The following is a 72,089-nucleotide window of genomic DNA, read 5'->3' on the forward strand; positions in this document are numbered from 1 at the left end:
GGTCTTTTACAACTTCAAGTGCACCATTATATATCTGAAAGTGCTGTTCTTTTGCGAGGTTGTTGCATGTTACTTTGATTTTGTGCGAAATATTGGTTTAAAATTTACCTTTTCTGCTCTTCTTGTCTAATTCGGTAATCATGAGTGGTAATTTGTCCCCTGAGCTCCTAAGCAATGCAACGCCATCGGCGAAGTGCAGGTTACTAAGGTACTCTTTATTAACTCGTATTTCTTTTATATTCCATCTAGGCCGCTCAAAACTGTGTGATGTAGAAGTGTGGCAGTTTGGGCTAGTTGGTATGACATTATGATAGTTAGAGCGCGACAACAGAATGACGTCTTTTTCTTCTCTCTTTGTCGTCCTTCTGTTCTCGCGCTATAAATATCGTCTTTTCTAAGCACGCAGCAAATAGCAATGAGGAGATTGTATCCCTTTGCATCAAACCCTTCAGTATTGGTATTCTGCCGCTTTCTTTATAGAGCACTATGGTGGCAGTTGATCCTCTGTAGATTTATTCCGGAATGTGTCTCTATGCTTTGTCGATGCAGTGTCTGCTCGGCTGCTGATATTTCTACTCAACCAAACGCCTTCTCATAATTTATGAAGGCTATATATAGCAGTTGGCTGTATTGTGAGCATCGATTTTATTACCTCATTGGTAGCTTCTTCGAAAAATTCCTTGTTCTCTTGGTTGACTGAATTTTGATTTTGCCTTAATTATGTTAGCACTTACCTTTGCAATTACCTTTGTACGGAGAGCAAGATGATCGGCCTGTGAATTATGAAGTCCTTTTCACCTCCTTTTCTATCTATGAAGATGATGTTAGCATTCTTCCGAGATTCTAGTACCCTCCCCATCAGGAGACACTTCGTAAACAGGGTGACTAGTTTTTCTATCACACTCTGTCCTCCGTCTTTCCCGATCCTCCTTTCCCGTCTTTCCCGATGTTGTCCGATCCTCACCAGCAGCGTTGCCTCTCTGAATATCCTCCAATGATTTTCTGACTTCTGTCATTACCGATGGGTTGTCATCTGGGTTACTTCTAGTGTTTACAGTATGATCGTGGTCGTCTTGGCTATGGTACAGATCTCTGTAAAACTCATCTGCTCTTTTTACTCTCCTATTCATATTGGTATTCGCTTTGCATCCCTTGTCCCTTAGCGCATTCATCTGGTTTTTGCCTATCCCAAGTTTTCTCTGCACCGCTCCTATGCCTCCACCGGGTGATAAAGGAAAGAGCCTTGGGTCGAGTTTGAAACCCGACCGCCCTGATGCGTGACTCGTATTCTTCTGGCCACCGCTGCAACTATTCTTTTTCTTCTCTGTCTCGTGCGTGCTTCAAACAATCGCATCGTTGGACTGGCGCTTCAGTCATTTATCGTTTCTTGGTTCACATCCGTGCCAGCTTCTTCCTCATTGCCGAGTTTCAACTTGATTAACTGTGGGCACTTCAAATTCCACTCATTCAATTCGTTTCAAGTTCCGCGCACTCTATCACAGAGGCCCCCTTTTCATTTATTTATTTTTTTGAAAAAACTGCTCTTAAGTGCACGTTTGGCACCACACCACAGATTCACTACATATAGATTTCCCCGCATAGTTCACTAAACATTGTCCTAATGTCCACACTCGGAAACACTAAATACACACAATTGGGCTTCTAAGTTCTGAAACCCAACATGGACCTGTTGCACACGGCACTATTTCGTACGTATATACACTGTCATAGAAAACTGTACATCATGTCGCCCTGCTGATTGCATGCGAGTTCATAATCTCAACTATATACAAGAGATACCCTTATGTGTTCCACAATCGAGATAAAAAACGCCGCCGGCAATTTCGGCTTGAAGCTCAAGTTATAGCGTCCCACACAAGACGCGGAACAGCCCTGATCATCTGGCTGGAGGCAAGAATAGAATGATCATGAAAGAATTGCTTGTACATACAGCTATGGAAAATCAGGTGCTCAGCCATCCAATTGGTAGCGTCGATGCAGGAATGTCTGCCATACTGTTGGACTCGCGTCCTCCAAGCACGGCAGTACCACAGCGTCTGAAAGACGGCATGAATGTCTTGCTTGCACTCATAGACCATTAGTAATCCAGGCGTCATAAAATAAGTGACCTGCTCAGTGTAAAACAGCAAACAGCACAAGTTTCCTTCCTCACTGCTCCAATATCACTGAACTCTGGAAATAAGACTCTCTTCAGATTCCCTTTCTGTCAGTTCAGCTGTATGTGCAATTTGCTCTTTAGCATGACTAACAATCTCATCTGTGTCTTCTCGGCTACTTTCATCATCATAGAATGAGTACGGAGCTTGAGACTCCATTTGTTCCTTCAATTAGTGCTTCCGCACTCTGTTCTAGTTCTCTCGAGCGAGTTGTTACTGTGCTATCCTTAAGACATTAATTTCACTCCAAATTGCGGAGGCTTGTTTATATGGTATTCTACCATGTCCACGTCATCCACTACCGCAGCTTGTGCTACACAGCACACGGCCACCGACTGGCTTTCTGTTGCAGTCGGTATAACTGAAGACTAGGTGTCTTCACTAGCCCGTACGTTGAAGCTGTCTCGCAGCGTATGCACTGACGAAGTCAATGAGTCTTTGATGGCACATTCGCAGATAGCCACATCACTTGCAAATAACCTTGAGCCTTTTTTGTGGCTAATTCGTCATAGCGCTTGTCTCATTCTGACCAGAGATGATCATTGAGCTTCCTCATACTAATTCCAGGTGCCTGACGGCCAATCTCTCTACCATGCTTTAGCTGAGAGTCATTCTCTATCGAAATGCTATGGAGATGTGCCAGGTCATTCACCCCGAAAGAGCATAACTCGCTTCGGCCGAACAATTCTTTTCTGCAGCTGACAACTGACTGATCAGTTCCTTCCTTTCCTAACGGCACCATTAATACATCTGCGAACTTGAGATTTTGCAGAAGAGCTCTCTGCTTTAGTTCCTCACGTGCCAACTGCTCCGCCGGCACTCCATTTTGTTGTTCTCGTTCGGCAGCTCTTTTTTTTCATGACTGCGTGCTTCACGTTCCTCGATCCATGCCTTCAACACCGCGACTACTCAACCTATAGGTAACGCCAAGACGGTAAACTGCCACACTCATCTTTCAAGCTATCTTAGACTCGCGAACCAGGTTTGCAAACGGCCTCGTCCGGTCGCTGTGGACGCCAATGTAAGGTTGTGGTTTATTTGTTTCGCACAACGCAGGTTCGGTTTGCGAGGTCCGAGGAGCCACCGCAGAACACCTGCCGAAGGACGACTTCATGTGGCGCCAACATTTAGTTACAATAGCTCGAGAGCACTTAACATAAAATATAACGAGTCTTGTCTCTCGAACGGAGTTCCCAAGAAATACAGAAGCTCAATATTAGTCCCTAGACAAAAGTCCTAAGCACTCAAGTCCTACACAGAGTGTGTCACGGAACGCCAAAGGAGTGGCATCTTAACCAAATCGTTGTGTAGGAGCCTGGGCGCGAAGCACGGGGTTGAAGGCGTCGCCGCAGTTGGCATCGGCGTTGGGCAGCCACACGAACCGTAGGAGAAGGTGCCTTCCTAAGCTGCCGGCAGTACGCTGCAGCAGCTGACGCTGCATTTTATGGACTGGCCCCGAGGTAGAGTCCCAGCCGGACAGCCTCACCTGAGCTCGAGTCCGAAGATGGACAGCTCAGACCAGTCGACGGACATAAGAACGTAAGCGCAGCCTGGTAGCACTGGATCCCCTCAGGTCAGCGGGCGATGGAGATAGGAGTCTTGGCTCGGGTCCGAAACCCGACCACCCTGATGCGTGGCTCGTGTTTCTCTGGCCATCGCTGCGACTCTTTTTTTTCTTCTCTGTCGCTCGCGTGCTTTAAACAATCGCTGCGTTGAACTGGCGCTTCAGTCATTTATCGTTATTTGGTTCAAATTCGTGCTAGCTTCTTCCTCGTTGCCGAGTTTTAAATTGGTTCATGGCGGACATTTCAAATTTTCTCACTCAATCCGTTTCCGTGCACTCCAAACACTTTCAATTCCATGCACTCCATCACACATAGGTCAGCTTAGCCGCATCGCCCCATTTGTTCGCTCCGCTAACCTCGTGGTAAGTAGCCAGCCACTCCTCAACGTCTTGGCTGTAAGCGCCGCTGAAGATCGGTGGGTGACGCAGTGGCCACATGCTGTGAAAAGTAGAGGCGGTAACTTGGAACGTACCTTGGGTGGAGGGTTCTTCCGGCATCGCTGGCACAGGTGGTAAGTTGCGAATTCGTAGTTACAGCTTCGAAGACTATCCCAGCACTTTCACGAAATTTTAAGGGGTTTATTGACTAAAACCAACTGCCTGGTTCAAGGGGCGTCGTCACAGTCACGAGCACAGCTCTTCGTCATAGTCGTCTTCTAGCTCTTCCGACTAGGTACTGTCTCTCGGCCTCTTCCCCACTACAGCTAGAATGTTCTGTCGAAGGCTGTTTTCAGTTTATTTATACTGCAAAAAGGGTTACATGCAAGTCAGCTTTCTCGGTGTACAACGAAAAGTAAAACCGAAGTCTGCGAAATAGCTCCGGCGATCACTGAGACCAACGGCGAAAAAAGTATGACCTTGGTAGCGAAAATTTTGTGATTTACCTGTACGACGCACCCGTTCGCATTTCCCAGTTAAAGCTGGAACTCAGAGCATTCCAAGCCCTACGTGCGTAATGCTGTGTGGTGGCGACAACTTAAAATTATCGGTGCCCCTGGAGAGTGCGATGTTTATCGCGCACGTCATCTCTCGCTGCTGCACGGCACGCACCCCGATCAGAGGCTCTGTTAAGCTTCATGTACCCCACTACTCCGTCAAGGCAACTCAAAGCAATAACAGGAGATCTACATTGATATAAACTTTCTCATGCGACCGGCTGTGAATAACGCAAGTAATCCGCATACCTAGAATGTTAACAGCGGCGCGTATCCAGCACTCTCGCTGTTCTGCTTCGCAAAAGCAGCGGAAGTTAGCGAAACTGTAGGCATTCCACAACGCGTCGACTGCGGTCTTTTTTAAATGCTAAGCATTTCTTAGCGAACTTCGGCGACTTTGAGCGTATCTATCATCTATCTATCTATCTATCTATCTATCTATCTATCTATCTATCTATCTATCTATCTATCTATCTATCTACCTACCTATCTATCTATCTATCTATATATCTATCTATATATCTATCTATATATCTATCTATCTATATATCTATCTATCTATCTATCAACCTACGACTTTTAGCTCTCCTGGCCATTTCGATAATTGTATCAATACCAAACTTGGTATGGCATAACATGACCATGTGAGTAACGTGTTTGACTATTCATAACATGAAAATCATGTAATGTACGTCATGAATGTCATAATTTGCATTTCAAGATCTTGCTGCTTTTGCGGGGGTCTCGTCATATGGCATGTTGCAAAACTGGTATGGTATGAATGATTGCGTGCTGAACACAAGCGACTGAGCAAACATGAAAATCATGGCATGCGTATCATATAACATGATTACATGCCACGCTCAAGATGCGCTCGCAGCCGTTTTCATCATCATCAGCATAATCATCATCATCATCAGCCCAACCTTGTCCACTGCAGGACAAAGGCCTCTCCCATGTTCCGCCAGTTAGTTCGGTCCTGTGCTTGCTGCTGCCAATATATATATACCCACAACCTTCTTAATGTGATCTGTCCACCTAACCTTCGGTCTCACCCTAACCCTCCCGCCTTCTCTGGGAATCCAGTCAGTTACACTTAATGACCACCGATTGTCCTGTCTACTTGCTACATGCCCAGCCCATGTCCATTTTCTCTTCTTGATTTCAACTATTACATTCCTAACCCCCGTTTGTTCCCTAATCCACTCTGCTCTCTTCTTGTCTCATAAGGTTACACCCACCATTTTTCATTTCATTGCTCGCTGCTTCATCCTCAATTTAAGCGGAACCCTTTGTGTAAGTCTCCATGTTTCTCCTCCGTAGCTAGGTACTGGCTAGATACAGCGGCTACATACCTTCCTCTTAATGAATAGTTGCATTCTACCGGTCATAACTTGAGAGTGCTTGCCAAGTGTGCTCCCCCCATTCTTATTCTTGTAGTTACTACAATCTCGTGGTTCGGCTCCGTGGTTATTAACTGCCCTAATTATGCATAGTCTTTTACAACTTCCAGTGAACTATTACCTATCTCAAAGAACTGCTCTCTTCCGAGGTTGTTGTACATAAATATTGTTTTCTGCAGATTAATTTTCAGACTCACTTTGCTGCTTTCCTTGTCTGACTCCATAATCATAAGTTGCGATTCATACCCTGAGTTACTCAGCAATGCAATATCATCGGCGAAGCGCTGGTTACTAAGGTACTCTCCATTAACTCTTATCTTCAACTGTTCCCATTGCAGGCCTCTGAAAAGCTCCTTTCCGTTTTCATAGCGTCACATATACCAAATTTGGTATTACGGTATGTGAATGGATGATGAAAGTATGTGATTGGTGCAAACATGGTAATAATGAGATGCGTGTCATTAGCAACATGACTATATGCCATGCTCATGATGCGCTGTTGGCCGTTTCGCTAGCTTCACATGAACCAAACTCGATATAACGCGGCGCTAACTGATGATATAGGTAAATGACATATCCAAACATGACAGCTATGACAAGCGTGTCATGTAACAACATGACTCCATGCCACACTTACGATGCGCTCACGGCAGCTTTGCTAGCTTCACATATACCAAGTGTCGTATCACGTGACGTGAATAGATGACGAGGTAAACGACACATCTAAACATATTTATGACACGGAAGTCAGGTACGGCATTATTTACCTCCACCTCGTAACATCGTGCTGATTTTGAAGTGACATATCAACATTGCTCATGCATGCTTCGCATATAATCGATTCTCTTTGTACATGGGATCTGCCAATTTTTAGGAGTGATGCAGCGACGCTGTATCAGTATCAAAAGGACGTTTTGGAAACAACAAACTTCTGATGCAAGAGTACATAGGAAGTCTGATAGACATGAAACCGGTTGGCTTTTCAGATGACGTACGCAGCTTTTGCCACCTCTTCAACACACTGGCAGCTAACATATGCAGACTGGAGTTTATTGGAAAAAACTTCACATTTACATGCAATGCTGCAGTAAAACTTTTATCTGGGTGAGTTGGTTCGAAATTCCATTGTCTGCATTTGCCCACACCACTTTACCCAGATGTGCAGTGATGCTACAAGTGGTTCAGAGGGCCATGCCTCGAAACAATATTCTAGACATTGAAAGGAGGTGCGCCAAGGATGACGGCAGTATACATTCAATGATCAGCGGAGTTCGTCCTTGGACGAACCGGAACCAAGAACACCGGAAGGAGACAGAGGTACAGTGGGCACCTTCAACAAACTGCAGTCTTTTTTAAAAGTCAACATTGAGAGCAGCGAAAACCTTGGTGCACTACAGACCTTTTACTCAAAGCAGTTTGTGAAAAAGATTGCTAGTCCAGTTTAAAAATCCAAATGAAAAATGCATGGAACATTTATTCTATTATCGGTAACGTTGCATCAAAACGTGATACAACAGAACTGCTTCTTTTGTGGAAGCACCGAGCATGCGATGCGAAACCACGCTGCTACAAATTACTTGAAGAGAAATGACAGCTTTTTTGATAGTCCGGATGATGTCTCAGGTGTTTGAGTCGAGTTCACTTATCGAGCACTTGTCGTGTGAATGTGCGATACGCTAAATCTCAACGGAAGCATGCAACGACCATCTGCAGTTCTTCGTACCCAACCAGACCACCAGATGGTAACGATGCCGTCCCTACCACTCAAATCAGTCTCGAAGCTGTCAACAGAGAGGGGACTGCTCCTTAAGAAACCGCATTGCTGCACATTGCAGTGTTTATTGTAGTGGAGAGTCCTAAAATATTCACGTGCCAGCAATGTTTCATGGGAGTATTGAGTTCTCATATATTACCACACAGACAGCGCCGAACCTTGGGTGTCAGCTTGTAGGACAAGAGAGATTAAATGTTGCCTTCTTCCGGGGGCATCAAGAAGAACGATCATTTTGGAAATTAAGGGTGGTCTTCGAAACAACAGCAAGAAGTGGGAACTTGAGGTCCTTGAATAGATATATTATGGTGCTTGAGGTCCTCGAGATTTGATGTGCGACGAAATGATAACCACCAAAAGAATGTTGAAGAAATTGGTAGCTTTGGGCTACGTTTGAGCTTATTCCAGCAATGGCGATGGTGTTAGGGATATTAGTCTGCTGACAGGAGCCGACCCCTTATGAGACCTTACCACTGGCCAAACGGCCAAGTTGTTGAAGAAGGCCGGAGCAGCGCAAACGGCTGCAGGGCGGATGGTTGGGTGTCCCTTCTAGCGATGCAACGACGACCGTAACTGAACACAGATCGTGGTATTGCGAACTTCAATTATCCAAAAAACAATTGGCCTGCTCATTGAAATGAATAAAGCAAAAAGGTACACGCTGGAATTCCACGATCGCGCTGCCACAACGACGAGACAAAAATATTTTAAATCGGGAGCCATATCGGAACAGAATTATATCCAGCAGACTTTCAGTTTCATCCCTAACAGGAGGAGGTTTTATTAGGAGAATTTAGGAATGTTCAAGAACAACAGCAGCATCCGGCAGATTCACCACTGAGAACGGAAGTACTTACAATCAATGTAAGACTGCAGCAAAGCAACATGAGCTACGAAACTGAACACCTCCGTGCATTACCCAAGAATTTCGACTCTCTCTAGGCAGCAGTCCGAAGCGAGAAAGTACGAGACGACATGGAAGTTTATTGTTCAGAGTGCATCGTGATGTGGCGGCTTTTACGAGCGTATCGTAGGGCTTACGAAACAAGTATTGAAAAAGACTCTTATAACAACCTTCGTTACATTTATGGGACTATCCACTTTGTTGACAGGTGTTAACGCTGTCATCAGTGATCGCCCCCTCACTTATGTTACGCAGAGCTCAGTGAGGCCGACCCGCTCTGTCCGGCATTATTTCTCAGGAAAGGGAATAACGACGCTACCTGCATTGCTTCCACGAGAAATCGGCGCCTTATCTTGTAAGAACTTGAAAGAGGAGACAAGCTCTTGGCGGGCGTCTGGTGCCGATGGGCGAGAGAGTACCTGCAGGAGCTACAAGCGACCAGCATGAATTAGAACGAACGCCTCAAACAACTAAACATCGGTGCCGTGGTGGTACTCAAACAGAGCGCCCAGCCAAGACAGCGGTGGAAAATGGGCACAGTAGAAAGGGGACTCACTGGCAGAGGTGGCAGAGTGAAGGTCTTTAAAGTGCGGATTCTCAGCGAATCGACTCTTCGCAGGCCTATACAGCTGAATTATCTACTAGAACTAACAAAATAAAGAAGAAAATGACTTATCATTGCAGCGGGGAGGGTGTCGCAGACATATTTCATGGCGTATTTCGAGTTCGGAGAAGTGCCACTCATCTAGCATTTGTCCTCTGGGTTCTTAGCCTTGGAGCATCGAACGCGAGCTTCCATTGATTGATTGATGTGGGGTTTAATGTCCCAAAACCACCCTATGATTATGAAAGACGCCGTAGTGGAGGGCTCCGGAAATTTCCACCACCTGGGGTTCTTTAACGTGCACCCAAATCAGAGCACACGGGCCTACAACATTTCCGCCGCCATCGGAAACGCAGCCACCGCAGCCGGGATTCGAACCCGTGACCTGCGGGTCAGCAGCCGAGTACCTTAGCCACTAGACCACCGCGGCGGGGCGAAAGCACACTTCCATCAACGACCATGAAATGGGGCAAACGTGCACCAGAGGCAGTGGTTGTTTTGTGTGTTCGTGTGTGGTGCAAGGAAGTGAGTGCAGTTGACTCCGAAGGGCAGTTCGTCCAATAAAACTCGTTGCTGTGCTTGTTGGTCATTTGTGATATGGTACGATATTTAGCGGAAGCTTCACTTTCGCAAACACTCACACGAACACTCACACATCCACCTAAGTAACATTGAGCGCTGAGTGTCGTGTGTGTTACTCGGGTGGAGGTGTGAGTGTTTGTGTGAGTGTTCGAGAGAGACAAGGTTGTGTTAAATATTGTGCAATATGACAGTCAGTGACCACTGAGCCTCTTCAGCTACGCGGCCATTCTTTTTCTCTGTCAATACATAGGTTCCCTTTATCTTAATCAACTAGCCTTGTTTCACCCCACAGTGTTTCACGACCTGAGCCTTCGACTCATAGGGAGGCTATACGTAACCATTCAAGAGTTGCTTCATCAAAGATTGTCGCTTATCACATATCGACTCATTCATCATGAAATATCATAAGATAGTATTCCTCCCCATGTCCTTGTCAATAAAAATGATACCAGGTTTTTACAGGAAAACTTTTTTTGATGTAAACTAAGATTGAACTGTGGCAACATAACAGTTTGCTTCTGTTGTACTCATCTTTGAAATCACATATTGCTTTATGTTAAGTTATCACGGTCACAGGAGTTATTTAAGAACAACATCAAAAACATAGTATTAAAGAGTACTTTGTCCATTTGTTTGTGGTTGTCGAGCACGTGGACGGGAAAGCTGGTGTGCGATGTTTCTCTCGTGCGTGTGTTACGCAGCTTTGCGTTTCTACTTATTCGTTATGGAGTTTAGTGTAGATGATCTTTCGAGAGCGCAACATTGTTGTGTAATTTTCTCCTGGAGTGAACAAACACAACTTCACACGTCTTCAGCTATCTGAAAACCAGTTTGCTTGTTGGACAAAAGACTGCACATGCATCAGCTGGCAGGTGAAGAACTACGTCGCACTTCTAATTACAATAAATCCTCGTACAGTGTAGGTACTTACAGTGTAACATTCCCTGTGATGTTTTCGTCTCCCAAGTTCGTGCATGTGCACGGCATTGGCAATAGGTTGAGTTCTTTAACAGCCGCCTGGTTGCTTTTTCTTTTCTAAAGAAATTGTTTAGAACCATTACGCTATCACATAAAAAACCATCAGCTCTTACTTCTTCACTGTATCCACTCATAGCGATGTCAGTCTAAATTTCTGATGCTCTTACCATTCGCATTCACTCTAGTTGCCTTTCTCTGCACTGCAGTACCTGTGTGTCTTCGCTGTGAAACAAGCCTTCCTGCATTATTACCCATTTCGTAAAAATGACACTGGGGCTACGTTGTTCCTACCTTAATACTGGTACGTGTTCCTCATTTGACTTATGTAGCGTTAGTGACTGGTTGTTGAGGGCATAGGCCATACTTTTTTGAGTTTCATTGTATGTGGAAATAATTTTCGCACCACTTCAGTTGTGTAGACACGAGGTGAACACGCCCTCTCCCCTTACAATATATATCCCATTTATTTGGGTGGAGCAGGAAGAGCCCAATAGGACACTTGACAACATTTGCATGCCCCACCTCTACTTCAGGTGAGCCCCCCTCAACACACAGACGCCTCCCGAAAAACTATAGACCATCTACCCGAAAGAACCCCTGAAGGAATGCGAAGCAGCAGCGGTGCACACGGCGTTGACCCGCCTAAAACGGGCGTCGACGCGTGTACTGAAAGACCTGCTTTAAGCGAGACTTGGTGTAGTGTTTGCTCGAGTAAAAATTTGAAACGAAAAGACATTGAAGGCGACACGCATTGAGGACGCTTGCACTCGGCTTCCTTGGCTTGCGTTTCATCTGCGTTACCCGCGCACTGTCTGTATTCTCGAATGTGATCAGTGTTCTTGACATGCACTTAGTCGGTGTCGCTGGTCTTCCACTGCAGACGCTTGCGTTCGGCTGCCCTGACCCGCACCTCGTCAGTGTTGACGTCGTCATGCGCGAACGCGATCAGCTTCGCTAAGCCTAGCAACGCCGGCGACAGGCGGGAAAGGTGCACGCACACTAGCGGGACATGCCTGACGGCGTCCTGCCCGTCGGCGCAATGCGCGTACTACCCACATTGTCGGCAACGCGAGATTTCCGAGGCGTGCGCAGCAAGCGAACCTGCCTGCTCGCGGCTCCTTCTCGCCGATTGATGGAGAGTGGCGGCACGGGTGAGATGATGCAACGCCGACTAAATTTCAAGGCCGAAAGGCTGCCGCAGTGACGTCAGAGGTTGGGGGCCCAGTTGCCCAACTGAGCATGCTCAGTAAGACTTTTTTTTCCACATCTTTTATTCGGCCCAATCTAGCCGCAGCAGCTGCGAGAGCGGGAGCGTTGGTTCTCCTAAAACGCGAACGAAACACAGGCTTTCCGCAGCGTTCGCAGCGTAAGTGGGCCCCCACCCTCTGACGTCACTGCGGCAGCCTTTCGGCCTTGAAATTTAGTCGGCCTTGGATGATGGCAAAGTGCAGAGTGGGCTTGAGCGTTGCGAGTGATAGAGAGGCTGAAGCAAGAGAGAGCTGACACGCGGCGAGCATGCACTAAGCGAGGGAGAGAGACGTCACCACACACTGCTAATAGGACGTGACCTACATGGCCCCACTCTAACACATGCGGCGAGGGGGTGGTTTGGACGGAGAGACAGCAGTACACAGACTAGTGAAAGAGCAGCTTCGCATCTGCCCACGCCTCTGCGCCTGTTGCTTCGGCTCCGCGCTGCGCGTATTATTTTACAGGGGCCCTATCAAACGAGGACATTGCGTATGGACAGAACAGTCTTACACAATCTTTTTACATGAGTGATAAAAAAACTTCGCAAAATGAAATATTGTGACAAACAATAATAAATGCTGTAGGTTCATGTCAGAGCAGTCGTCAATATTCGGCGTGAACACATTGGTATGCGTTTTTGAAACATTTGCAAGACGTCTAAGTTTTATATGGACGTCATTACTAATAGACAAATTGTTCATGTTTTATTAACCTCAATAACATTGTTTCAGCTTTACCTCTTGCACATAATGAGGCTGATTCCTACTTAGCTGTTCTTAACGAGACTTGACTGATCCCAAACAAAACGGTATTTTATGCATGTTGTTTATAAATTTTTTCACGCGTACGACTCATATATTTGGGGACACCGCATCTAACGATTCCCCCAGTGACGCAAACAGCAGAAAGCAAGGGAATTTCGGTTATTACAGAATTTTTGTACATGTTACGTATATGAAACGATCACTTTTGGGGTGCAAAATGCACACCTCACCCTGTCACAATTTGTTTGCCAGAAAATAATTTATTGTGCCACATAGTTACGCTTGCACTCACAATGTGACATGACTAAGCTGGCCCGTTTCTATGCTACACTGGTGTGGGTGAGATAAATTGTCCATGTTTTCATTGCCGTAATAGCTGTTCCTACTTAGAAGCGAAATACGAAAACTCGTTTATATTGGTGCTACTAAAAGTATGTTTTCCGCAACTTCAAGGGACAAATCATAACACTTGAGCCTAGACACACAAAGGTGTCCGTGTGTAGGCCTTAGTAACAGCATGCCATGACTCAGATTTACGCAGTTTCCTGCACATGTTTCTTGGGTTGACAAGTCCCACTGCATGTTAACCTGTCATACCCTGACAAATTCTTGTTTAAAGTTCTGCAAAATAAGCTGAACTTTCTTGTGCACCTCCTTGCTGCTCTAAGATCCCAGAGTGTTAGGCTGTTACTAAAGGGGATGGTATTACTACTATTTTTACTTACATCGCGTAGACCACGCATGTGATGTGGGCATGATTGGTAACGCACCTTCAGTGAATTCCTTTGTAGTGCATGTAGAAGGTATTAAAAAAATATAGGCACAAACAGGCACAGAGTACTTTCAATTGTGCTGCCTTTTTTTTGGAAACGGAAGTGCGCTTATTTTTATTTGTCTATATCAGCAATATGTTCGATAAATGTAGCAGCAAGCTATGTATGACACAACCAGATAGAGAATACCTGTGCACGCCTCAAGACATGTTCCTGTGCTCACAGATCTCATGGCTGTGACTCTTAAACCGAGTCAGTAAGCGCACCCTAGTTTCGTAAAACTTAAGGTCTGTAGGAAGAAGTGCATTCTGTGTTTATTTGCGCCTATAGTTTTTGTTCAGCCGTTTACATGAGCTACAATAATATCTACTGAAAATCATCGTTTAGCCTCTGGAAACTGTTGCTTTCGAGCAGGCTTTGCATGCTTCGCTGGTGCCTTCCTGTATTGCACAGTTTTATGATGCAGCAATGAATGACAGGACAGCGTAATCGACAATAATACGCGCATGAGCTAAATATCTGCTTTGACACAAGCGGATGTTACATGTTATTCGTCACGCAAAGAATCTCGCTTGGAATGCTTATAAGTGAATTGGCTCATGGAGATATCACTCAGATGTGCATAAAAAACAAGTTAACCTAACGCTAAAGTAGCTCCAACTGCTGCAAATATAATGTCATTATGAGGTGACGCACTTTCTGCTAAAATCCAAATCCTGCATTCTTGGCAACAGATATCATATGAAGAGTGTTTATCACCTCAATATTGATGGGGCTTGCCAAATAACGTTTGACCAGACCCACCGTTTGCATTCACATTTCATTTTGCAGAAGACTTCCTAAAATATTAACATTCCTATGGTGTGTGTAATTCATTGTGAAGTATGAAGTCTGACATATAAGATCTCGCATTTTTTTTTCTAGCAGCAGTGAGATCTTCAACACATGCGTGCGGTGACATTGCACTGTGCTAGCTTGAAGCAAACAACAGTCCTGCGCAATTCGAGTCCTTCCAAATTAGAGAAGATAACAATGTTTCTGTTATGATGACACAAGCTGCCCTGTGCTAGAGACTGGACACCGTTTTTCCACCGAAGGCGCAGAAAACCTTTGACGTATTATGACGCTCGGTTAGCGTTGGCACTGGTGTGGTGAAGCCTAATTCTTCGTGTGCTCATACATCGCCTCAGAAAGAGAAAAACAATGCAGCATTTCTTTTCCTTAGAATTTTGGCCAGTTTTTTTTGTTACAAGCATGCAAGCACCTTTCTGCCAAGGAGCTCTGACCATGTATCCACGTCTGACGAGCACACTCGAGATAAATAGTCATTCCGACTAGGAGTAACTGAAGCATGAGCACCAACTCCTCGGAGAGTATCGAAGCTCAAAGTTGGTTTCGGGAGCAATTGCTGGGAGTAACGGTTGGTTCTCAGGTAACAACTGGAGGGAGTAACTGTTGATAGCCAGAAGGATGGGCGGAAAGAAGACTAACGGTTCGTCCTCCTGCAGTTACTCTTTTTCGCGGAGAAATGGGAGTGACAATGCAATTGATCTTTCAAAGGAGCACCACTTATACCCCGATTGCTCTCTGTCGGCTTAGTGTAGGAGGATAGATAGATAGATAGATAGATAGATAGATAGATAGATAGATAGATAGATAGATAGATAGATAGATAGATAGATAGATAGATAGATAGATAGATAGATAGATAGATAGATAGATAGATAGATAGATAGATAGATAGATAGATAGATAGATAGATAGATGTTATCTACCGCTGCACCGAGAGCGCTTAGCGTCAATTGGATTTTGCTGTAATGCTTTCATGGTAAGAAGAAGCGATTTCCTGCTCTTATCTACTTGCGCTAAGCATCATCTTCGCCGGTCATCATTTGATGCGGGCGTTTGTGATTTTGCAGTGGTTGAAATGTACCGAAGCTGCAGCGACACCACTTCTATTACCTCCGTATTTTGGATGCACCGAGCGTGAGGCTTCAGGGTGACCACTCTCGACGATTACTGTCGCGATCATAAATAAACGAGCAGAAATATTGTTTTACTCGCCATGTGGTCGAGCGTTGAGGGCGGTGGAGAGTGTCAAGAGAGAAGTGTGTTGGGAGCCGGTGGAGGAACAACAACATCTAAATGTGTTTAGAGGAGCCGGCAGCTGCTGCAGATGAGTGAGAAAATGACGTCAACGCGCAGCTGCAACTTGACTTGCTTGGCATCGTTCCAACAACTCCGGCAGGGGAACGCTGATAAAGCGATAAACAAGCTCACCGTGACGTCGCATCTAACGCGACTGCCTAAAGATCACTACCAGGCTGTCGTCCTTCCCAAGAGAGGTATGGACGGGGGCAAGGTCAGTCGACTGAAGGTTATCTAAGCTTTGGTGATGACTGCTTGTCTCGGCCCGCCGCAGGCTAAAGAGGATATTGTTTGTGCTAACGAAACGCAGAACATTTTTGGGATCAGCACGCTGCCCGCTGGAAACGCGAAATCCTACGCTAAAGTGAAGCAAATTTGCGTTGGAGAACAGCTCCACGAAGCGCCAACTTACGTGACGCTGCCCGGAGACACGTGCAGAGGATTTGTTCGAGGCATTGACCCCGACCTTTCTGACGACCGGATTGGCGAGCTCTTCGTGCACGCAAAAAATTTGAAGGTTTTTTAGTACGGCGGATCAAGCAAACGCCAACGGTAATCATCCTCTTCGACAAAATTAAAGTTCCAAACTACGTTATGTGTGGGACGACATTGAACCGCTGTACCCTCTACCGACGACAGCTTGACGCCTGTCGAACATGCGCTAAGCTGAGGCATCGGTCGGACGTTTGTCGCACTCCTACTGTCATCACCTGCCGGAACTGTGGGGTCTCATCGCCTCCTAAAAGTCACACCTGTCAGCCAACGTGCTCCATATGTGGAGGAGCGCACCCGACGGCAGATAGAGCCTGCAAAAGCAGGTGCCAGGTCTCTTACGTCATTTGGCGTAGAAGGCAAAGACACGGAAGAGAAAAAAGCAGCGTGGAGAGTTCTTACCACAGCAGGCAGCCGGGTCTCGGTTCAACCAGGGGGGTGAGCCTGGTACCCCTGTGCGGGGTGCTGGTCACCGCTCTCACTCGAAGAATCGGTCGGCCTCCTGTGTCTGGATTCAGCAAGAACGTACCTCGGCTGATCGAGTGGGTCACCACCGTGAGTCTCGCACTATCGTGCAGTGCCAGCGGCTAGAGCAAGATACTGCTAGTATACAGCAGTTAAAGCGTGATAATGCAACTCTGAGAAGGAAGCGCTCGGCTAATAAAGCTCTGGTTGAGAAGCCTAGACAGCGTAAACGCATGGCGGATATGGCAGGGAACGCTCAGCAGGTACACGCGCGACCTAGAAGCGGTAAGTGAAAGGCCGTGGACCCTTCAGTAAATTTTGAGGAGTTCAGTGACTTTAAACAGGAAATCACAGGAGTGGTCGGTGAAATTAAGGAAGCTATCGCTGGTGTTAGCTCTGTCATCCAGACCCTCTCTGCAATGGTGACGGTGGTGGAACAAAACTTAAGTATCAATCACGGCGAAGGTAAATGAGGAGGTAATAGTTTGGCAGTATAACTGTGCGAGCTACCTCAGCAAGAAGGCAGTCTTGCAACAGTTCATTAGCTCGCAAGTGAATAAGCCAGCAGTTATACTCCTCTATGAAACCCTTAGAGCAGAGGTGACCCTCCGGAGTTATTGCTTCGTGGCCTGCTGGGGGGGAAGGAAAACGAGAGGTAGCCACTCTTGTTTTCAAATAGTTCTCTTTTGAGGTTTGTATGGTACGTCTGGATTTGAAGGTATAACGCATATTTATCAAGTTTATTTCAAACCCTTGGCTTAAGGAAAACCTCTTCGTACTGAACATTTATGGCCCACCATCAGGCACTCGGGAAACTTTCAATGCGCTTCTGTGGAAAACCTCCAAAATCGCCGCCTTGGCTTCATTTTCAGTAGCTGTCGACTTAAATGCTGTCATCAGACATGGGGCTATATCCGTAACACGGCTTAGGGGAGGGCGCTTCTGTAGCATACTAATAATCTTGACCTGTTACTGTTTATTGATGACAACTTTCCCACTCATCTGGGCAATTCTGTAGTGAGGTACAGCACGCTGGACCTGGCTTTTGTCAGGAATGTCGAGCGCCTCCTCTGGCAGAGCCTGCATGAGAACTTGAAGAGAGACCTATTCACTGTGTTGGTCTCTCTCGAGATCGAGGCACCACCGCCAGGGGTTTTCAGAATTGTTGATTGGGATGCCATTCGGGAAATTCGAAAGCGGGATGAAAATAACTACGATGACATTGGCCAGCTATTAAAGCAGCTAGGCAGACGGTAAAACTTCCACTAAGGTGGTGCCCATGAATATTAAAACTGATCGCATGGACAGTAGCCTAGCTATGCTTCTTGAAGTCAAGAACTCTATACTAGACAGATGGTGTACGCAGCGACTCAGCTGGCGGTTCAGAAAGATAATTGCTGTACTCAATAAGGAAAGTGAATCGTACTGCCATACCCTGGCCAGACAATGGGATGAGGTTCCTAATGCCGTCGACGGGCAGATGTGTTCAGGGGCCAAGTGGAACATTCTAAAGCATCTCCTAGGAAATAGGCAAACTAAAGCTAATCAGAGACACACTGTTGACCGAGTCATTCACAAGGAAAGGTTTGCTGGGCTCTCCGATTATCACAACTTGGAACAGCTGGCTAACGGGTACCTCACCCTGGGGGCTTCCACGGAGGTTTACTACCCAGATTTCTCCTATATGGAGAAGGCGGAGCTGGACTACCCCTTTAGCGTAGTGGAGGTCTGGGCAGTCTTTTAGGGGCGAAGCTCCTTAGGGCGTGGGCTGTGCGTCCCCTGTAGCCTGTATGTAGCCACCTGTAGTTTAGTTCTTGCAGTGTTCACTAGATGGCGGTACCGTCCCCTGTATGTAGCCACCTCTAGTTTAGTTCTTGCAGTGTTCACTAGATGGCGGTACCGTCTCCTGTATGTAGCCACCTCTCGTTTAGTTCTTGTAGTGTTTACTAGATGGTGGTACTTGTAGCTGATGATGAAAAGATGCAAGATGTTATAAACTAGAAAGCGGTACTTGTAGTTGATGAAAGACGCGAGATCTTATAAAATAGGAATGATGTCACATATGGCGCGTGTCATTGGTTGAAGGCAATCGTTCGATTTAGTGCGGTGACGTACGCTAGGGGGAGCGATGTAATAAAATCGAGTGGGCAAAATGTACAGAGGATTCATGGTTTACCAGGTTTACCTCCGGAGCTTCGCCCACTCATCATCATTCACTTCGTGGATATGGCGGAATTTTTCGGTCTTAACGAGAAGTCAGCTCCCGGGCCGGATGTTATTACTATCAGGTCACTTAAAAATTGGACGACAGGTCTATTGAGGTACTAACTCATGAGGTCAACCGGGTTTGGGAGTGGGGACATGTGCCACAGAAGTGGTGAACGATCTCTGTCGTACTTATTCCTAAGCCTGGAAAACCTCTCGGGTCGACACGCTCCGACCAGGCTCGCTCACGTCTTGCGTGGGTAAGGTCGCAGTGCATGCTATCCTTAACCGAATCTCCTGCTACATTGAGCACAACGAGCTTTTTTCCTTTCAACCTCATTGGTTTTTGTCCAGCGCTCTCTCCGCAGTAAGTTATGAAAATGATAAACAGCAACTCCTCGACATAGACACCAGAAATGTTCGTAGCATTTTGGCACTCGATCTCGAGAAAGCCATTGATAATATTTTACATGCTCACATACTTGATTCGGTCTCTGAATTGGAGTTAGGGTTTCGCTTTTATAGGTTCGTTTGCTCTTTTCTCAGGGAACGCGTTCCCACCACCCATCTCGGGAACCTCTGCTCCAAGGAATGTCACCTTGGAGCTTGTTAAACCCCTCAGGTATTGGTAATTTCATCACTAACTTTCACCATCGTGGTGAGGAAACTCGCTTGAGCTAACTCGTATCGACTGCATCGAACGTGTGCTGTATGCAGATGATATTACTATATGATGCACAGGGGGTAGAGATGAACACGTTAAGAATTCTGTCCAGCAGGCTTTCAGGTGCAGGGAAGAGTTTCTGGATAACCAAGGGCTGCACCTGTTTCCTGCCAAATCAGAGCTTCTTCCCTACACACAGCCTGAGAACCGCAAAGTCACTACCATCTCAGTCCTACCGGAAGAGATAAGGATCGAAACTCACGCACGGCAAGAGCAGGCGATTTTCCGAGTCGACAAAATTCGAATATTAGGCATGTTCTCGGAAGAGAACTGCAGCAACTCTCATTCTTTGACTCGCATTACGACGAAGGCAGAAATCATTGTCAAACTTATACTGCGGGTATCTAACAGGCATGGAGAGCTTTGTGAGGACAGCTTCACGAGGCTTTTCTATGTCTTTCTCATAGTCACATAAATTACATTGCTGCAGCGCACAGATGGGAAAGGAAAGAGCAAAGGAAATGCGATGCGATTATAAGAAAATGTGTTAAGAAAGTCTTAGGTCTTGCAAACAACCCTAATGAGGAAAAACTCAAGGCCTTTGGTATGCATAATACATTTAACGAAATTGCAGAAGAGAAACAAACAGCTCAGGCTGCAAAACTGTCGTCTTCCAAAGCTGACATGCGCATCCTCGAGATGCTGGGCTGCGAGCCCATTTCGGTCGCAGATAAAAAGATACAACTTACTGCTAAATCGAGGGAGCAGAATACGGTATCACAAATTCCGAGAAACGTTCACCCACTCAACAATGTAGGCCGCCAGGTTTCTAGGGTTTGGTCGCTCCTAAGTTTCCCTGCTACCACTCCCGAGCTTGTGGCATTTATTGACGCAGCATAGTATGCTGCAACAGCCAACTTCGTAGTTGCGGTCACTGACCTTGATAGTAAACTCCTCACGGCAGCATTCCTTCAAGATACCACGCCGGCAAGGGCTGAGCAGGCTGCTATAGAACTGACCGTGGCTATTCCCACGCACATATGTATTTTCACTGACTCTCGGGCTGCTGTACGAGCATTTACGACGGAGTCAGTTTGTGAGCAGGCGGCCTATATTCTTACCAAAATTTTAAATACCACTGCAATCGATGGTCACATCACCTGGTATCCTGCCCACAGGCAGGATACCAGGTGGGCAGAATGTACACCATGTTTAATTTTTTTTATTTTTATTTAGAAATACTGTCAACCCTCTATTGAAGGTCATTACAGGAAAGGTACGACACACTGTACAAAGAAATTGGGGATATAACTATACATCTCCCAATGATAAACCAGGTATACATATATACAAATCCCTGAAAGCTCTGCATTCCAAACGAAAAACGAAAAACACACACCCTGATTCGCAACGCAACGAATAACAATCGCAATAATATTTACAATAAATCACATAAACGTATATCAAGTAAATGCACAAACGTATATCAAGTAAATGCACAAATGTGTGTGCCACTTTAGGTTATGCGTTATTTTGAGACCCAGGTACTTAAACGCATTAACTGTCAACAAGGTGTGATTCCCGATACTGTATTCAAAAGGAATTATCGTTTTTTTCCTAGAAATGTGGGTGACCGTAGATTTCGAATAAGTTATTTTCATTCCCGAAGCTTCACACACAAGTGTTTTTCCTTTAAACATTCGGCAATGTTCAATTGGTCCTTCCTACCAGTCACTCGCGCGTACATTGAACAATCATCAGCAAACAGTTTGAGCTTAACATAGAGTTTTGCTATATCTGCGATATTATTGACATATATCGGAAACTATAAGGGCCCACAAACCGAGCCTTGTGGAACCACAGAAAACACTTCTAGTGATCTAGACATAAAGTTATCAATTTTCACGAATTTCTTGGTGTCATTTAGGTAGTATTTAATCCAATTCAGTAAAAGTTGACTTAGGCCAGCGCAGTGAAGCTCATACAGTAATCTGTCGTGAGGTACCTTATCGAAGGCCTTAGCGAAATCTACGCCGATGACATCAATTTGTTCATTCATATCTAAAGCTGTCGCAAAGTCTTGAATAGTTTCGATAAGGTGTGTTGTAGTCGAAACTTTACTCCTAGAGCCATTCTGATAAGAATAAAAGTAATTTTTGCTTTCTAGGAATGTGATGACATGCTTGACAATGACATGTTCCAATATTTTGCAGCAGATCGATGTGAGCGATACGGAACGGTAATTATTGGCGGACAACCGATCACCACTCTTAAACACAGGGGTAACTACAGCTGTGCGCCAGTCCGATGGCACTGAACTAGTACAAATATATGTTTAAACAATAACTTCTAAGTAGTAAGATATCCACTCCGCATAACGCTGCCAAAAAGGGGAGGGTTTCATCAGGCCCGCATGCTTTTTTGGAATCAAGAGACAATAGACTATTCAATACTCCTTCTCGACTGATAGTAATCTCACCCATCAGATCAGATAAATGGCATATTACATACTCTGTTTCAGTGTCCCATCTGCGCCTTGTAAAAACTGACTGAAAAAAAATGTTAAGACTATCTGCAATATCAACATTGTTCGTCACGATTTCATTTCCACGTTTCAGCTGGTCAATTTTATTGCACCGATCGGACATATAAAACCAGAACTTTCGAGGTGAATTTTTAATAAAAGAACTCAACTTTTGAATAAAAAGCGCACTTAGATTCCAACCAATATTTCTTCAATTATTTTCGTACACGTGCTATATCCTCGGAGCCATGGTTTTTTTTTCCGCAGCCTTTTCAACTTTCGCTTTTTGTCAATAATATCTCGTGTTATCCACGGATTGCGCTTTTTAGTCTGTTTACTCAACTAGAAACGAATTTGTAGATGCAATATTTAATAATATCTTTAAAACGTTGCCACAATTCGTCAACTGTTTGGCGCTCGGATGCGTGCTCAAAATGACCAAATGAATGCCCCAGCATGTCAAGAATTGAAGTGTCATCCGCGTTCATGTAATCCTTTACTTGCACGGTCTTATAGGTTCTAGATCGTGAAACACTCAGTGGAACAGTAACAGAGACCAATATATGGTCAGAAATTCCCTCATCAACACAGATATTATAATTGCACGATTTGTTTGAAAGTAACACCAGGTCCAACACTGCCCGAGACGAACATGTCATTCGTGTATATTGGCGCACTATTTGGGTTAAGGTATGAGCGAACATAATTTCCAACATCTTTTCGCCACTATAAATGTCGACGTGTCCGGGCAAAAAACGCGTCCCAGTTAATGTGAGGCAGATTAATGTCTGCAGCAAGAGTTAGCATGGTGTTCCCATTTACATGGGCACAAAGGAAGTTATTCAAGTTATCAAGATAGTCTGTTGCTGTTGCGGGTGGTCTATACACACACGACACCAAGAAGGTATACTGTGTTAAAAAGGCTTATTTAACACCACATCCTTTCTGGTACGTCTTCGAACATGCGCGGCCACAACAGAGTTTTTTTACTATGATAGCGACCCCGCCCTCTCGCGAGTCGCTATCAGATCTAAAGATTTTGTAGCCTTCTGGCACAATGCAGATATCAGGGAAACAACTGTGTAGCCACGTTTCAGTTATGGCCACCACATGAGGACTTCGTGATAGCTAAACCTATTCAAGTTCAGTTACTTTGTTAAAGATGCTTTGGGCATTAAATAAAAGAAGCCGGAGCTATGTCTGTGGTGAAGAAAAGGGCGTTCCGAGAAGGTTAGATGACATGCTCTGTCGCCACGTTTCAGTTATGGCCACCGCATGAAGACTTCGTGATAGCAAAACGTATTCAGGTTCAGTTACTTTGCTAACGATGCTTCGGGCATTAAATAAAAGAAGCCGGAGCTATCTATGTCTGCGGTTAAGAAAAGGGTGTTCCCAGCACGTTAGCTGACATGCTCTCGTTTCTTGTAGTACTCCTTCCTGCACCGGCAGCTTCAAGAGCATATCTCTGTTTCTGTTTATCTGCATGATTTTGATACAGGTATCGTTCTTCTCGAGTGACATCCCAGCCGAATATATCACCGTTTATTTTAATCTTATCATGCACCAACTTAACCTGCGCACCTTTAGCCCTATCTGAAGCTGCACTTCTCCATAGCTTGCGCCTTATTTCAACCGTGTCACGGGCGTAGTCGTGGCTTATGGTTATATTGGTCCCCTTAAGTTTCTTCCAGTTTTTAAAACACTTTCTTTCTCACGGTTATCATAAAGCTTCATGATTATGGGTCTATCTTTCCCGGGTTTTTCCTAACAAGTCGATGGATTCTTTCAGTCGTTTGAATTTCTATACCAAGGGTTTCTTTGAAGATCGCATCGACCACGACTTTCTTCAAATCAACAGCTGAAGCTCCCTCGCTTTCGGGAACACCAAAAACCAAAAGGATATTGCGTCGACTGCGGTTTTCATAATCTACAAGTTTGGCAGCTTGTTCCTGCACGACATTCTCTAGGATCTCAATTAGTTTATTCATTTCCTGTATTACCGTAAGATAGGCACCTACTTTTTCAGTTTTAGGATTCAATGCACTGGTTTCTCTATTTAGTGCGTCCATTTTACAGTCCGGGGCCCTTTGGTTGTCTAGAATAGCCTGTAGCATTCGAGTATTAGTGGGCCCAGGGTTTTCCTCCACATCGCCCGACAGCAGCATTGAAATTGTTGTACAGCAATGACAAAGAATACTGAAACATCAGGGCACGGCCCTAGTAAAAAAAATCGATCGTCACTTCTATAACAAACAACATTCGTAAAGTAACCAACCTGCATAGGTGCAAGCAAAGTTTCAGGCATGTTGTTCGTCGGATGCGTGCCGTGCCCTCTGAAGAATCCGCTGTCGTAGTGGTCCTTAAGTAGATCCGCCGCCAATGACGTAATGCGCCGTGACTGAGTATTTGCCGGTAGATAAATCCCAGTCTCGTTTCGCTGTCTGTCCGGTAGAACAATAGCAGTTCCGAGGCAGTACGGCATTGTGAAGGCAGATTGTCACAGCATAACTTGCATAGGTGCAAGCAAAGTTTCAGGCATGTTGTTCGTCGGATGCGTGCCGTGCCCTCTGAAGAATCCGCTGTCGTACTGGTCCTTGAGTAGATCCGCCGCCGATGACGTAAAGCGCCGTGACTGCGTATTCGCCGGTAGATAAATATCAGTCTCGGCTCGCTCTCCGTCCGGTAGAACGATAGCAGTTCCGAGGCAGTGCGGCCATGTGAAGGCAGAAAGACACAGCATAACCTACATAGGTGCAAGCAAAGTCTTAGGCATGTTGTTCGTCGGATGCGTGCCGTGCCCTCTGAAGAATCCGCTGTCGTAGTGGTCCTTAAGTAGATCCGCCGCCGATGACGTAATGCGCCGTGACTTCGTATTCGCCGGTAGATAAATCCCAGTCTCGTTAAGCTGTCTGTGCGGCAGAACGATAGCAGTTCCGAGGCAGTACGGCATTGTGAAGGCAGATTGAAACAGCATAACTTGCATAGGTGCAAGCAAAGTCTCAGGCATGTTGTTCGACGGATGCGTGCCGTGCCCTCTGAAGAATCCGCTGTCGTACTGGTGCTTGAGTAGATCCGCCGCTGATGACGTAAAGCGCCGTGACTGCGTATTCGCCGGTAGATAAATCCCAGTCTCGGCACGCTGTCCGTCCGGTAGAACGATAGCAGCTCCGAGGCAGTGCGGCAATGTGAAGGCAGAAAGACACAGCATAACCTGCATAGGTGCAAGCAAAGCCTTAGGCATGTTGTTCGTCGGATGCGTGCTGAGCCCTCTGAAGAATCCGCTGTCGTACTAGCCCTTCAGTAGATCCGCCGCCGATGACGTAATGCGCCGTGACTGCGTATTCGCCGGTAGATAAATCCCAGTCTCGTTACGCTGTCTGTGCGGTATAACGATAGCAGTTCCGAGGCAGTGCGGCAATGTGAAGGCAGAAAGACACAGCATAACCTGCATAGGTGCAAGCAAAGTCTTAGGCATGTTGTTCGTCGGATGTGTGCTGTGCCCTCTGAAGAATCCGCTGTCGTACTAGCCCTTCAGTAGATCCGCCGCCGATGACGTAATGCGCCGTGACTGCGTATTCGCCGGTAGATAAATCCCAGTCTCGTTAAGCTGTCTTTGTGGTAGAACGATAGCAGTTCCGAGGCAGTACGGCGTTGTGAAGGCAGAATGACATAGCATAACTTGCATAGGTGAAAGCAAAGTCTCAGGCATGTTGTTCGTCGGATGCGTGCCGTGCCCTCACGTTATCCCTAGTGCAAATGGGTCTGCCCATGCCCACGCACGCGCACTGTCGCACCATGACGGCCATTTGGCCTCTAATTTGGGGGAAGGCCTCCAGCAGCTTGACTACCTCCTAACTTTCAACGAAATATGCAAGCACAATCAATTGTCTAGGCGTAGGTTTTCGCTCCCTAAACCCGCAACTTTCGAGGACCTAGTCAATCACTCTACGAATGCTGCAAACCGGTACTTACCAGTCGCCCTTAGTGTACAGTAAGTTTATTGACAGCTTAAAGCCTCACTGTCCTCATCGCGATGAGAGACGATGCACGTTGTCGCACATGCTCTGGCAATGCGCGGCGCTGCGCGTTGGTGAGCCTCTAACCACAGCAGTTTATGGGAGGGGCATGCCCTTTCTGTCACAACGTGGGTGCGGCTCGCAGCCGACCCGCCCCCTTGAAGGGCATTGGCTCCTCAGGACAATTTGTGAATAAAGTTCGCTGACTGACTGGCTTACTGAGTCCTTCGTATTGGCTAGGTATCAATCGAGTTCCACGGGCAATTACTTGGCAATGCCATGCCCAGTACCTTCAAATCTTATTTAGTTTAATTGGCATAACTTGCATATTCGAGGCTTGGTCTCAAATACCTTGCATCCCAAGTTAACCTAGGCCTAAACATAGTTTAGTTACCTTAACTATGTTTATAGGCCTAATGACATATTCAAGGTATAGCTCAATAAGCTTGCATTTTTGTCAATCTAAGCATGATTAGCTCATTTGTCGAGTTGGCACTAGGCGGGCTCAAACTAAGCACAGTACACCTTACCGAGCTCATATGCACGGGAGTCTTAGCTCCGCCTAATTAGTTTTATCAAGCTTTGACTTCGTCAGCTTACTTATGCGCAGCTAATGCGGTTTCACCGTACTCTACAAGGCCTCATTAGGCTTGTTTATAATTACATCGACTTAACTAGGCGTAGCTGTTCCTAATGACTTGGCATGTGCAGGCTGGCAATAGAGTGGTTTCTTTTCTACATCGCGAACCACACAAACCGCGGGTGCCATGCCGTCACTGCAAAAAACATAAGTGAACAAAGAAGAAAAAATCTGTTTGGCTACCCTTTCATTATATGCGGTACAATATGGTACTGTTTTCTTTCTTGAAGTGCAGTGCGAGTCTCCGGGGAAGAATCGGGTAAGATGCTTGAGTTGATGGACTAGATGCTTTACCTTTCCATTTGCCGGATATGATCGAAGTCACGAAGCTGTGTGTTCTGGACAATTTTTCTTCAACTTATTTCCTTTTTTGTTCTTCCTAATCACGACGCAACTCTGGACTTCGCTCGAGATTCATAAAGATGCAAGTCATGTGGAAAGTGTTTGAGCACGCGCGAAATAAACCCTGATGTCCAGGAAAACTTTGCATTACAAGCGTTTAAATTGAAAACATTTATAATTACTTTTAAAACACCCCATCCTTTCCATGACATGGTTATCTGCTATCATTTAAAAAAAAGGAATGATTTCTTTCTGCGAGAGTACAAAGAGTGTTTTTGCTGTTTTTAACATTTGCTCGTGTGGCCTAGCTACTACCACAAAAATATCGCACGTTGCTCGTCGCTTCAAGACGATCAAAAGCAAACGATCTTGGCCCACACTTCACATGACACGGCGGCAATTCCCCTAGCAAATTTAGTTTACGTGTGTCGCAGTCAATGTTGCGAATCTAACTATTTTGTAGCTAGATCTAGCTCCTTTCTGACTCTGCTATCTACCAAAATTTTGATTTCTAGCCATCTTTGTTACCTCTAGCTGTAGCGTTGCAATATTTTTTTAGTTGTGCTGGGCGAAAAATACATTTACATATACTATATGAAACACAGGTATTTCATCAAAAAAAGCGTAAAGAACATTTTGCTTTGAAACCGTTGATTTTGTCGAAGTTTCAAGGGAACTGTAATAAAAGTCAAAGGAATCACACCAATAAAAGGTGTGTTTTTATCCAATTTGATTGCTCCTATTTTCGACAAAACGTCATTGCACGTGCACACACACAAAACACAAGATGCAGCGAATGCAGCTTGCTAGGTGTATGGTTCAGAAATCAAAACCATATTGTTATATTCAGTAGCAAAGTATTATGCTCTGTCAATGGCCGATATCACCCTATATAAGTATCTCAGGAGTTAAGATCGTTTACCGCCACAGCTTCATACTTGCTCTGCCCTTTTACGATTTTCAAAGGAGAAAGATGCCTTCGTATGCTTGTTTACGACTAGACTGCACAGATTCTAAGTTTTTTCTTGTTGTTTAGTACGTGGTTTAATGTACCTGCCTTCCTCTCCAGCTCAGACGTCACGTATACACATTTTTCATGAACAAATGAGAATAATTTGGTGAAAAATAAGGAATTGAAGACGCACTCGCTTCAGTGAACACAGCAGTTTAAAGCACGAATTCGTTCAGATAGTGATGAGGAGAGCTCATTCTAGTGACAGCCTCATCTTTGTGTCACGTGACCTGCATGCATCTTGAATGCCCCTTGGACTACACGCATCTTGGTAAATCACTAATTAAAACAACAAAAACAATTTCTCGCTCTTCCAACTTGTTTTTTTTTTCTTTATGGGCTCCTCCTCGGTGTGGATTATTAAAAAAATATTCAAAAACGCATTCGGTTTTATTATGCGTTATATCTTCACACGGACGTGCATTTTACGGGTGTACGTTATATCCGCACACCCGTAACTTTTGGAACTCTGATGCATTCCCAGCTCATCTATATGAGTGCACTAGACTTGACGCTTTGCTAAAACAACACATAACCAAGTTTCCTGTGGTTGTGATAACATAACCAAGTTTCCCGCGGTAGTTGTGGAAGTGATTGTGTTGATGAGAAGCGACTTCTGTGAGCAGCGCTAGCCGGTACTAGGGGCTATACGCTTTGTACCGCCACTGGTGGCAGTTTCTATGTATAGAGCGCGTCTATACTTGGGTGGTCGCTCCAGCTACACTTTTGGCACAGTTTTTTGTGTCGATAGCACAGGCCGTAGACGCTGCCACCTGCTCTGGGGGAAGTGCCACGGCTAATCGTTGCCGCGATAGCACAGCAACCATGGTGCCCCCCCCCCTCCCGTCCCGTTTGTTCAATCACAAGAGAAGCGCTCGCGCAGAAGACCCCGCCGGAAAGGCGATGTTCGCTTTGCAGAAATAGGAGGCAAGCGCGTTCTTCACCGTGGTGCGAACGTAGCGCCATGACCGTGCTCTGCGGAGTGCCAGTGCACACGGTGCGGCTGCACATCGAATCTAGTCGGAGCATGCGCACAGGCATTGCCTGATCTTTTTTTGAGGCACTCGAGCGCCGTGCTTGCTTTGCTGGGAAGCACGCCCAACCATCAGCACAGCAGTAGCGATTGAGCGCGCCGTAAGTGCATTGCAGAAAAGCGGGCTTTGGGTATTGCAATATTGTGAACTTTTCTGGGTACGATGTGAGTGATTCTTTCTTTTACTGCCTCAATCGCAATTACTTGCATGCATCTTTGAAAATTTCTGAAAATTGCTTTGGTTTATCGCAGGGCTACTCGGCCTCTATGATAGTTGTAGAATACGGCTGCGGATGATTTCGACCACACATGGTTCTTTAGCGCTAGCTGGCATGACGAAGCACACGGGTTTGCTTGATATCCGCACCGATGAAAATTCAGCCAAACCGACTGCGTTTCAGCCACGCAACAATGATCTCGACGTATGCTGTCTTTCTATACACTAGAATATTACGAACCACCCAGACTCTTCAGACAGCCACCTAATAAATGGTTTGACGCACCTAGCATGATAGTCAGGCCCTACTTTGCTATATTATAAAGAGTGAATCTCCGTTTCAGGTGCTTCCCTTGCCCATTATTTGCACACAGTAGTCCGGCCTGTTGTTGCAGCCTTCTAGGTGTCTTTTTTTTTCCTCCTTCAACCGATACTGCCCTGCAGCGGGGTTATGAGTGCGGGGCACTTTAGGGACCCATACTGTTACGTGATGTTGTATATTATGATCACACGCTGTCGTGATAGTTTGGCATAGTGCGGCCATCACCACGTACAGCGTAGCTGTCTATTGGATACCGAGAGCTTGGATACCAAAAATTACGAAGAGTACACACAAGCTTTGGAGCCTTCGAGGTATCTGCCTACGTAGCGGCACCGGATAGTACTTGCAAAGGGGCACTTAGAAACATATACCCGTCGATCACTGAGCAACAACTAAACGAGGCGATTTTGAACAGATTTTACCCAAAAGTATTTGGCGTGAAGAGAATCAAGAACGCGTGAGCTGTGGTCGTACCGTTTGAAGGCTCACGCGTACCGAGGCACGTTGCATGTAGATCGGACGCAACGCTGTACAGAAGGCAGGTGGATATCTGCTACTAGTGGGCCACCGAGCGGACGTGTGTCACAAGAGCAAGGAAGATAAAGAAAAGTGCCACAACTGCGGGATGAACATTCTAGAAGCTACGCGGGAGCCGCACAGTGGCACCCCCGAATGAAAACTTTGTGTTGCAGATCACATTACGAGTGAGCGTTTGTGCAAGAGGAGATACCACGTTCTATACCTAGTGAGAAAACACCGAAAACACAGACGCTCCAAATCGCGGGCAGATCTAGTGAAGGGTGCTGGAATGGCCACGAAGCAATGGAAACCTCAAGCTGCTTAACGGCACAGCTCCCTTTTTAGGGGGCATTCAAGCTCCAAGGCGCGTTCTTGCTCTACAGAGGTTTCCCGCTCCCGAGAACGCTCCTGCTCTCGAGGGTGCTCTCGTCACCGACGCGGTTCCCGTGTATCTGCCGGGAGCCGATGCAGGAGCCGCTCTCGGTCGAAGGCCAAGCTGACCAGGGCGGACAAGCTGCGGGGTGGTCGCAGCAGCGGCGGTGATAACACCAGCGGAGCGAGACCCGAACCCCTGCCCTCGACCCCATTTAGAGCTAAGGCACAACCAGAGCATAATGAATACAAAAAGAGCATCCTCTCCCTAGAGCGCGAAAACAGAAAATTGAAGCATAAACTAGAAGATTTTAAATACACTAATCATCAAAAGTGTTCGCGACCATCAAGACAGCACTGCACAAGCCTTCACACCTTATCCGCAACCCACCACTGTCAAAAGCACACAAAGAAGCACGCATGAGCGAATAGCAGTGACACCCATGTCGGACGAAGGCGAGGATGTGTTTCGTGACTGCATGTTAGACATCAGCAAGGCCCCTTCAAAGTCTCAGCTGTTCAGGGTAACTACACGAGTCGATGCTGCAAGAGCTGTACTAACACGTTGAGCACCATTAGCACCATGCTAAGGCAGCTACAAGAGGTGATCACACTGAATAACTCTAGGCTGGAGGCCTTACAAAGACCAGTGGCACAACGGAAAACTGCCAAAAAAGCACCAGCTTCCGCAGCAGCAGCACTTATGTCCTCTCCGAGACCAGTGAGTCCGTCACACGAACCCACTGAGCCGCACAAAAATGATGCGGATTGTGCCAGTGGTGTCACAACACTCACGCAACTACATCATGGATGATTCACCACAGCTTTTCAAAGCGTGGCAGTGGAACTGTAATTATTCCCCAAGAAGAAAACTAGTCTAGCACGACTCATTATATCACGCAAGGAAATGCCTCATGTTGTTCTTCTACAAGAAAGCGAGTCACTGAATCCTCACGAAATGTAATTTTTTCCGGGGTACAGGGTAACCAGGCCAACCTTGTGCCCCGACTTCAAGCGGGCCAGGGGTATCGATAGCTACTCTTGTTCGCAAAGACATCAGTTTTGTGGAGAGGAGCACCCCCGCATGCAAGAAAGGCCTGGAATAACAACTTGTAGAAATCACCCCCGGTCGTGCTAACAAAGCCAACATTTTTCTTTTAAACTTCTACACTCCACCGAGGGACAGACTTTGAAACTTCAGGAGCCTCTTCCTGGTGGCTACAAAACAGGCCAAACATAAGCCTCTTATGTTTGCAGGAGATTTTAACTTCCCTAGGTAATCAAGGCATTACTGCAAAAATAATGCCAAAGGAACAAAACTCGCTGAGTGTCCGGATACGCTTGGTCTAAAGCTCGTCATGGACCCTCGATTTCCGAAACACAAGGGCAATTCTGTCCAATGTGATGGCACTCGAGACTTAGGCTTCCTGCGCAACGTAGAAAGGTCGGTGGATAACCTTCAGGAGGGCCTGAGTAGCGACCACTTCATCACGGTTTTCAATGTATTCATTACTCAACACCAGCTAAGAAAATACACGTACGTTGATTTGGTTATGTTTCGCCAGATCAGGAACGATGAAGACGGGCCCGACTAACATTCGATGACTTCGTGAGTACTATGAAAGAGGTGGTTAACAAGGCAACCAAAGAAATCTCCGTAGATCTGAAGGTACTTGCAATGGACTCTTGGCTAACACATCTCCTGGAGGCCAAGAACGCACTTCGTGAAAGATGTAAGAACCAAATGCTGAACCAGTGGCTCAGAGTCAAGATATCCCAACTCAGCAAGGACTTAGAACAACATGCCAAGAAACTCGCTGCGCAGCAATGGGATGAGGTCTACAACGAAGCAGGCGACAAAATGCGCACAGTTAGCAAATGGCCCTACTCAAGCATCTGTTCACACACAGCACCAAACCATCCAAAAGCAGCACGCGGTTGGAAATTGAGATGCTCATCTAAATGAACACCTCGGAAGGCTGCGATCTACAGACCATTGCTGACACATTGGCAGACATATACTTACCACTTGAAGGCAAATTTATTCTGTGGGACAACCCCACACCTGAATATCAAGGAACCCAACAGTAAGCTTTGGATAAACCTTTTGAAGTCGCGGAGATCGTTCATGCCTTGCGGGACTTCAACGGACGATCGGCGCCCAGCCCAGACGGAATCTCAAACAAGTTTCGTAAAAACCTTGACAACGCAGTGATAGAAGTCCTTTCAGAAAAAAAATCAATCAAGTATGGTCCAATAAAAATGTCCCAGAGGGTGAAGAACGCCTGAGGTCACACTCATACCCAAACCAAGAAAGCCCCTAGGACCAGAAAACTTCAGCCTGATGTCACTGACATTATGCCTTGGATAATCGGTGGAACATGTGATCCATTATCAAATTAGCGGACGCATTGAGGACGAAGGTCTCTTTGGCCGCAATATGATGGGCTTGCGGAAATCCTTGTCTATACAAGACGCTATGCTCCTCATCAAAAGGGCCGTACTCGATAACAAGTCTCCAGTTATCAAAGTGATACTGGCGCTAGATCTGAGGAAGGCCTTCGACACACTCATGCATGAGCACATTCTCAATGAAATTTCTAAGATGAGCCTGGGAGAAAAGTTTCACAACATTGTCAAGTCTTTTTTTGGCAGAGCGCAAAGCTACAATCTGCATCGGCCAATTCAAGAGCAAAAAGTACACACTGGGTAACATTGGCACACTGCAAGGATCAGTGTTGTTGTTTCCACTTTTAATAAACATTGCAATGACCAACCTGTCTCAGCGGCTCGCCGATGCTCCGGTCATTGGCCATGCAACATACAGAGACGACATAACCGGATGGTCCGCGGAGCGCCCTCTTGGGAAGCTTGAGAGCAGTCTACAACGAGCACTCGATGTAACGGAAGATTTTCTGACGAGCACGCAGATGGAGTTATCTCCTGATAAGTCAGAACTTCTCCTCCGCAAGCGTTTTACGAGGCGGGATCCACAGATTCATGGGCAGCCTATTCACCTGCGATCGAGAAGCGGGAAACCGATTTGCATCTGAGAATCAGTCAAGATTGTAGGCATGACAGTTGGAAGGTACAGCAACAACAACACCGAGGCAATCAGACGTCTCGAAAAGAGTGCTCACAGCATCAGTAGGATCATTTCCAGAGTTCCCAAAAAGAGAGAGGGCTGAAGGAGGATAATCTCATGAAAGTTTTCCATGCGTTCCTCCTCAGTCACAATATTTACGCCACTTCTTTCCTAAAACTGACAAAGAAGGAACTTAACAAGATTGGTGCGCTTATTGGGATGGCCCTAAACGGGGTCCTAAATCTTCCGAAAAGCAAAAACGTGGAGTGCCTCTTACAGCACGGGCTGCATAACACAGTAACGGAGCTCTTTGAAGATCAACGAACTGCGTAGATATGCGGATTGTCACTTATCAAAGGAGGCACCAGGATCATCTTAGAAGCCGGGCTACAACCTCTCTAACCATAATATATCTGCTGAGATAAGAGGGGCCATATGTGTCGACCTAGACCCCAGGAAAATCCATCCAGTGCATAAGAGAGGGCGCCGACGAGCAAGAGCCGAGACCATCATTAGGAAGATTGGGCGCTCAAGCTCAGCTGCCCTCTTTGTTGGTGCATCCCAATACTGGAAGAAGGCGCTATGCTGTATGTTGTCACTGTTGTTAATGAGAGAGCATTCCTAGTAAACGCTGCCACGGTGATCACCAGATTCACTCACGAAGCCGAAGAACTCACTATCGTGGTCGCTCTGCGCGAACGAAGAAAGGATGTCGCCATCTTTTCAGACTCAAAAACAGCCATCTGGCCATTCTCATCCGGCTTCGTTTCTACTAAGGTTGCTCAAATCACGATTAAGGTACCAACCCAGGAAAACAAAGTTGAAGTTCCCCTAACACATATTGGACTGTTCCCGGCCCATATCGGTAGTCGCTCGTCTTGCCAGACCGGCAATTCAAAAGAGAGGGCTCACAAGCTAGCGCGTAAACTAGCTACCCGTGGCGGTGAGCGGCCCTCTCAGAGGGGTAACGAACCGTCATGTATGAACTTCAAGGATCCAATAATTACATTCTACAAGATCACCATAGCTGATAAACTAGGCCGCGAAATTTTTCCTCTTGCACCCCCTAAATTGAATAAAGGACAAGCAGTTACACTTCGGCAACTGCAGACGCAAACGTACATTGCACCAATCATACTGCACAGACTCTACCCAGATTTCTCACCCCACTGCCTGCCCTATCATCACGAGTACTGTAATTTAGAACACATGCTCCGTTTCTGCTCCTTTAACTCGGGATCAGAACTAACAGACAAACCTCTTGGGAGGCTGTCACTCACAGCACGGGGCTCGACAACCGACTCCTAGCCGTCCAGAGGGCCCGGGACATCACCGAGAGAATCAACCTCTCGGCACCACCCTGGGCGGAGCCACCTGGCCAGTCTCGTCAAGTCTCTGCCACCTTTGGAAAAAATAAAGTTTCCGACCACTCTCTCGATGCGCAGCCGCATCGTGAGCGCTAGTGCATCGTATAGCGCGGCCATGGCGTGCTATGTTGGCACCAAGAGCACTGTACATATACATACACGTAAATGCCGGTGGCACCGGTGACGACGGCAAAAGCCAGCTTAGACTGTCTATATAATTGATAAAACACACGCGTGAACGCGTCCTCCGCTGTAGCTTGGGCACAGCCTGCCCACTTACGCACGGAAGCAGCGTGTGCATCGCGTTCTATGCTTGTTAAGCGCGGCGCGGTAAAATACACACTAGAAGCACTGGAAGAAACAAGAAACGGCACATTGCGATGTGTAATGATCTTGTGTTATTTCTCCTTCTTTCAAGCGCTTTCTTACCTTCGCAGCGCTTCACAAGCATGATGACGGAGCGACTAGCCCTGTAACGTCATCATCATCGTCATTCATAATCATATTCGTTCCTTGGCCACCTACTGCGCAACCCATGCTTAGCTTGAGCTACCCGAGAACAGAACGGCTTCACGCACCTGGCGTGTTGGAACCTGGAAGCCGCTGCCACCCCGTTTCAGCCCTACGAATAAAAATGCGGAATCGGCACGGCCCCGCAGGCCACCTTCACGACGTCGTCTCACGTCTCTCCAACTCACTTCGCTACACTGGTGACCTGAAGAACACTCTTGGACGAACTACCGGCTTCCATGCATCCACGACTCTGCCCGCCAGTGCCGCCATTTCACCCGGCCCTACCCCAGGCATGATTCATGCGGCTCGACGCGGAATAGCGTTACAAAACAGCCGCCTATGCACGCTATCTTACTCAACGCGCTGCCGGTCAAGTTTCGGCATCTCGCTGCCGCATCGACCACAAGCCCGCAGGCATATAATGGCATCTGCGCTGTAGTTCTCACCTCCTACGGCCTCACACACCACCTGCTTCTGGTTTTCCCTGCGTTGCCGTGCACGGTAACAACCGACCCGCAGCCTATCATTGACCGCGACCTCAATACCCCGGCTGCAACGCACTTCTACCTCTGATCTGGTCACAAAAACAGGAACGTTTGCACTGTACAACGACAGCGTGGTATAAAACGCCCCAACTACGACCGACCTCCCCTCCGAGAGGTGCGCTTCCTTGGAACCCACGCACAAAGGTCCATTGCACCTGTCGGCCTCTGGCACGTTTTCCGCGACATTGACGACACGTGACACTACGGCCCTACCAGACTCCACGACGGCTACCTTGCCGCATGCGGGGACTCTAGCACAGACATCGTTTCGCCCACTGTTAGCCACCCGAATGCGGAGACATCACCGTCCACGATGTCTGATAATAGTGATAAACGTAACCTATCGAACATGCTGTGGTGTTGTGTTATTGTGCTTTTTGTGTTCGGTTGCGGTTCCCGTGTGGCGCCTCACATGGCAGCGAAGTATGTGACATCCAGCGCTCGGGTGCGTATGAAGCGTATTTGTACATAGCTTTAAACAAATGAGTTGGTGATGAGCCCTCGTTTGAGGCGGACGTTCAATTTCTCGGCGCTACGAATCCAAGTCCTAAACGGCTGCCGCCGGCAGCGTCGGCATGATCCGGCGCTTCGTTTCTCTTCGTCTTCGTTGCGGACAGCACAACCCCGACACAACAATGACGACGAGGTTAAGTACAAACAGTTTTCTTCGTATTCTGTTTCAGGGGCAAAACTTGTTACGCCATAGGTCGTGCGTCCGCGGTGTGTGTAGTAGTAGTCATCATCGTAGTAGTTACGTCCTCAGGATGTCAGTTGAATGGCGGTATTTCTATATGGTGGGGTGTCATCTGGGTTACTGCTAGTTCTTCAAGTATTAAGGTCGTGGTTGTCTCGACTACTGTACAGATCTCTGTAAAACTCCTCCGCTATTTTAGCTATCCTATCCATATTGGTAGTTATTTTGCCTTCTTTGTCCCTTAGTGCATACATCCGACTTTTTCCTATCTCAACTTTCCTCTTCACTGCTTTGAAGCTTCCTCCGTTTTTCAGAGCGTGTTCAATTCTCTCCATCTTATACCTTCTTACATCGCATACTTTACGTCTATTAATCAACTTCGAAAGCTCTGCCAGTTCTATTTCGTCTGTTGTACTTGACACTGTCATGATTTGACGCTTCCTAATTAGGTGCTTCGTTTCCTGGGAAAGCTTGCTAGTGTCCTGTCTAACTACCCTGCCTCCAACTTCCACTGCACACTCCGTATTGATACTCGTCAGATTATCATTCATTGTATCTACGCTAAGGTTGGTTTCCTCACTAAGAGCCGAGTACCTGTTCTGCAGCGACACTCTGAATTCCTGTACTTTCCCTCTCAGTGCTAGCTCATTGATTGGCTTCTTGCGTATCAGTTTCTGTCGTTCTTTCTTCAAGTCTAGGCGAATTTGAGACCGTACCATTCTATGGTCACTTCATCGTACCTTGCCAACCACTTCCACATCCTGCACGATTCCTGGGTGTGCAGTCATTATAAAGTCTATTTCGTTCTTATTTTCGCCATAAGGCTCCTCCATGTCCACTTGCGGTTTTCTCGTTTTCGGTAGAAGGTATTCAAAATCCGCAAATTATTGCGTTCTGCGAATTCTACTAGTAGCTCTCCTCTGGCGTTTCTAGTGCCGATGCTATAATCTCCTACTGCCTGGTCTCCAGCTTGCTTCTTCCCTACTTTTGCATTAAAGTCGCCCATCACTATAGTATGCTGTGTTTTTACCTTACTCATTGCCGATTCCACGTCTTCATAGAAGCTTTCAACTGAAGCGTCATCATGGTTGGATGTAGGCGCGTAAGCCTGTACTACATTCATCTTGTATCTTTTATTCAGTTTAATTATAATACCTACCACCCTTTCATTAATGCTATAGTATTCCTCTATGTTGCCAGCTATGTTTCTGTGAATTAGGAACCCCACTCCCAGTTCTCTTCTGTCTGCCAAGCCCCGATAGCAAAGGACGTGTCCATTCTGTAGCACCATATAGGCCTCATCTGTCCTCCTAACCTCACTGAGCCCTATTATATCCCATTTAACACCCTCTAGCTCCTTGAACAGTACTGCTAGACTTCCCAGATGACACCCCACCAGTAATGATAGAAGAAGTCAGAAAAGCGTTGGAGAGCATGCAAAAAGGCAAAGCTGCTGGTGAGGATCAGGTAACATCAGATCTGCTGAAGGATGGAGGACAGATTGTGTTAGAAAAACTAGCCACCCTGTTTACGAGGTGTCTCCTGACGGGAAGGGTACCAGAGTCTTGGAAGAACGCAAACATCATCTTAATACATAAGAAATGAGATGACAAAGACTTGAAGAATTACAGGCCAATCAGCTTGCTCTCTGTAGTGTACAAGCTATTTACAAAGGTAATTGCTAACAGAGTAAAGAAAACACTAGAATTCAATCAACCAAAGGAACAAGCAGGATTTCGAACAGGCTACTCAACAATTGATCACATTCATACTATCAATCAGTCATTCATACTATCAATACTACATTCATACTATCAATAGAGAAATGCTCAGAATATAACCAACCACTATACATTGCCTTCATAGATTACGAGAAGGCGTTTGATTCAGTAGAAATATCAGCCGTCATGCAGACACTGCGGAATCAGGGCGTAGGTGAAGTATATATAAACATTCTGGAAGAAATCTACAGGGGATCAACTGCTACCATAGTGCTTCATAAAGAAAGCAACAGAATACCAATCAAGAAGGGTGTAAGGCAGGGGGACACAATCTCTCCAATGCTATTTACCGCGTGCTTACAGGAGGTTTTCAGAAGCCTAGAATGGGAACAGTTAGGGAAAAGAGTTAATGGAGAATACCTTAGTAACCTGCGATTCGCCGATGACATTGCATTGCTGAGTAACTCAGGGGACGAATTGCAACTCATGATTACGGAGTTACACAAGGAGAGCAGAAAGGTGGGTCTTAAAATTAATCTGCAGAAAACGAAAGTAATGTACAACAACCTCGGAAAGGAGCAGCGCTTCGAGATAGGTAATAGTGCATTTGAAGTTGTAAAAGACTATGTCTACTTAGGGCAGGTAATAACCGCAGAGCCTAACCACGAGATTGAAGTAACTAGAAGAATAAGAATGGGGTGGAGCACATTCGGCAAGCACTCTCAAATTATGACAGGTAGATTGCCATTATCCCTTAAGAGGAAGGTATATAACAGCTGGATCTTGCCGGTACTTAGCTACGGAGCAGAAACCTGGAGACTCACAAAGAGGGTTCCGCTTAAATTGAGGACGACGCAGCGAGCAATGGAAAGAAAAATGGTAGGTGTAACCTTAAGAGACAAGAAGAGAGCGGAGTGGATTAGGGGACAAACGGGGGTTAAGGATATCATAGTTGAAATAAAGAAGAGGAAATGGACATTGGCCGGGCATGTAGCGCGTAGACAGGATAACCGCTGGGCCTTAAGGGTAACTAACTGGATTCCCAGAGAAGGAAAGCGGGTTAGGGGGAGACAGAAGGTTAGGTGGGCAGATGAGATTAAGAAGTTTGCGGGTATAAATTGGCAGCAGCAATCACGGGACCGGGTTAATTGGCGGAACATGGGAGAGGCCTTTGTCCTGCAGGGGTCGTAGTCAGGCTGATGATGATGATGATGATGATGATTTCTATATGAGGACCATATGATGAAAAGATGTGAGATGGCGGTACTCTGAGTGTTCACTAGATGAACGGATGGAAGGACGTGCAGATGGACACACGGATGGACGTATGAACGCGCGAACAGACGGACGGACGCATGGATGGATGGATGGATGGATGGATGGATGGATGGATGGATGGATGGATGGATGGATGGATGGATGGATGGATGGATGGATGGATGGATGGATGGGCCAGCTGACTCGCAGGTGAATGCAGATACGCACGGACGGATGCATGGAGGCACGGATGGATGGATAGACTTACGAAAAGACGTTCAAATGGATGGACGCACAGAAGAACGTACTAATGCACGATTATACAGACGCGTGGATGGACTGACGGACGCTTCTCCCCACTCAGCATCATTCAGTTCGTAGATATGCTGTTTGTCCACCTCAAGGATTTCGTTCTGCTGCGACGGTACTTGAGTGTTTCCCGACATCGGTTCTTTGTTCTGCCGAGTGACCACGTCGTATCGTTCATTTCTACGACTCTGCGGACTTTCTTAGTCTTTTCGCGTTGCATTTGTCACGTCGTGCTCGGTTTCGTTTCCCGGGGTGGTAGAATTGCCCGGTTGCTTTTGCGCCCGTCATACCTCCATCATTTTTTTTTCTGTTCACGCGCTGTAGCCGATGCCTTGGGCTGATTGGAAGTTATTTTCGAGACTTACGCGGATACTGTCCGGGAGCCTGCCCGCGATACAGAGTGGCGGAAGGCCCTGCTGCTTGACGCGTTGGCTCACGCTGTCCTAAAACTGCCTGAAACTCAGACTGAGTTCTGCCAAAGCATCAGAAGTGTCTGAGCCGTCTGACGTAATTCAAGCCACTTTCGCATTATTTCTTGACCATTTCAAAGATGCGCCCTGAGATTATGTGCCGCGTCTCCACTGTCAAGAGCACCGTCAGGTTCCCGGCCGGCCAGTTGTAGACTTCATCGCTAGTGTAAGGTCGCTAGCCGCGTCCTGTGGGTTCGGCGCGCTCGAAAATGACACGATCAGTTTTCAATTGTTTATTCACGTCACATCCGATAATTTCCGTTGCCGGCTCTTTCAAAAAATCACAGCATATCCACAGAGTACATGATGATGCGTGGGGCGAAGCATCCGTCAGTCCGTCTGTGCTTCCACCCATCCGTTCGTTCTTGCTTACGTCTGTCCATCCGTCCGCGCATGCGTTCATCTGTCTGTGCACCCGTCTGTTCGTGCGTGCGTCCGTCCATGCGTCCATCTGAGCATCCGTCCAATCGTCCGTCCGTGCTTCTGTCCCACTGCCTATCCGTTCATTCGCCCGTCCAGCTAGTGGACACTCCAAGTGCCTCCATCTTGCATTTTTTCATCATTTTTTTTCATCGATCAGTGGGGTACCTACCAATCTGCTGCTTTTTCTCACCTAATCACGCTACTGACGATTACACCTATATTGGCTCACTTTGACCCATCCGCTTCAACAAAGTCTGAACCGGGGCTAGTGGTCACGGAATCGGAGCCGTCTTAGCCCAACGCCAACGGGAACACGACCGAGTTGTCGCCTACGCTGGCCGCCTCCTCACAGCTGCTGAGCGCGACTATTCCTTTACAGAGCGTGAATGTCTTGCTCTTGTTTGGGCAGTCTCAAAGTTCCGCCCATATTTATATGGCAAAAATTTCTCTGTGATAACTGACCATCATGCGCTATGTGGGCTTACGTCACTGAAGTATCCTATTGGCCGACTCGGGCACTGGGCTCTACGACGGCAAGAGTATACCTACACAGTAACGTACAAGTCCGGACACCTACACCAGGACGCCGACTGCCTGTCCCGCTACCCGGTTGCTGAGTCGAACACTATGCCTGACGCTGACACCGTGCCTTACGTCTTTTCCTTTTCGCAAATGACATGCATCTGTGACGAGCAGTGCTATGATGCGTCCTTGCGTGCTATCATTGAGTGCCTTGAATCACCATCTTCCAATCAGTTCTATCGCTCATTCGTGTTCGATGATGGTATATTATACCGCCAAAGTATAACCTGATGGACTGGCCCTGCTGCTTGTCATTCCGAAACACCTTCGCTCAGAAGTTTTACATGAACTTCATGACCTTCCGACTGCTGGTCACCTAGGTGTGTCACGCACTTACGACCGAATACGCCGACGCTTTTTTTTTGGCCAGGGCTTGCATTCTCAGTCAGAAGATACGCTGCGTCTTGTGAGAAATGTAAGCGCTGCAAAACATCATCGACACTTCCCACCGGACGACTTCAATCACTTCACATTCCGTCAGAACCGTTCTTCCGCGTTGGCTTGGACCTACTTGGCTCTTTCCCCTTGTCTTCCTCGGGTAGCAAGTGGATAGCCGTGGCCACCGACTACGCCACGCGTTATGCCATCACACGAGCTCTTCCAACAAGCTGCGCCACAGATGTCGCCAACTTTCTCATCAAGGACGTGATTTTGCAACACGGAGCCACACGGCAGATGCTTACAGACCGTGGCTGCACCTTTTTGTCGAAGGTTATAGTCAACATTATGTAGTCTTGTAAAACGAGACAAAAGCTGACTACATCACACCACGTGCAAACCAATGCACTCATGGAGCGTCTGAATCGAACTTTTACAGACATGCTCGATAAGTATGTTTCTACCAACCACACCGACGGGAATCTCGCGTTGCCGCACGTCACATTTGCCTACAAGTCTTTGCGCCATGACACTGCCGGTTACTCTCCCTTTTCCTGCTGTTTGGCCGAGAACCAACATTGCCTCTAGACACCGTAATGCCGTCCCCTGCAGTACAGACCTGTGAATATGCCATGAACGCTATCACTCGGGCCACTCACGCACGCGAAATCGCCCGTACTCGCCTTCTGACCTCTCAAGAGAAGCAACGGCTTTTGCATGACCAATGACATCGCGACGTACACTTTCCGCCCGGTTCTTTGGAGCTGCTCTGGTCTCCGACACGTTCAGTTGGCTTGCCAGAAAAACTGCTTCCTCGCTGCCACCCCGTCCTGCCACCCCGTCGCCTTCAAGTGCCCAACAGGCTACCGATATTGTACATGTTGCGCGCTTGAAGCCCTACAACTCTCCTAGTGACGCTGACAATTAGATGCGCCGAGACGACGCTTGTGCCGCCGGGGGTTATGCTACATGCATGTATATTGATATTCCAGGGGGTGACATGCGTATGTGCCTGACGAGGAAGACGAAGGGTTGTCTCCGTTCAATCACTGGTGAACGGGTCACGCCATTTCCGCTGGTTTTGAATACACCTAATCTCCAGCCTCGTGATACGGCATCTCTTCTTTTCCGTAGCAATAAATTCGTCATATAGAAGTACCGCCATACAGCACACATTAGAAGGGATAAACGAGAGGTGGCACGGACGGACTAGCGGAGCGGCACGTGCGCACTAGCTTACAGCCCGCGCCTTGCGTCTAGTTCCCACCTTTCACCCCCGCTGGTTCATAGCACTGCAGCCCAACCCTAACTAAGGAGGTTACGTGAAGCGAGTTTAACGTGGCAATCTTTTCTGGTCAGATAGTGCTCAAAGTGCGTTTTTCCCTTACATTTTTTAGTAAGCATCAGATCCAAGGCAAATTTTATTGAAGATTAAGTAACTGATACTCTTGTTTCTATGGTATTTCATCTTTTTATTTATGATTAACGAGCATGGGTCTCCTCAATTCAAAACAGTGCACGAATGCTGCTCTTCTAGTCCGGCCATGGAGGGGCTACCTACTACTACCACGACTACAACTACTACCTACATAAACCGCGGACGCCCGACCCATGACTTAAGCAGCTACGCCCCGAAAAGCTCGTCCGTTACTCTCACAGAAGCCCTGTCAATAGCACGAGAGGATGAACTTGTACGCGTGCAGTTAGAGCAGTTCGCTTCGCGTTCGGTGCAGCAACTTCCCGTGGAGGGGCCTCATAGCGCCCATTCCTTACGTGGGTCACGCTAACACAACAGTTCTTCTTTTTTGCCTCAAAGAAAAGGCCAAGATGCATTTCCTTTTTTGCAGCTTCAACGCGGCACGCAACATGGCCACACTTTCGCTTTAAGGGAACGAGAAATCCGCAAAAATGGTGCGTCCATGCCTTCGAATTCGCCTTTTCAAGGCCAATAGCGATTTCCTATATAGCTCACTGCAATAATTTTCTGCGCAGTCGCCCAGTGCTTATTGCTTCCGTTCCTGATCAGTACGTCGCTTAGCAAATTTTACGTAATGTCCCGCTCGAAACCACACTTGGCTGGCGTGCGGTAAGCTCGGACATTATCAGGCCATCTGCAAATCTGCTCCACTTTAAGATGTGACGCTGGTTGCCTAACAACGTCTGAACCTTCTTCTCGTGCTCCGTCACCCAGTCAATTCAATGCGCTGTTCATTCGTAAACTAGGTTGTGTGCGCGGCTTCGTGCGTGAAGTGGTGCGTCCACCTGATGTGTTCTCAGTTAGTGCTGGCCTTCGATACCTTACTCCTCTGCTCCGTGAAGAAGTATCTGCAAAACTGTGCCAAGCCCCTGAGTCGCCTGCTCCTGACCATAGCGCAGTTGAGCGAAATTTCCAAGCTCCGGCTGAGCTTCCTACCACACTTTCATAGGCGAAGCTCCTTATAGCGGCACCCGTTCGTCTCGCGTAGTCGTAGTCGTAGTCGTAGTCGTAGTGTGTAACCAGTCTTACGTTTTGACCTGCAATGTGGTGCCGGTGGGAGATTTCTCCTGTGTGTTGTTGAACAATAAAAAAATTGTAGCGTGCGTGTTAACTAAAAGCCGAATTCTCCTGTCTCTTATTCCCCATTAGCAGCCATTGGCATGTACATGAGCACTATCTGACAAGAAACGGTGGCTACGTTATACTCGCTGGGCGTAACCTCCTTAGTTTTAGAAATGTTTACCGAGCGTTGAGCCGCAGTGCCATGAATACAGTGAAGTAGTATATGCCATGAACTCAAGGTGGTTAAAGGTGGGAAGTAGTTACGAAGCGCAAGCCGTAAGAAAGTAAAAAATGAATTCTCCTGTCTCTCATTCCCCATTAGCAGCCATTGGCATGTACATTGAGAAACACCTGACAAGAAAGGGTTGCTCGTTATACTCGCCAGGTGTAACCTCCTTCGTTTTAGAAAGGTTTAGCGAGCGTTGGGCCGCAGTGCCATCAATACGGTGAACTAGTATATACCACGAACTCGAGGTGGTTGAAGGTGGGAAGTAGACACGAAGCGCAAGCCGTAAGAAAGTGTGCGTGTGCCACCTCTCGTTTAGTTCTTGGAATCTCCGCTGAATGGCGGTGCTTCTATATTGGGAATATATGATGAAAAGGTGCAAGATTGTGGTACTTGGAGTGTTGAATAGATGGACAAACGTACACCCAGACAGCTGCATGGACGGACTCACGAATGGCTGCACCAACGAATGAACGCATGGACGGACGCAGGGGCAGACGCATAGATGAACACAGGGACGGACGCTCAGATGGACGTGCGAATGTACGAACAGATGCACGCACGGACGGGCGAATGGACGCATGGATGGTCACAGAGACCAACGCATGGACGGACGGAAGCAAGAACGAATGGACGGACGAATGCTTAGCCCCACTCTCCATCATTCACTCCGTGGATATGCTGGCATTTTTTCCTTTCATTCTTCGTAATGTATTGCCCTACGTGCATTGCGTTACATTCTGCACTGTGTTACGTGTACATTTCTTAGTGTGCTGTGTGTTCTATGATGTACAGTCATGGGTGTACTTTTCTATTGTATTGTCTATTAAGTGCATTTTTCGAGGGAGGGATAGTGTTGTGCTGTGCCGTTGTCAGTTTCGTTTTTGGTTCCGGTGACCACGTGGTGCTTCGGACGGCCGCGATGTCTGTGACATCGAATGCTAGGGTGCGTATGAGGCGTATTTGTATATAGTTGTAAATAAACGAGTTGGTGACAGGCCGTCGTTTGAGATGGACGTTCTTTCTCTCAGCGCTCCGCGTCCAAGTCATAGGTGGCGGCCGCCGGCAGAGTCGGCGTGCTGTGGCGTTACGTTTTTCTGCCTTGACGGCGTGACGGCCAGCTCAACCCCGACACAACACTTGCCACTATGCATGTCTTGCCAAGTGTGTCTAGCATCGCGTTCGATGTCTCCCGCAGCGAATTATTGCCACCCTCTGAAACCAAGGCCAAACTTGTAGGACGCGGCAACAACGACTGACGCACCAGAGGACGACCTACTTGGTCCGCATATGAGAGAGCAAACCACACATGTAATGCCTGCTATGGAGGCAGCCACCAGCCATGCAGGCCTCCACACCAATCATCGCGCGTTGGCAACCGAAAATCATTCAACGAGCCCAGTTGCGCCTTCCAACCCTCTGGCAGAGCCCCCGCTGACTGAGTTCCAGAATCGTTCTTTGGTGCCTTTGATGGATGGTGGCAACCACCAGACACGTATCCGAAACGCAGGCTCGTTGGTCACAACAGCGACCACGACCAGGTCCTAATGTATGTCTAACATCCCTGACAGCACCCAAACAAAATCTTCGCATTCATCCGTAAAACCGAGCGCCTCCTTTTCAGGCGTTCTGCTATGCATCCACGCGCTGCATCCATGGCCTTCACGGTGGCCCAAGCACCTACTAAGTCTGCCCGACGCAATAGCCAACCACTTGCCGTGCACATGACTATCCGCAGTGCACGTGGCTCCGTTATTTGAGCACGGCCTTTATACGTCCATCGACTCGTCCAACCATGCCTGCACGCCAGCAGCACTGCAACGCTGAAGTCGGTGTTCCATCAAAGGTGACGTTCGCACCAGCCCGACCAGCCCACTGGTTGTTGTAGGCAGCCATGTCCGCATTATGTGCGCTGCCAGAGATGCCACCGCCGTGGCTGTTCCACTTCAGCGCTCGGTCGTCGTGGGCTCATTACCATGCTTCGCACCGTCTCATCCACATCACGGACGCGGGCTCTTCGGCGCTTTTCCACGGCTCCACCTGTGGGCACCTTTGTCAGCCGTGCCTGCTCCGACCCGCTAGTGCGCACTCTAATGATGCCGCCTATAGTAACTAACTGTATATGTGCCTACGAGACCATATTAGCTCATAGGTGCGCCATCTTGCATGGCTTGCAACCTCCACGATGTGGCGAAGTCGCCCTTTGTTTTTGCAGGCAACATGCCTGCCATGTTTGTTTGTTTTTTTCGCGTTGCCTATTGTCATACTCGGCCTGCGTCCTTCACTCAGTGTTTGCAGTGCTTGAAGGCCGCTTTTTGTAACCGATTGTCAACAAAGTGAAAAATAAAAGCCAACTGAATAGCGTGGTAAAAAAAAGCGACGTTTTCGCTCAGTGTGTGTCGAAAAGTGCACAGCGAATATTATCAACTTTTTTGGTTTTGTGACATTCAAATTTCGCGAACTTTCAGAATTTTAAAGACAATAGTTTTTCTTGTGGTACTTCAACGCAAAACTTTTGGTCTGTCTGTCTTTGCGTCTGTCTGTACATTTGTTTGTTTGTCTTTCGTAACGATACCCCAAACGGCACCAACGCTAGTCCAGACGGCCAACCCCATCCGTAGCACCCACCAATATTGCTCAAGTTTCAGCGTTCATAGTTCTGCAATTGTCAATTAAAAACTATAATCGCGCATATCTGAGGCACCATAACCACAAGGTAATATTTTGTATGTTTGTTTTTATAATTGAGAAGGCTTACAAAAATAATACTAAGGACCATAGCGTTTATGACGCTGCGTTGAGAATGCAAGCAGACGCTGAAAAAGGCAAGTGCTTCAAACTCTTCGCTAAGACGAGTGGTTGCACCTGCCCGTCGTTTGCGTTATACACCTTATTGCCTCCAAGAAGGGTGCGTAAGCCTTATTCGCTTTCGAAGATGCCACAGGTCCCACTAATTAGGGAGGCGATCGCCGGGCTGATTCCAAGGGTCGAAGTATCGGCCCCCAGAACTCCACCACGAAATGTGGACAATTTAGAAGTTGTCCTATTTGGCGCGCCAGCGGAAATTGGTTGTGGTACAAAGAACGGGTGAGAGCCCAGAGCTGATAAACAAAACTAAGTTATATTCTCAATTATGGCAGATCAAACAATAAACAAATATGCAAACTCGACAGTAGTTGAATACGATATGTCAACAATCAAACAGCGTACTACACAGTACAATCAGCCACACTCGAAACAACGGACACAAACAACTATACGCACTACAATGCAGTCACATGCATCGAACAACCAAGCACTTAAAGACTAGAGAGTTCGAAAGCTTATTCAATCAAAAGTCCTTGGAAATAAGTCTGAATGTTGCTCTTCCAAGAATCACTCACTCAAAGTCCAGCGCTGTTGTCGTTCCGCTGCCCCCGAAGTTTCTTTTCCAGAAAACCTAGCGCCTTCAATTGGCCGCTCTCCGATCACCAACTTCTTCGCCGGTAACACGTCGGCGTCCTACGCGCAGCTGTTGCAACGCGTCTTCGCTCGCTGGCGGTAGACACACTCTTCTTCTTGTAGCACGAGTCTTCACCCCTCAGGCGGAAATCCTGTTCATTACCTGCTTTGGCACTGAGGACAGAAGCCTTCGCCGACAAGGCGGAACACCCTACGCACCCTGGCGCAAACTTTCTTCTTCTCCTCCACACACGGGCGCAAACTTTCTTATTTTCCTGCTTTTCCTTCTTCTCTGCTCGCTTAAATACCTTTCTCACTAGATTCCAGAAAATTCTCATCGTTTCGTTTGCGCGATGCACAGTCAACGCTTGAGAAAGAGCGAGACGTTTCGAGGGCCGTCTCCGACAAGTGACGCAACTCTGCATCACCACGGCCCTTTCCTTCGAAAACCTTCCAGGGCTTGCTCGGCCGCTGATGTGAGGAGGTTGGTCGGTGAAACTACGCTTCCGAGGGGGAGAGACGGCGCGCTTGGGGAGTCTTCGGATGCTTGTTTTCTTCTTTGTCGTTGACCTTGAGGCACCTCTCTAACGCTTGGTCGCTAGAATTTGGCTGGGCGCGCCCTTTTTCGAGCGCTCGTTTGTGACACTGCCCCTCACTTTAAGAATATTATCTCATAATATTCAAAACCACACAAACGAGTGCGAACAGTCACCACACCTAAAGTCTCTAACATAGTCCGTCGCTCATGGCGCGTCACATTCACAATAGAACACTTAATACAACTGCACATCGCAATACAGTCTCACAACACATGAAATATAACCACAAACACATGAGTACAACACTCCATCACATATTTCAAACAATACAAGTGTACAAAGGTCTGTATTTACAAACATTGTATAATCTTATACATCACTTCACCACAACAAACACTTTGACTAGCTCGTCATACACTGGTAAAACAGGATAACAACAACACAACACCTTGAGACTACACTCCGATACACTCCGATTCAACATCAGCACCTATCCTGGGTACTTTGAGCTGCGTTTGTGCTCTTTCTTGCGGTGCTCGCTCGATCTCTTCTTATTTCTCCTTGTTCCGTTCCGGCGAGCCCTCTCAATCCACGGTATCTGAGGCCGCGTCTGAGCCATTTTTGACACTTTCGACACCGTTAACGGGTCATAATGTTCAACCGATCTTGTCTGGTTATTCACCACCTCGTTCTCGTCATGACATTGGGCCTGGCTGGCCAACTTCATCACCTTTTCACTGTTGGTCGGTTGAGGTCGTGCTGCCGTAGGTCCAGCTGCACGGCACGTTCTCTCGTTCAACACGATCATCTCCCGATTCACTGAATCTTGTACCCGGGCTTCTCGTTGGGCTCGGGTGGAGTCCTTCGCGGGGTTCTTCTCCACTGTACGTCTCGAATGCTGGGCTGCTGGGGGCTCCTCCTTCGGGTCTTCCCCAAACGTTCGGGATCGTTCGGCCCTCACGCCCCATCGATGTTTCCGATGATGAGGTCGTACAGGGGGGTCGTCATACATAGGGCAGTAACCTTCCCGCTAAAGTAAGAGGTTTCAACCTCAATCTCTGCTTCGGGAAGCATCCGAACTGTACTGTCAATAAGGCAAACCAGTATCGTTTTGCATGTTGACTCACTTTCCCGTACCTAATTTCTCCGCACGATAACAGTGGAGCTACCAGTGTCTCTTAACACTGTAACCTTCTTGCCCGCAACTTTTGCAGGCAGCGTTGGCATTCCCTTCGTAACACCGGTTGGCTGTTTTGTCATTACAGCACCCACAATCAGATGTTTTTTTTCCGTTATCTACTCCATGAATTCGTCTGTGACGTCATCATCATCGGCTTTCGGTGCAACCTGCACACATGCTACTTGGTGAGTTTGACTCGCTCCGTTACGACATGCGTCTGCCTTGTGCCCGTTCTGACCACACTTAAAACATTTTACAACCGCAGGGCTTGTAAAGTTAGTTCTACAGCTGTTATCGTGATGACCCATTCGGTTACACAGAAAACATCGCGGAACACTCTCCAGTGCTCGCTTCTTTTGTTAGGGTGCCGATTTCTTCGAATCTTCGGGACACTCCTTCTTGACCTTGGCCAAATTTGTGCCACCTTCCGCTTCCAAGAACTGATCAGCCAATTCAAGTATGTCTTCAAGTGACTTAGCTCTCCTCTCTTTCAAGTACAGGGAAAGGCTTGGGTGGCAACTGGTGAGAAATCGTTCTCTAATAAGGAGCTCTCTAAGCTCATTGTACTCCTGTGCTGTCCCTGAAAGTTTGATTTATCTGTCCAAATAATGGCTAAGTCGAGCGGCGTACTGCGTATCCGTCTCACCTTCAGCTGGATTTCCTGTCCGAAATGTGTTACGGAAACCTTCCACAGTAAATCTAAATCGCTTCAGTGAAGCAGCTTTCACCCTTGTATAGTTGGCTGCATCGGTCGGTGTCAGTCTACCTTATACACCGGGCGCTTCGCCACTCAAGCAAGTACTCATAGCAGTTGTCCATTGATGTTCCGGCCAATTCTGGCTCCTTGCAATCGTCTGAAATCTGTGAAGGTACGCGTCAAGGTCGTCCTTCAATTCATCAAACGATAGGAGCTGCTTGCTTGGTTTCAAGCGGAAGCTATGATCTTCCCGTTCACTGCTTTCAACTCTAGCTTGGACGGGAGTTTCACTTCGCTGCTGCAAACAAAACCGCTCGAGTTCCATCTCGTGCGGCCGCTGCCATACCCTTTCCGCCATCTCCGCTTCTCTTTCTTCTTTCAGCTGTAGCTCCTTTGCCTCTCTTTTTTCTGTCGCCCTCTCAGCTGCCAGCCTTTCTGTCTCCAGCTCTAAAATCATTTACTGCTATCTCTCTTCTTTCATCTGTCGCTCCTTTGCCCCTCTTTCGCCCTCTCAGCTGCCAACCTCTCTCTCTCCAACTCAGCTGTTTTTTCCGCCGGGGCTCTTTCAACAGCCAACCTTTCTTTTTTCAGCTCAGCTGTCTTTTCTTCTTTCGACCCTCTCTTTTTTCTTCTTTTTCCTTCTGGGCGACCCACTTCCGTAATTCGGCGCCAGAAAGACCCATCTTCTCAGCAAGAGCTGATAACTTCTCGAGATCCATGGTGCTTCGCAAATAAAACCTTGCCGCGTGCAGAAAGTATATGCCTAAATCAGCCAATCGAAACACTCTCTGCTCACTTGTTAACGAGAACACTGAGCAGCACACAAAAATTGTTCCGATAGCACTATCAACGCCTCAAGGCTCTTTCTCACTTCTTCGGACACACTGTGCACCAAAAAGGTCCTGTTGTGGAAGCCAGAATAATTGTCACAGGTCCCGTTAATTAGAGAGGCGACCGCTGAACTAATTCCAAGGGCCGAAGTATCGGCCCCCCGAACTGTACCACGAAAGCGCGGACAATTTAGAAGAGGTCCTATTTGGCACGCCAGCGGACGCCGGCTGTCGTCCAAAGAACGGATCACAACGGAAAGCTGATAAACACAACAAAATTATATTCTCAATTATGGTAGATCCAACGATACACAAATACGCACACTGGACAATAGTTTAATACGATATGTCACCAATCAAACAACGTACTACACAGCAACATTGGCCCCACTCGAAACAACGAACACAAACAACTATACGCACTACGATGCAGTCACATGCATCGAACAACCAAGACACTTAAAGACTAAAGAGTCCGACAGCTTATTCAGTCTAAAGTTCTTGGAACTAAATCTGAATGATACTCGTCCAAGAATCACTCACTCAAAGTCCAGCGCTGTTGTCGTTCTGCTGCCCCGAAGTTTCTCTTCCAGGAAAACTTACGTCTTCAATGGGCCGCTTTCCAAGCACCAACTTCTTCGCCGGAAACACGTGGGCTTCCCACGTGCAGCTGTTGCAACGCGTCTTCGCTCGCTGGCGGTAGACACACTCTTCTTCTTGTAGCACGAGTCTTTACTCCTCAGGTGGAAATCCTCTTCATTGCCTGCTTTGTCACTGGGGACAGAAGCCTTTGCCGGCAAGGCGGAGCACCCTACGCACCCTGGCGCAAACTTTCTTCTTCTCCTGCTTCTTCTTCTTCGCTGCTCCATTAAATACCTTTCGCGCTAGTTTCCAGAAAATTCTCATCGTTTCCTCGGCGCGATGCACAGCCAAGGTTAGGGAAAGAGTGAGACGTTTCGAGGGCCGTCTGCGACACGTGACGCAACTCTGCATCACCAAGCGCCTTTCTTTCGAGAACCTTCCAGGGCTTGCTCGGCTGCCAAATTGAGGAGGTTGGTCGGCGAAACTACGCTTACGAGCGGGGAGAAACGGCGCGCCCGGGGAGTCTTTGGATGTTTGGTTTCTTCTTTATCATTGACCTTGAGGCGCTTCTCTAGCACTTGGTCACCGGAATTCGGGGGCGTAACCTTTTTAGAGCACTCGTTTGATAGCGCTCGTGTCTAACGTACCTCGATGCACTCGTTTGCCTTCGCTGCACGGATGGAGACTCTCTAACGCAGTGTCTCCCAAAAATTATTCACCAATATTCTCGCGCAGAACATCCAATAAAGGTTTGTTCCCTCTCTCCTGACTCGAGACTATCGGCTTTCGACGACATTTACAGTGAAACATGCCTATAAGGGGCGAATTTTTGACCGGATAACAAGTGAGAACATTGAGCATTCACGTTATGCTGGTGAAATGCGAAATTCGTTGATTTTGACGGCCCAAGAAATTACCCGATTATTCTCGGTTAATATAACTCAATTAGTAGTTAAGGCTTTTGAAGTGCGTAAGAGCATATCGGCGCACTTTTTGCACAATTCGCGTTGTGTGACGCACGTTTTTACTTCACTGCTTGAAAACAGTTTTTTGCGCATGTGAACACGAATTCTTACCTGATATGCAGCCTACATAGAGTCAGTTTTGAGTTCAGCTTGAAGTAGTCAGTTTAGAGCTCAGCTTCAAGTTTTGGCATAGCTTTGTGGTAGATTGCTGTACAACAACGCAAAATACTTGAGTTCGATTCCCAAATGTGACACGTATGCTTTTTACGTATGCTTCTTTCCCTCTCTTTTTTTAATTTCATGCAATAGTGGTCACGGACACTGGCGGTGGCGAACATCTACGGAACCGGAATTGGCCTTTGTGATCTCATAAGAGCTTTCGCTGTAAAATTCAGTCAGTTCAACAACCGTGTCCTTGTAGCTAAGTCAGTGGCGAATATTTGTATTTCGTTTTAATGAAGATAGATAATCAGGCTCCATCCAAACAGATATGAATGCACAGTAAATAACAGCGCAATTCTCCTTTATCACGTACACTTTAAACGAAGGTGCACTCAGCAGCTGGTAAAACATCTTTTACCAGTTCACCCTGTCATTGTAACATTTCGATGGCTGTGATGGTAGAACTGTAGACCTGACGCATACATAGAGCTCATCAGCAGTCACCGCACGCATCTATGAACCGTGTTCAGAAAACGCGTAGAGACACGCTGGGTTCACTTTCAATTTCAGTGGCGATGATTCTCGCCAATGCCGCGGCGTCGTCGGAACACACAAAATTGGCCTAGGTGGCAGCTTCTATTCATTGCATGGTTGATGATCGCGCCAGTGGTGTTGGGAAATAGTTGCTCTGCTCTAGTCCTTTAGGGAGGGACCATCTACAGTTACTCTAATGCCACCAAGTCACCGTGGGACGCACGTGTTTATGACCACAGCGACCCGGCGCTTTCATCTTCGTCCACTGCGTTTTTGCCAGTGTCGCCAGGCAAGTACCCACTGGTTGCCGATAGTCCCTTCTCGTTGAAGACCCGGACTGCTGACGGAACCTTTTTCTTTCGCGACCTCTTGTATAATACGCCCTTATAATTTCCATTGTGGGTTCATTTTTTCGGGAGGAGGGAGTAATCTGTAGCGTCATCATCATCATGGTCATTCATCATCACCATTCCTTAGCTACCACGTCGCGCCTATAGCTCGAGCTGAGCGAGAACAGAACAGGTTCACAGGCCTGACATGTCGGACGCTGGCAGGCGCCGCAACTTCGTTTCAACCCTACGAGTTCTACGAATTATCAAGATCGTCCTGGCCCCGTTAGCCACCTTCACGTTTTTCTATCACGTATCCCTATCTCGCCACAAGCCCCTATCGCTACATTGTTGCTTGTTTGTCCGCTAGAATGTGCTCTCTGGCTGATCAATTACACCAGGAAACTCGACTGTACAGCGCCCGTTATATCTCTCATTAGTTTCATTCGAGAGACCTGAACCCATCATCCATCATCAGTACGTTTGACATCAGCTTCTGAGAAACTTTTCTACTATTGCTAGAGCCGGAGTGTTGACTGGATTTGCTTTCGGGGATGAGAAATATCGTTTTATAAACATGTCCTTGTGTCTATCAAACTTAATGAACTAAATACTGTATGTATACAAAAGAAACGCCTTTATTGGATAAAGAACTACTTGCAAAAGAGAATGCATTATGGAATTCGCACTAATCGTGTCTCTGACTATCTTGACATTTTGCTGTGATGTAGAGTGGGGTTCAGTGCTAGTGCCCCTACTAATCTTGCAGACTAGTACTCAGTCACCTAAGAGAGGGGGGCGCAAAGTTTGCCTGATACGACAAACCTTTTCCCGCTCTTTTGAAGGGAGAGGAACCCTTCGCATGCCTGTGTGTTAACTCCCATTAAAAACTTCTAATACCATCCCCTATACTTTAATTGGCATGACTGTTTCTTAGATCAAACTATTATTGTGTCTGACAAAGAAAACCAAGCCTTGAAATCTACACTTTTTCGCTCCATTCATAGCGAGGTCCTTGTTCTGGCAGACTTGGTGTCTTTAGGTTGTATACGAGTGATAATTCGTCAGAGGCCAGCTCCTAATAGGTTTATGTGCTACATGACGCCCAGCAGACAGATAAGGAGCGTTACACACTCGCCGCCATTGCTATCAGCACCACTGATTGACTCTTCCAAGTTAATGTACATATATACTCCCAAAATGGACAGGAGATAGCCGCCGTGGTAGCTCAGTTGGTAGAGCATCGAACACGTTACTCGAGAGTCCAAGGTTCGGTCCCTGCCCAGCCCAAGTTTTATTTTCAATCACTTTCCTTTCTTCATTGTTACATTACAATTACTTCTGATAACAGCTCCTGTATTTTGATTATCCTAATTCTCGGTAATATCTCATGTTTACTATGTCGGAACGTCAGTTGCGTAGCGTCCCTTTTTGGATGACAGTTGCAAATAGTCCCTCGACTGGTCCTACAGCTTGTTGTTAAATGGCCCGAAGAATATGTTCAAAAACTGTATGGGTTACTCACGAACTTTCCAAGAGGCCCGAAACGTTGCGCGAACATGGTTCGGATTGTAAGGCGAGCATGATGCGTAGTTTACATTGTGGATGGCCCACTGCGCTGTATTCGCTCAGCACATAACGTGTTAATCACGCTGTGTGCAAGTGTTAGCCAACGGCCGGATCTACTTCCCCTTTTGAAGTAGCTGAAATGGGCAAAAGGAGCGATGAATAAATACAGAAAATGGGTGCAGGAAGCAGTGGCGCCTGTGTGGGGCCGACAGATAGCCTACGAAGGGTAATTGTGATCGAAAAGCCCGGTGTGGAAGAATCACACTTCCAAAACAGCCGGGTGAGGCATATGTTTGCAACATACCTCAGCACGTTCAAACGTAATCACGAATATATGAAGAGTGAAGACTGTGTTGAAGTAGGCTCGCGTATAAATGTGCAGTAAGAGATCCACACGAACACACATGTAGTCAAACCTGTCAATGCTGAACACCTGCTTACTAGTAGTATAGTCACTGTGCTAGTGGAAAATGCTTATGGCGTCTTGGGTAGTTCGATGGCACTTGCGCGGCCAATAAAAACAAAGTGCGACCTGGTGCGTGCCACCGAAGTGGCGGGACCGGCCTTGTTCACAACGCGAGCACCCTAGCGCCACCACTCCTCCTATAGGACATATGCTTTCACACGCATTTCTATGCGGGAGTGTAGGCCGTAAATAACACGCTTCGTAACTGCACATCACAGGTTGGATTCAGAATCATTATTAGGAGTACCTACTGCACCACATATGGGAACAGTTTGCCCTACGAGAGCCGATCATTCCTGGAGCCTTGGCCTCAATACTTTCCATGAATGCTGCCCGTTTGACTCTACTGAAATGAAAAGAGTCACTGATTCCGTTCATTGGGAGGCAATCGCCGGACAGATTCCCAAGGCTTACGTATCAGCCCACCCAAACGCACCGAGAAAGAACCCGTATTTTGGCATAGACTCTTTTAGTTTATTAACAATGCAGGTTTCAGTCCAAAGACCAAGTTAAAAAGCAAATGTTTACGACACAAACAAAATATGTATTCACAGCAAAGGCATCACACAAACTTGCACACTCGGAAGTTACCAATTGCCACTCACAAAATTACTTGTAAAGTACTTAAAACAACGGGAACAAACTTAACACGCTTCAAATGTTATTTCACAAATAAACTACGCAAGAGATCTTAGCAGCCCCAAATAATCACCACGCGCGTGTACTCCACGATTCTTTGATTGTGTCCCGAAAATTTCTCTTCATGGAAAGACTGAAAACAACTCCAGCGCTGGTCGTCGTCCTGGCGACACGCTTCAACAAAATACTCTAGCCACGTCATAACTGTAATGTTCAAATCGACTGGCAGCACTACACGACTGACTCACACCGCTCAAACAACACAATTTCTTGACTGTGTTCACGTTCCGCCCTACCCTTCGACACCTCTACTTTAGATCGTTCCCGGTTTCGCGAACATTCCAAGTAATTGTACTGTGCGTAGCACCTACCGGGGTGGCAGCAAGAGGAAAGGGTTTCGTCTAGTCGACTCGTCTGCGAAAACAGGCACCCCCAAAAGAGGCCTCGCTTCGATGTATCCATTTCTCCTCATTTGTGCTAGTTGGCTGTCGCAGCTGTAGAGGACAAGGGCATGCCCTGGGTGACTTTTGATGTTTGTTTCTTTGCGCGCACGCTGTCAGGGTGATTTCATGCTGTCGTCTGGAGGCGGCGGCGCGCGTCTGCTTAAGCACTCGGTTGTGACAAAAGTAAGTGCTCTGTAACACATAATAAGCCTCCTGATACGCTTCTCTAAACAGTAGATCGCAGGAGATACGTTGTGCTTCATCGTATCGACTTTTTTTCGTGTTCCAGCTGTTGAGCGGCACACAAAAACTTTGCGGCGTCACACCAGTAAAAATATTTGCCACACATGCGCGCAGCAAAGATTCGTACTGCATCGCAGAAAACGATAGGCAAACTGCCTCCCCCCCTCACACGATCACACGTAAGAAAGCGCGAGAAAGCGTACGAAAAAGCACACGAACACGCATGAGTGCTCACGCAACCACATTGAAATAAGAACTGCCATCCGCTTCAACGGGTGGAGCGTTAGCGCCCTCTCCAAAAAAGCAATGAAAACTGTCTACTCAGCCCACATGGGCTCGCCCATTGACAGTGATGCGAAGCAACAGGTCGGACCTTGTTTTTTGTTTTTTTGTCCAGCGGCCGTCGCATTTGTCAGAACGTCCACGCGAACACGTCGGCGCGACGTCATCCGATGCCCCGTCCACGCAGCTCGAAACCCACCCGACCAACCCACCCAACAAAAGCCACTGGTAGCAGTGGCACTGCACGAGCTACAACTTAAGCAGAGTTTCCTATTCTTGCAGTTATCGTGACCGCCCATTCTTCGAACATCTCTGCTCTTCATCGGTGGTTATCTTCGCGGTGCTGCATCATCGCAATGAGTTTGAGTTTAGTTTGAGTTTAGTTTGGATTGCCTTTGGAAGGTGTTGGATCATCCACACATGGTGAAGGTGCGTCTGCGCGGTCACATTGGGGCCTGCTGCTAGCATTGGACGATTCCTGCACTGGCGGTCACTGCCCTGAGAGCAAGCCCTATAAATTTGCCAGCTCCAGTACCTGCTCTTCACGGGTAGAATTGTTATTGCTTGAACTACAACTTAAGCACAGTTCCCTGTTCTTTCAAATAGTCTTTCAGGTATTCTTTCAGGCTATTTTCTGTAATAGCTTATATTTTTAAAGACGATAGTGTTTCTTTGGGACCTTCGACACGAAAATTTCGGTCCTTGTGTCTGTCTGTCTATTTGTCTGTTTGTTCACCCTTAACGACACTTTAAAGGGCACCGATTAATATCCCAAATGACCGACCCTATCTGCAGCGCCCACCAATATTGCTCAGGGCTCAGCGTTCATACTTGTGCGATTGTCAAATAAAAAGAAATTATTGCGCATACCTCAAGCACCATGAGAACACCTCACTTTTCTGTATGTGTGTCTTTTTAGTATAAAATGCGTACATACGTAATTCTAAGAACCGTAGCATTTATCATGCTGCGCTGACCATGCAACGCTTGCACGAATGGGCAAGTGCTTCCAGCGTTTTGCTAAGATGACGCGGTGGTGGCACTTACCCGTCGCCTTGCGTTCTACACCTTATCGCCTCTGAGACGGGCGCACATGCCGCGCTCTTCGTTTTCCAAGATAACTGCCAGATAGCGCTCATATGTCACGTGTGACGTGACTTGATGCGCTAGTTCGCCTCCGCTGCGCGCTCGAGGCACTCTAACGCAGCGCCTCCACAATACCATTCACTGATTTTCTTGAACAGAACGTCAAATAAACGTTTTGCTCACGCTCTTCCGACGCAAGACTATCGTCTTTCGGTGACATTTGCAGTCTAACACGCAGATATGGCGCCATCTTTTTACCACTTGCGCTGCTGCCAGCAACTGCGTCCTGCGTTGCGTTTTTGTTTTCAGTGTCTGCGGTTGTTTTTGCGATCAACAGTATTTACCATGCATACGAAAGATTGAAGGTATCAAGGCTAAAATTAACAGTTTGGCTGTAAACACGCCTGAAAAAGTCTTCTGCAGGTTCTTACTCAAGATGAAAAAATCGGGCATAGATATTGTGGAAGTTGAATCCCCACAGTCGAGTGCAGATCATTTGAATGAACTTGTCGAGGACCCACGCAACCAAAACGTCACAATGATAAATGAGAATACACAACTACAAACCGAGAATTACTCTCTCAAAGGCAAGGTTGAGGAACTGGAACAATACTCAAGCACGAGCAATGTTGAGATCAAGGGCGTTCCAAGCTCTCAGGCTGAAGAGGGCAGTGTAATCGTGAAAATGATGGGGAAGAAAGCTGGCTGTTCCATATCACCTGGTGATCTCGACATTGTGCATCGCGTGCCCACACGTTCTAATGATAAAAAAACCATTATCGCACGCTTCTGCTCTCGGACAAAGAAATCTGACTACACCAGTAAAGTACGCAAGACGAAGCTCTGTGTTAGTGATCTTCGTATCACTGGTGGTTCTAACAACCCTGTTTTTATCAATGATCACTTGTCTCCAAGCAACAATGTAATCTTTTCCTAAGCCTTAGCACTAAAAAAATTGCCCGCAGCTTCCCTCGGGGGAACACTGAGGAGGATGCGGACCATATAATTGGTTAACGGGGATTTAAAGTGCGACTTACTTGGGTCGATGGCTAAATTGGTTAACGTGGTTGTGAAATGGGGTGTTAAAATGCGACTTACTTGGGTCGATGGCTAAATTGGTTAACGTGGTTGTAGGAGGGGGTGTTAAATGAGTGAACACGTACACACGTATGCGAAAGGGCGGCGCTGGTCGAAGGGACGTCGATCATTGTGTTTGTGGATTCGTTGGAATTCATTTCACCGCGACCTTGGACGTCGACGCGCCGTACAAACCAACCGACGAGCGGCAACTGAGCGAGCGAGCGCCGACCTTGAGTATATATACAGCACGACGGCGCATGCACTGTCAGCTGTTGAATGTTCTCGAAGCGCGACGCCACATGCGCGTCCACTGGAGAATCAGGAGAATTGTAGATGTCGAACGCGGTGTGTAGAGGAGGAAGGGTGCACAGATGGTGGAGGAGTGAAGCGCGCGCGGTGTGTAGAGGAGGAAGGGATGCACAGATGGTGGAAGAGTGGGCGACGGCGCGACGGCGCATGCGCGCGCGTCAGCTGTCGAATGTTCGAGAAGCGGTGCGGATGGCGCGGACGGCGCACTACAAGGCGCGAGTATAAGATGCTCCGCATCTAAAAAGGAAGAAAACTGGATGTTTCTCTGAAGAGACGACTGTCAAATTAAAGCTAGAAAGGCTACTAATAGCCAATTTTGGCGCATTTGCGATGATCCTTTTTTGACCAAAATAGACTAAGCCTAGCACAATGTTATCATTGCATCATTCTTTTCTCGCGTTAACATGGATGTTCTCACAGAACCAGACCATGTTAGCTCACTCATAAGTGGATATAATTCTATCATTCATTTCAATGATAGGAGCTTGCGTAAATACTTCGATGAAATTGATGATCTCCTTTCTTCCTGTATTAACTGTTTTTCGATTATTGCCATAACGGAAACATGGTTATCAGTTGATGGCAAAAATCTATCTTGCTTCCCAAGTTATAACTCCAAATACTGTCATAGAACGCCTAGCAGTCGTGATGGTTCGGCCATCTATATGTCTCCTGGTCTTATAAGAGAAAATATGATTTGCACCTGCCTGTAACTAACTGCGAAACAGTTTGGATCGAAGTCGCTAATTGCTCTTCATATTGCGATCAAATAGGTTCCATATTTGGCTGCATTTACCGATCTCCCTCATTTTCAGCCGAGAATTTATTTTTTCTAACCTTGAAAACGCCCTACATATCACTTTTCTTGAGAATAAAACTTCCACTTTAAAAAATTACATCAACGTTAACTGACTCAATTATACTTCACCTGTTGGTAATTGCACTAGTTTACTGCAAAAGTATAGATTTGAATCCCTACTTGATGTTCCTAAACGGCAAGTTCCCAGTGGTACTGGGACGGTGATAGACCATAATTTCTCCAACTCGCTAATATCTCCAAAGGTGAAAGTTCTCTGATTGATTGATATGTGGGGTTTAACGTCCCGAAACCACCGTATGATTATGACAGACGCCGTAGTAGAGGGCTCCGGAAGTTTTGACCACCTGCGGTTCTTTAACGTGCACCCAAATCTCAGCACACGGGCCTACAACCTTTCCGCCTCCATCGGAAATGCAGCCGCCACACCCGGGATTCATTGCCGCGACATACGGGTCAGCAGCCGGGTACCTTAGCCATCAGACAACCGTGACGGGGCGGTGAAAGTTTTCTACATTGACATTACTGATCATTATCCTTTGCTCCTACGCTTCAATCGACAACCACGTCCTTGTACTCCTCCTCATTCCAAGTATGTTGTGGATAAAGAGACTTTCACAACTTCCATGGCTTACTTAGGCTAGACAGAGCTCATTTCTTGTAATGGTCCACAGAAAGCGTTTTCTAAGTTTTTTTCTTTAAGTATATCCCATATTCAAAAATTCATTTGAATATTTATTTGTGAAAGAAGTTAGCATTTTCCCATAACCCGAGGATGTCTCAGAGGCTATTAGCAGTTTTACGTAAATGCGACAACTTCTAAAAAGAAATGGAAAGTCAGCCGTTTAATACTAAGCTAATTGCCCGCTACAGAAAACAAAACGTAACGCTGTGAACCAACTTTGAAAGCTGCAAAACATTCTTTTCTAGAAGAAAAAAATCGCAAGCAGGTAGTAATGCTACATTCAAATGGGACATTGTAAACTCATTTATAAACAGGAATTCTCGACTCCAAATATCCAGAATTCAAATCGACAACATTGAATTTAACTCGCCTATTGACGTAGCTGACGCTTTCTGTTCCTACTTTTTTAGCGCTGACGCACTCCATCCAACAAAATTCACACCACATAGACGTCTCCTTCTCTCTTTTTTCCTTTTCCCACCACTCCTGAAGAAATATATCATGTCATGGAATCGATGATGTCCTTTCTGCTCATATCGAATTAATTTCGCACCGAATTTCGGATGTATTGCGCTTCATTACGTAATCGACATTCAAGACAGGCGTATTTCCTAAAGAACTTAATCGCGGTTAAATAATCCCAGTTCATTAAAAAGGCGATAGCACATTCATAATTAATTACCGACACATTTGCATTCTGCCCTTTTTGTATCGTTCTCTAGAAGTTATTTGGGGGACACCTATCTAATTACATTCATAAATTTATTATTCTGTGCCCTTGTTAGTTCGGCTTTCATAATCATTTTTACTGACCTGGCACTCATTCATCTAGCCTATCAACTAAAAGAATTATTGACGAAGGTTTATTCACAGGATCAGTATTCATCAATCTAACAAAAGCATTCGACAGTTAAATATATATTGTTCTCTTTACTAAACTTGAAGTGATTGGTGTATGTGGTCCTGATTTAGCGTTACTAAAAAGCTACTTTCATAACCGCGTTACACTATTCTCAAATTCCAAGGTATATTCTAAGAAATTATCTACTAATATTGGTGTCCATCGAGGATCTATTTGGGACCGCTTCTATTTTTGATTCATAATAATGATCTTCCTAACTGTCTGTCCTGCGCTCATTTCATTTTGTACGATGATGACACAACCATATTTAATTCTGACAAACGCATCCCACTTCTCGTCGACAAGCTAAGCACTAACTTGAAAAATGTTTGAAGTTGGTGCAGTGCGAACTTGTCAACTATTAACACAATTAAGACTAAGTTTGTACTATTTTTGTCGTTTTGAAAATATTCAGCATACTTTCCTTTTTTGACTTTTGGCTAGCACTCTTATTTTTCCCTGTACCCACTCCTGTTTTCTTGAATTTCCTCCCGAGTATTACTTGAAATACATGGATTATATTTCTCACATCAAAAAGAAAATAGCTTACGACATCCGCGCTCCAATTAAAACTCGTTCATACTTCACACGTGTCACTATACTGTTACTCTACTACTCATTCCTTCATTCTCATAATATTTATGGCAAATTGTGCTTGGGTAACACCTATAACACTTATTTCGCTTCCCTTCAAGTACTACAGAACCAATTCATAAGAATGATTCCTAACGGTTCACGTTTTTCTAACAATAACTGCCTACTTCACGATAACAACATCTTAATCATTTCAGAGCTTCAGATTTAAAACTTAGGTATCACATTCTCTAAATACATAAACAAGGCACATCGTCCAATCTGCTTCTCATCTAGTGACTTTGTTGCTCATAGTAATATTAGATTTGCACCTAAGAATAACATTCCTTGCCTAAGGTACGAAATAATTATGGTAAACTAACTGCTGAATTTCCATCAATATCACTTTACAACACACTACCAGCTTTAATTAAAAATGCAAGAAACTTGCATCCATATAAGACAAAACTAAAATCACACATTATGCCTGCTTAGTTTTATTCTTCCTTGCCATAGCTGCACGTTGTTTTAATGTCCACATTTTATGTACCACAGTTTTTTGTATTCTTTTTCAGTTATACTGCTCGCATTATTCAACGTTGAATTTTTTCATTGTATACACTTTGTTTTCTTCAAATATATATATATATATATATATATATATAAATATTCACTCCAACGAAAGCAGGCCCACGTTAGTAAAACTTGTGTTTTCTCACGTTTGTCGACCTCTTTTTCTAACATATGTATATATATATATAGTTTGAGAGTGCTTGCCGAATGTACTCCACCCCATTCTTATTCTTTTAGTTACTTCAATCTCTTCTTCTTCTAGTTACTTCAAGGTAGGGTATGAGACACCTTAAGTGGTGCAAGGTAACCTTGCACCACTTAAGGTGTCTCATACCCTTCCGAGATTTCTAGTTCATTTTCTGTTATTTTACTTCTTATTTTTGTTTTCGGCAGAACCATCCTTGTTCCCAGCTTAACAAACTCAGTTTACCTGTTTATCTTTAGTATGTATACCGCTCGTTCATGTGCTTCAATCTGCACGCATTGTTATCATAATGCTTTCCACACCATGCGCCATATTTATATAAAATCTCTTTCACTCGTACTGATGTCGCTATAACGATAAGAGGTGACCACTGTGTCCATGTTACTTTACGCATTGCATCTTCACACTAAATGTATTTTGCCTTTTTGTATAATCATGTCGAATCACTTCCGATTGCTATTGCGCATGTCCCAAAACATTTTTAGAAATGTATATAATGGCTACGAAAGCTGCATTACATGTCACACTGACGAAGGCTGGCCCACCAGCCGAAACGTATGTGATTAATAAAAGTGTTTCCTCGTCAGTCGTGCTTTTTCGCTACCGTATATATATATATATATATATATATATATATATATATATATATATATATATATATATATATATATATATATATATATATATATATATATATATATCAATATTCTGCTACAAACGTGTTTAGTTTATAATTTCGATTATTGCTTATGTTTTATGTTGCCTCTAACCCTCTTTTTTCAACAATTTGCCCTTAACAGGAGGTCCCGATGCAGTCTTTCACTTTAGGACAAAATTTCGTATACTAAACACATGTCACATTCTTGAATTCGTATCAATAAAAAAGGTGAAATCGGAAAAATTGGCTGTGGTGGATGCGGGCTGCATCGCATCGGGCTGATGCGCTTCAGCAGGGATGGTTTGCGATAGCGTCTTAGCAGAAGCGCGCCCTGACCTTTTCCGCACTGCCCACTCCTGCGCCTTCCGGCAGCTCGCTGTCAGGCCGAAGGCACTAGACAGACAGTCCGTGGTGGATATCTTGCCATTATTCGCTTGCGTAGCTGAATGACGAGTACCCTGCACTTAGTCCGCCCTCTTACCTGACCGCTGAAGAAGGGTGAGATTCTCAATTCAAGTGCGACTAAACAGCGGTCTTGTTGTTTAGGTGGAGCGTCGTCCTATGACATGTGTGGGGCCATGTCTTGTACCGACGAAAATTGTAGCGTTGGCGCCATTGTGAGTTTCGATGCGCTGGCGTTGATGGCCAATCCTTATTCACAAGATGCTGCTTTCTAGTTCTGGCGGTCAGTGGAGCAGTAAAGGTGAATTGAGATTAAACACGTAGACACAAACTTATTGCAGGGATCTGGAAATTTTCCTCTGCGTGTCTGTGAAAATATCGTGTGAATTGCTAGATGCGCGCACGAACGACAGGGATGAATGGAGAAGGAAACACCACATCCACAAAAATGTCTATTCTGGCTTGAATCACACCAGAAGCCGATACACTTGTACTCGAATAACCCACCTTCAGCTGGCAAATAACTGCGTTCGAAGATGCAATTTGCTGAATTCTGGTACATGCATTCCACGTTCAAGGAAACTGGTGAGTGCGTACGCCTGGCGGAGTGCCGCTGCAGCCATGGATGACCGCGAGCATGTAAATCATTGAATTCAAGGGGTGGTCCAGGGCTGACGGCTACGGCTCTATTCATTCACTGCTACCTCTGTCATCGAAACGACCCGAAATTGCGACTCATACCTCTGCTCCGGAAAGAAGCTGGCACGGCACCCTCTGCAAAGGACCGGCTCAATCTACTTTTGGTACGGTCTTAAGTCAAAAGAACAGAAGGAATGGCTTCAGCCAAAGAAATGCTGAGCCTTCACACCTATGCCTGGCCTTCGCTTTCATTTGAAAACTGTTAGCTTTCACATCAAAGCAACGTTTTTCAACGTTTTAAGCTCAGGTGAAAAAAACGGGAAACTGTTTTTCAATGTTCATTATTGGAGATCAGCTGCAATCTGCGGAATGATGCGTTAACTAGCAAGCTTCTGCAGCATGAATTATATTGATGATTTCTTGTGCAGCGGATGACGCGGAGATGATGGCTACAGTACACATCATCTGTTGCACACCAGATGTCTTGTTGTCCCTGCATCGTACTCGTCCCGTTATCCACACCACAATAGCAAATCATGAACCACCAACTAGCCCAGATTATCGCTCTGCTAGCTATGATGCATATTGTAACAACGTGGGACAGGATAGAACGCGATCCTACACAGGCACGCTTTATGAGTGATCGGTGCAGTTCATATTTAAACATTTTAGCGCGCATAAAACACGGGGACAAGAAACAGACAGATGAGCACTGACTCTCAACTATTAGTTTTGAAAGAAACAAAACAAACAAGTACCCGAGAACCAGCATAGCAAACACACAAGGCTGACTGATGCATTTTTGTGCACCTATTTATATGAAAAGCTTTCCTAGGTTTACGTGTTAGTTTTTCGTTTTGTCCGAACAAAATATCTGTCACATGAAACACGGGATAACAATGGCATGATTTACATTATTCAGAGAAGCGTGAAAGTGTTATTTTCTAGTTGGCGTGCTCATTTAGACTTGCATCAATACGGCGGCCAGTATATCCTATGTACATACAGGTTAGTGGTAGGCGATACACCGACCTTTCTCGACATTTAATAAACTCTGTTTGTTGAGCAACAGTTATTTTTTATATTGCTTCAAACATTTTGCTAATTTGCTAATAGTCAGATGAAAGTGTTAAACCCTAATAGGGGTGTTCAAGACCACTTCAGTGCTATATATCCCTGCAATTTTTAAAGGCGAAGAATTTCTTAGTGAACTTCGGCGAACTTTACCGTATCTATTTGTCTATCTATTTGTCTCTCTGCCAACAACTCCTCGCTCTCCTGTCCGTTTCGATAATGGGATCTATACCAAAACTAGTATGGCACAACATAACTGTGTGACGAGCACATATGTGCCATTCAAAAAATGAAAATCATGATATGTTTGCCAGTAATATCATGACTTACACTTCATAGTTTTGCTGCTTTTGGGGCGGTTTTGTTGACATTACATATTGTATAACTGATGGGGTATGACATGACTGCATGGATTACATAAGTTACAGGCCCTGACGAGTAAATCATGACATGCATGTCAAGTAGATCGTGACTACACGCCACGCGCATGATGCACTCGCGGTCGTATCGCTAGCTTCTCATATACTAAATTTGGTTTTACGTGACGACAATAGACCCTTAAGGTACATGATTGGTGCAAAAATTATCATGACGACATGCATGTTATGTAAAAACATGACTACAAAGCACGCTTATGCCGCGTTTGCGGCTGTTTCACTAGCTGCACATCTTATTTCTTATACGTGACGTGAATAGCTGACGAAGATAAGTGACACTTGCAAACATAATCGTGACATACGTGTTATGTAAAACATGACTATGTGCTATGCTCATAGCGTATTTGAGGCCGTTTCGTTAGCTTCCCATATACCAACTGTGGCATTACGTGACGTGAATGCACTACCGACGAACACAAATACCGGGCTCAAACATAATACTCATGACATAGAAATCACCTTCCTTATTCGAGCTTCGCATATCATCCATCGATTCACCCTGTACGTGGAGTCTGCCATTTTATTTATCCATGAGAAAATTTATGAACCTATGGCAGTACCGCACGATAATTTTTATCTTTACTGAAGCTGTTCTTTTGAGGTAAGGCTCGCACGCCCGTCACTATCGCTATAACTTTACCAACAGCTCTGGTGTTAAGAAAGATGGAAAACTGGACCAGCTGGTGAAGATTCATTGTGTTTTGAGCCACCTCTGAAACAGCTGGATAAGGTCGACCTTGCGCGCACCGCTGTTTACCGAGCAGGTGATGGGGAAGTTGATTGAAGGTGTTCGAGATGGTTAGGACCTTTTGTTGAATTCTGTGCCGATATTATGCGAATTCTTGAGTCTGACAAAGCTGGACCTTTTTGTATTATACCAGCGCACATGTTTGTCGAAAAAAGCAACCTCAGCAATTGATAAGAATTTTTCAGAAGTTTCCACTGATGCCACTGAAAATAAATCCCGTGCTATGGCTTTGTTCTACAGCGTTGGCCTAACGAAATTTTCAAATGGTGTCAGGCAAAGAAAAATTTATCTTCTGCTGTCCATCTTCAGTGTAAAGGCACATAAGCAGGATTATAGTTTCTGGACAATTGTTTCAGAAAATATTTCATGGTTAAATATTATTTCAGAGTTCTTGCAGACACTCTAGCGCAGCGGAAGTTGTAGGACCCTTTCGTGGTAGCCAGCTCCGATTGCATGGCACACTTTTTTGCTTAACATAAGCTTAGAATTTAGCTCAGACATAGGAGATCTATAATATTTCATGCCACACGCACAGCTATGGATATTTGTGAAGGAGTGCATTCAGAGGCAAAGGAATGAGTTAGGCTTCGTCAAAAACGGTGCAAAACACCCCTTGCTAGCCGTAATGAGCTTTTGGAATTTTCCCTGAAATCTACGTTCGTTGAAAGGCAAGAAAACACAGTTATCCAAAGGGCAGGAGTATGCATAGGTTCTGCTTAACCCAGTAGTGAGCAACAACGTTTTAAGTTTCGTTGACCGTAAAATAAATGCTAACCTAAGTGAACTAGCTTTTCGAATTTTCCGCTATGTAGATGACTACTTGGTTTTCGTCAATAGGTATAATTTCCAGAGATTCATTTTCTACGTTGTGAATGTGTTTGAGGAATAGGGACAAGATCTAAGGTTTTCTTTCGAAATTACAGGGACGGAAGAGTCGCAGTTTTCACTCCTTAGGCTTTTCTTCCCAGCGGAACAAATGTGTTGGTACTGTCAACCACGATCAAAGAAGTCCCTCTTTGATTTCAGGTCAGGGCACTTCAAATCTATTAAATGAAGCAACGGAATTTCCACATGAGGACTACCCTCCACAAGTGTTGTCCCCATCGTTCGCCTGAGTGGGTTAAAGATCAGGCGGCGAGGCTGCGTGAAGCTGGCCACTTTCATTCTCTCATTTCTTTGACGTGCAATCACCTGCTTCGCGAAATTATGGGCACCCCTTCCGAATGAACGAAAAAGAAGAGTGTAGCTGCTTTTTCTACATCCCACATGTTCTTTTTTTTTCTCACGGATGAATTAAAGTCTGATCTAAGTTTATAATAAACATTAAGCAACACGAAGCAACACGAAGCTAAAGCAACACGAAGCTTTCAAGCAACACGAAGGTTTTCAAGCAACACGAAGCTAAAGGGATTTTTCCACGCAGTAGATAGACACATAGAATGGAAAAAGAGTGAAAATTGGGAGCAATATAGTATGAAACACGCTCTGAAATCTACCCTTTGCACGCAGATTGCTGTGGATTCAATTCAAATTTCTTGCGGTTGTCAGTGCATAGGTCATACCGAGGAATGTGTGATTATTCGGTTGAGAAAACATCAGAGTTCTTTAGAAAGCTTTGCACATTCACAATTGTCTCTACATAGTTGCGACAGTGAGTGCCCCCCACTTTTGAAAAAAGAAAGCAAACGTGCTTTTCAGGCACCCAGACAAGCTAATATGAGAGATTCTGGAAGTGTTCGTATTTTAAAAATAAGATGAGGTGATCGATGGGTCAGCTAGCCATGCATTGCTTTAGTGGATAACAAATTTCTATGTTAGATAGTGGCTAAGAATCATTAGCGATCTCGTGAATGTGAGGCGTTAACCACTGAGCAACCCCGGAGCACATCATTAGCGATCTCATGCCTGGTATTTTGGTCTCCTTTGAATCATGTGTTTTTTTATTCTTTTCGGCAAGATTGCGTCCTCGTGACAAAGCTTAGATGTGCTGTGTATAATCTTCATCGAATGACAAGGCCAGGTCACTCACAAGGTGTTCTATTTGTAAAGCGTATTTGTTCTTGTTTTTGAATAAACACACACGCAGTTCCACTTTCTGGCCAGCAATGCGGTCGGCAGTATTGACGTGCTCATCAGCCATCTTGGAGGTTTGTTGGCTCTGTAGATTGAGCTTCGACTAAAACAAACTCATATTAGCACTCTAAAGTACTCCTTGTGGGCGTTAGTGGACCCTCACGAGGTTGTTCGTCGCACAGGACGACCCGTGCACAGTAGCAGCGGCTGCTGCAGGGCGTTGAGACTGGAGTCCAAAAACTAACGTCACACACGAGAGAGCTCTACTACAATACGTCGAGGTCAATAACCAATGTCATGCTTTCATTTTTAAAAAAGGCCGCCAGATGACACTCATGTCTCACGCAGCACCTGTGGAATCTCATTCACCAATTTTCTCACGCAAAACACAAATAAGTGTTTTTTTTCACTCTCTTCCAACGGAGAACTATGATATTTTGACGACTTTTGCAGTCAAATGTGCAGATACACAAAAAAATTTTGAAAGGTGTTTCCAGCAGTAATTTTCTTATATTTCTATATCTGCGATATTCCATAAAAAATGTTCGATTGTTTCTGCTTCATTACTAAATTTACAATGAAGGAAAGGAACGAATTCAGGTCTGTGCAAGTGAAAAATTATTGACAGTATTCTGCATTGAAATTTTGTTAACGTAACTTACAATTGCCATGTGCTGCACCACTCCACAGTCACCTGAGGTGCTGAAAATTTATGTCGCTTAGGACAGAATACTTAGGACAGAAGGAAAGGAATGAATTCAGGTCTGTGCAAGTGAAAAATTATTGACAGTATTCTGCATTGAAATTTTGTTAACGTAACTTACAATTGCCATTTGTTGCACCACTCCACAGTCACCTGAGGTGCTGAAAATTTATGTCGCTTAGGACAGAAGACTTAGCTTTTTCTCGTGCATACAGAGATTTCTGAATCATGTGAACGTGTTATTGGTGGAAGGTTTTAGAAAACTTATGGCAGGACCTTTAACGGATGCTGCTCTGAATATGTCCACCACTTCCCTTAATTCTAATACAGGGTGGCCCGGTACACAAACACACAAACCAGACGACGTGCCACACATCATTAGGCATACACAAATAAAGTTCTGCGAGGTAGCTCGAGGAGTGAGATGCTGTGGGAGCAGCACGAACAAGAAATCTGTTAGCCCCCTACTGAAGAAATATGTGCTGGCATTTTACAATGTGAGAGAATGATTTCCATTTATTATTCGAAAAAAATAATTTCCATTATTTTCATTATTTCAGTAGTGTTGGTATGAACTAGGGCAAGCATACAGAAAAAAAACAACTATGTACGTTGAATAGATTCCCACTCCGGCCTTCACGTGAGCTACGGAAGCATTTCTGGCTGTAAATGAATTTATACGCACGCTGTGGAGTGGTCTTCCAACCACCCTTTTAGATATCTGATGAGTAATAGCTTAGAAATCCTTGAAATTGTATCATCAAATTCTATTAACACTGCGGAATTAAGAACGTTTGAGAATTTATGTCACCAAGTTTTACTTGTAATGGTTTCAAAGGGTCTTCCACAAAAATTATTTGAGGCCTACGTGCTCCTTACCACTCACATTGAAGAAATGTAGCAGGCTCATTAAGGAATACATAGTGAGGCCGTCTCTGTTGGGAGGCATAGATGTTAAGAAACATTTAACTGTTAGCATTCGAAACGTAATTCGAAGAGATGGCAGGTATCTTCCGTGATCAAGTATAATGTTCGGTAAAAACTTTATAAGACCGATACAGAAATGTAGCGCCTCAGGTTTTCGCGTTGAAACGAGGGTGTAAATTATAAGTGGATAGCCCACAGAACAATACTCATCCAAATTCATATTATGTGTACACACATGAAATAGATCATAGAAAATGTTTTCCTACGCATTACGAACCGACTGCTGCTCATTTGCTATAATAATTGAACTGCATGTGAACCAATAAGCTCAATGTGCAAGCTCGAATTCAGCAATATTTTGGAAAATTGGCCTAGTTGGGACGCAAGAATTTTTGTTTAGAGCGTGAAAACTACGACGACAGAAATCAGAAAATCGACCACTTCTTTGTGTCTTCTGTTTTCTGCTTTCCTTGTTTTCGCGCCGTAATCAAACATGCTCCAATTAGGCTTAG

The sequence above is a fragment of the Rhipicephalus microplus genome, chromosome 4, assembly GCF_043290135.1.
Source record: "Rhipicephalus microplus isolate Deutch F79 chromosome 4, USDA_Rmic, whole genome shotgun sequence".
Taxonomy (NCBI): domain Eukaryota; kingdom Metazoa; phylum Arthropoda; class Arachnida; order Ixodida; family Ixodidae; genus Rhipicephalus; species Rhipicephalus microplus.